Below are 72089 nucleotides of genomic sequence, written 5' to 3' on the forward strand. Positions count from 1 at the left end.
CTAGGTGCATTGCATCCTCTATGTGTTATGATCAAATCTGTTAAAATCTAACGCTAACAAAGTTTGTTGTTGTCTGATACCAGACAGTTAGTTGTTAAAGAATTCTGGCAACACACTCATACCAAACCAGATCCAAAGGACCGGTAGCAACAAGCATGACTACTTCGGAGAATAGCAATGAGGAAGAAAGGCCGATGAGCCAGTTGTTAAAAGAAGCGATGGAAAAGATTGAAAGGATGGGACTAGAGATGAATGCAATGCAACTAGCCCTAGCCAAAACACAAAAGAGCCCTGAAACACTGGGACACATGCCGGAATACCCTCACTCTGGCCCTTCCACAAGCCGCCCAAATCCCCTCTATCATCAAGAAAGAAGCCCTCATGATTCCCAAGCTCCACCACCCCACCAACCTCTCCCAACACCTAATATTCCCATTTTTGTGGGACCTACATCAGCCCCTTTGCAGAGAACGACCAGTGAGCCATTGTTTCAGGCTCACGATACATAATACTATCCCCCTGAGCCTACATTCCATGCACCCGAGCCGCAAGCTTACAATCCACATTTAGACGTGTCGGCAGAGGTTGAGAAGCCAGTTAAGGCTCCTGAACAGGATGAAGTGTTGAGAAAGTTCAAAAGCCTGGAGCAGTCCTTCAGGAACCTGCACGGATTGGGCAATCAAATCAGCGTAGCATACAAAGATCTATGTCCTTTCCCAGACGTCCAACTCCCGGCCGGTTTTAAGATGCCTAAGTTTGATTTATATGAAGGGCACGGTGATCCCATGGCACATTTGCGGGGATTCTGTAGCAAAATGAGAGGGGCAGGAGGCAAAGATGAGCTGTTGATAGCTTATTTCGGCCAAAGTCTGAGCGGATCTGCACTGGAATGGTATACCAGGCAGGATTTCAGCAGGTGGTACACATGGGATGATCTGGCGCAGGCTTTCGCAGGTCATTTCCAGTACAATCTAGAGATAGTCCCTGACCGCCTCACGTTATTGAGAACTGGGAAGAAACCCGGGGAAAGTTTTCGCGAGTTCGGGTTCCGCTGGAGAGAGCAAGCAGCTAAAGTCGATCCTCCCATGAGAGAGGGAGAGATGGTGGACTATTTTTTGCAGACATTGGATCCAACCTACTTTGGTCACTTGGTGACAACGGTTGGAAAATCTTTCAACGAGGTGGTTAAGATAGGGGTCATGATAGAAGAGGGTCTGAGGTCTGACAAGATCTTGAATTATTCGGCACTCAAGGCCACAACCCAGGCTATTCAAAGCGGCACGGGAGGTGCGCTGAGAAGAAAGAAAGAAGAGGTTTCCACGATCGAGGCATGCAGTTGGTCCAGGGCTGGCCGGCCGCACTACAACCAACCCAGACCTCACAGGTCAAACTACCCATACAACCCACCACAAAATTTCTATCCGCCTCGAGAACCACATTGTTCCGTACACCAGGCCCAAGCATACACTCAGCCTCCGGTTCGCCCACAATGGCGCGCGCCGGCTCCCCAGAACATATATGCACCACCACAAAACACCTATCCTCCACCGAGGGCGTATAGAAACCCTTCAGGGGCAGGCTTCCGGGGAAATCCAGATGCTAGGAATGACAGGTTGCGGAAGCAGAGAACTTTCACGGAGTTGGGAGAAACCTACACCGCTTTGTTCCACAAGCTGAGGCAATTGGGTTTGGTTAGTCCTGTCCAGACTCGAGAACCAAATCCCCCACCTCAGAATTTGGATCGATCAATAAGTTGTGAATACTGCTCAGGGATGCTCGGGCATGATACCGAGAAGTGCTGGAAATTAAGGCATGCCATACAGGATCTTATTGACACCAATAAGATCGAGGTCCAGACACCGGAGGCTCCTAACATCAACCAAAACCCACTGCCAGCGCACCACGAAACTCACATGATTGAGTTGGTGTGTGAGGGAGGAGAATTGAGAAAACCCTCACAAACAGTGATGATGATCCAAGCCGCCCCGAAAGAAGTCTCAACCAGTGGAGGAACGAGTGTACAGTCGCAGGGAGAAGGCGTCAAGCCGGTAGTGATATTGGGAAAGAGCCCGTCCGCCATAACAAGCAAACCCGAGCCAAGCAAGTTGGTAATACCAGGGATCCCGCCCACACCGGCGGTCGTGTTGAAAGGGGTATGTAGAGAACGGGTGACCATAAAGCCTGTGGTCCAGCTGCCGATGATTGACAGCAGGGCTGTGCCTTGGAAATATGAAAAGGCGGTGGTGATGTACAAAGGAAAACAGGTGGAAGAAGTCAGTTGTGAAGCGCAAGGGCTGACTCGATCAGGTCGATGTTTTGCTCCGGTGGAGCTAAGAAGAACCAACCCAGTTGCAACCAAGAAACCTGTGTCCGAAGAAGAGGCTGAAGAGTTCCTGAGGAAGATGAAAGTACAAGACTATTCTGTGGTCGAACAGCTGAGAAAAACACCGGCCCAGATCTCACTGTTGTCATTACTGATCCATTCTGAGGAGCATCGTCGGGCCCTGTTGAAGATATTGAACGAAGCTCATGTACCCAGTGAGATTTCTGTAAACCACCTGGAAACCATTGCCAGCAAGATTTTCGAGGTGAACAGGGTAACATTCTCAGATGATGACCTGCCGGTGGAGGGTACGGAGCATAATAAAGCTCTATACCTAGCTGTCAAATGTGAAGACTCGGTGGTAACTCGAGTATTGGTGGATAACGGCTCAAGCGCCAATATTTGTCCATTATCCACTCTGGACCAGTTAAAGATCGACCGCGGAAGAATCCGGAAGAACAGCATCTGTGTCCGGGGGTTCGACGGAAACGGAACATCCACTGTAGGGGATGTTGTACTTGAACTGACCATTGGTCCAGTCCTGTTCACCATGGAATTCCAGGTGTTAGATGCCACAGTTTCTTATAACCTGCTGTTAGGACGACCCTGGATTCATGCAGCCAAAGCGGTGCCTTCCACCCTACATCAGACGGTGAAGTTCGAGTGGGAAAGACAAGAGGTCGTGTTACACGGCGAGGATACAACGTGCACCATGAGCGGAACCATTGTACCTTTCATAGAGACCGCTGATGACAAAGGGCCTTGGGTCTACCAGATCTTCGATACAGGGTCGGCCAACAAAATTTCTGAAGGAGAAATCATCCCGCACCCTAGGGTAGCTGCCGCAACAATCATGATGGTCTCAGAAATGCTGGGTAATGGATTTGTGCCAGGAAAAGGCCTGGGAGTCGAGCTTCAAGGGATAGTCCAACCGGTCTCCCTTCCTAAAAATCTGGAAACTTTCGGATTTGGGTTCAAACCAACCACAACAGACAGGAAGCAAGCGCGAAAAATGAAGAAGAGGGTCTGGTTTCTGCCTAAACCAGTGCCACGCCTCTCAAAGTCTTTTGTCAAAGCAAGTGCTAAGGGGTCGCCGGTCCCAAAGATTCGAGGACCTTTGATCGGTATAAATGAAGACCTGAATCAGAGTTTTGAGAGACTATTCGCGGATGTCAGTATGGTGGAAGCTGGAGAAGGTTCCAGCAGAGCAGAAGATACAATTTGTGGGGCCTGAGGCCAAGACCAACAATTGGACGGTTACTCCTCTTCCTATCCGAGGGGAGTCTTGGTAGTAGGCTTTGATTTATGTTTTGTTTGTTTGTTTGTTCGGATTATTCAAGGGTGTAATCCAAATTTTACTTTCGTTTTTGTAAAAGTGTGAACCCTTTTATCCCGCAAGTTTAATAAAGTTCTTTTCTTTTGTCCCATTTTAATTTTGTTTTGTTCTTTTTCTTTCTGAACAGTTCTCTTTTTACTGGTTCTAATGACATGGCATGCACAGCGGATCTTCGACCTAGTCTAATAAATCAATCTGAATCTGACTCAATGATGCAAGAGGTCGTTTGTGATGATGAATCTGAATGTGATGAAGGTGAAGCCTTCGAAGAGATAAACCGAGAATTATGCCAATTTGAAGAAAAACCCAAGCCTAACCTAAATGACACTGAGGCTGTAAACCTAGGAGACGCTGATAACGTCCAAGAAACCAAAATCAGCATCCACATTGAGCCAAATGTCAGGGAAGAATTGATCAGAACCCTCATGGAATTCAAAGATGTTTTTGCATGGTCCTATGACGATATGCCTGGATTGAGCACCAATTTAGTGGTTCACAAATTGCCCACTGACCCGGCATACCCTCCGGTCAAGCAAAAACTAAGGAAATTTAAAACAGAAATGAGTGTAAAGATCAAAGAAGAAGTAATTAAGCAGTTGCAAGCAAAGGTCATTCGGGTCACTCGATATCCCGAGTGGTTGGCCAATGTGGTACCAGTCCCAAAGAAGGATGGAAAAATCAGGGTGTGCGTCGACTACCGCAACCTCAACAAAGCAAGTCCCAAGGACAATTTTCCGTTACCCAACATTCATATCCTGATCGATAATTGCGCTGGGCGCGAGATCGGATCCTTTGTGGATTGCTATGCGGGTTATCATCAGATCCTAATGGACGAGGAGGATGCTGAGAAGACAGCGTTTATTACGCCATGGGGAACCTACTGCTATCGGGTAATGCCATTCGGGTTAAAGAACGCCGGGGCAACGTACATGCGAGCAATGACTGCTGTGTTTCATGACATGATACACAAAGAAATCGAGGTGTACGTCGATGATGTGATCATCAAATCTTGGCGTCAGGAGGACCATGTGGCAGACCTAAGGAGATTTTTCCAAAGACTCCGGAGGTATGATATCAAGCTTAACCTGGCCAAATGCGCATTCGGGGTTCCATCAGGAAAGTTGCTAGGATTCATCGTCAGTCGACGGGGGATTGAGTTAGACCCATCCAAAATTGAGTCCATCCGAGATTTGCCACCGCCAAGGAACAAAACAGAGGTAATGAGTTTGCTGGGTAGACTCAATTACATCAGCAGGTTCATCGCTCAACTCACAGCGACTTGTGAGCCCATATTCCGGCTGCTGAGAAAGGATGCTGCTGTAGGTTGGACGGCAGAGTGTCAGGAGGCTTTCGACCAAATCAAAGGGTATCTGTCTAATCCACCCGTGTTGGTCCCGCCTAAGCCTGGGAAGCCTCTAATTCTTTACTTGACGGTCTTGGAAAATTCATTCGGTTGTGTATTGGGGCAACATGATGACACAGGAAGGAAGGAGCAAGCCATCTACTATCTTAGCAAGAAGTTCACAGTACATGAGGTCAAGTACACTCAACTCGAGAAAACATGTTGTGCCTTAACTTGGGTAGCTCAGAAGTTGAAGCACTACCTGTCTTCGTATACTACTTATCTCATATCCCATTTGGACCCATTGAAGTATATCTTTCAGAAACCTATGCCCACGGGAAGGTTGGCAAAATGGCAAATCCTGCTCACAGAGTTTGATATCATCTATGTGACGAGGACGGCCATGAAAGCCCAGGCGCTGGCAGACCATTTGGCAGAGAATCCCGTTGATGAAAATACGAGCCGTTAAGAACGTATTTTCCTGACGAAGAAGTGATGCATACAAATGAGTTGGAATTACCTGAGGAACCGGGTTGGAAGCGTTTCTTCGATGGAGCTGCAAACGCGAAAGGGGTTGGAATAGGAGCAGTACTCATTTCTGAAACAGGACGGCATTATCCTGTTACAGCTCAACTACGCTTCTATTGCACCAACAATATGGCCGAGTATGAGGCTTGCATTCTGGGTCTGCGCTTGGCTGCTGACATGGATGTCCAAGACGTCTTGGTCTTGGGAGACTCGGACCTCTTGGTACATCAAATTCAGGGTGAATGGGAAACACGAGATCTAAAACTCATACCATACCGACAATGCTTGCATGATCTGAGCAAGCAATTTCGATCGGTGAAGTTCAAACACATCCCGAGAGTTCACAATGAGGTTGCGGATGCCTTAGCCACCTTAGCATCAATGCTGCACCACCCTGACAAAATGTATGTTGATCCTCTACACATCCAGGTCCGTGATCAGCACGCCTACTGCAATGCCATAGAAGAAGAAGCAGATGGCGAACCCTGGTTTCATGATATCAAGGAATACCTCAGAATGGGGATATATCCAGAACATGCCTCTAGAGACCAAAAAAGAGCCCTTCGGCATTTGTCGAATGGTTTCTTCCTCAGTGGAGGAGTATTGTACAAAAGAACCCCGGATTTGGGATTGTTGAGATGCATAGATGCCAGTCAAGCAACGACGGTTATGGCAGAGGTACATGCTGGAGTTTGTGGGCCACACATGAGCGGATATGTATTGGCAAGAAAGATCCTTCGAACAGGGTGTTATTGGCTCACCATGGAACACGACTGTATCACTTTTGTGAGGAAATGCCATCAGTGCCAGATACATGGGGATTTGATTCATTCTCCACCAACAGAGTTACATACGATGTCAGCACCTTGGCCGTTTGTGGCATGGGGCATGGATGTCATTGGGACCATCGAGCCAGCAGCGTCCAACGGTCATAGGTTCATTCTAGTGACCATTGATTACTTCACCAAATGGGTTGAGGCTAAAACCTTCAAATCAGTAACCAAGAAGGCAGTGGTGGACTTTGTTCACTCCCATATCATCTGCAGATTTGGGATCCCAAAAGTGATCATCACGGATAACGGTGCGAATCTTAATAGCAGCTTGATGAGAGAGGTATGCCAACAATTCAAGATTACACACCGCAATTCCACCCCATATCGTCCCAAGGCGAATGGAGCAGTCGAAGCAGCCAATAAGAATATCAAGAAGATACTGCGAAAAATGGTGGAAGGGTCCAGACAATGGCACGAGAGATTACCCTTTGCTTTGTTGGGTTACCGCACTACCGTCCGAACTTCCATAGGCACAACTCCTTATTTGTTGGTGTATGGAACTGAGGCCGTAATACCAGCGGAGGTCGAAATTCCGTCCCTCCGAATTGTCGCTGAAGCCGGGATTAATGATGATGAATGGGTCAAAGCTCGATTGGAACAGTTGAGCCTGATAGATGAGAAAAGATTGGCAGCAGTGTGCCATGGTCAGCTGTACCAGAAGAGAATGGCAAGAACATATAATAAGAAGGTGCGCCCCAGGAAGTTTGAAGTAGGGCAGCAGGTATTGAAGAAGATCCTCCCACATCAGGTCGAGGCAAAAGGCAAATTCGCCCCAAATTGGCAAGGGCCTTATATCGTGACCAGAGTATTGTCCAACGGTGCTTTGTGTTTGACAGATGTCGAGGGTAGATGTGTCGACATGGCTATCAATTCAGATGCAGTCAAGAGATATTATGCGTAATTTCTTTAATTATGGCAATTTTTGGTTTATTTGTTTGTATTTGGCATTTGTTGGATAATGAGATGACGGAGGCAATTCTTTCTTCTATCCAAACACTTTTAACCCTTGCTTCCCCCTTTTGAGCCTTAAGTAATTCTTTCATACCCCTCTTTTGGAATCACTAATGGAAAAGACATGAAAAAAAAAGAAAAAAAAAGAAAAAGAAAATGAAAAGAAGGAAAAGAAAAAAAAAAGAGAGAAGATAAAATCACAAGAAATACAAAACCGTGGGAACTACGTTTGACCTGATTCCTCAAAGAGGATACGTAGGCGCCTCACGGCTCGGTCATATATTGCATCATAGTGAATATAGGATGCATAAGGTACATAGTGTGCATAATAGGCACAGTGTGCGTAACACACATAGCGCAACATAAGTGTAAAAAAATAAATTCCCCAAGCAAGAAAACTGGGGCAGAGGTTATGTTTTAAGTTCCAACAAAGATTTGATTCCAAAAGTTGTAGCACACCACCCATCAAATTATTTTCAATTTCATAGCCTTTCTTTAACTCCACACCAAAACCAACATCAACGTCCAAAAGACCTCCCGATCAATGTTCAAGAGATGTCGAGTCAGGCAAATGAGGCCGAGAATAATACACCGATCCCCAGCAAAGAAGAGGATCGTAAGACTGGGAATGAATTGATGGTCAAAGGAATCTCCAGAAGAGAGGGTCGTATCTACAACGCCCCGATTCCTCGAAAGAAATAAAATGAGAGAGTCTTATCGGTGAAAACCTTCACAGGCACCGAGAGGCGATGTAAGATGAGGGATATGAAATGAGAGAGTCTTATCGGTGAAAACCTTCACAGGCACCGAGAGGCGATGTAAGATGAGGGATGTGAAATGAGAGAGTCTTATTGGTGAAAACCTTCACAGGCACCATAAGGCGCCGGGAGATGAGAGAAAAGAGAGAGTCTCATTAGTGAAAACCCCTCGAAGGGCACTATGAGGCGACAAGACAGATCAGAAAAGCTACCACATTTGCAACGAAATGTACAGTCATTTATCATCCCCAGCAAGTCAGACCACCGGGCAAATCGATTGATACAAATAGACTGGGTCGGGAATCTATGGTGCACGTCATGATCACGGGAACCAGTCATGTCCTCCAGATAAGTTCTTCTGAGTTTCTTCTCCCCACCAAATATGGGTTCAGAAAGATTTTCTCCTTCTAGCTTTTATTTTCTCTTCCTAAAATTTGTCTTGAAAAGAATTTTTCAAAGCTTACTACCGGAAACCTGAGGGGAATTCATCCAATGCAGGATAATACAAACAGTCTTAGAAGCCGATCCCAGGCAATGCAGGGATCGTGCCCGGCAATTTTGGAGGAAGTGAGCTCCTAAAGGGAGTGGTTTCGGGAGTTAAAAGCAGACTCCCGCAAAATATGCTTGAAGAGAAAGCGGAAAAGGGGATTAATTGAAAGCCAATCCCCAGCAGGCTAGAGGCCCCCAACAGGCAACTTTGCCCACTAATCAATTGGGACATAGAGCAAGAAAAGAGAAGAAAGAAAAATCATCCGCCAGAAAGGCACCCTCTACCACCACGATGAAAACTAATCAAACTCTTTTGTCTGATTAATATAACGCCAGGGAAGTCACCGAAACCGGGGCAGAAAATTTTCTGCCGATTGTCAAAAAAATTTCTCGGAAGAACACGGAAATAATGCGAGAATACATTTAAGTTCTAGGTCGCCCACCAGTATAATGCGGGAATACTTTAAGTTCTAGGTCGCCCACCAGTATAATGCGGGAATACATTTAAGTTCTAGGTACCCACCAGTATAATGCGGGAATACATTTAAGTTCTAGGTCGCCCACCAGTATAATGCGGGAATACATTTAAGTTCTAGGTCGCCCACCAGTATAATGCGGGAATACATTTAAGTTCTAGGTCGCCCACCAGTATAATGCGGGAATACTTTTAAGTTCTAGGTCGCCCACCAGTATAGTGCGGGAATACTTTTAAGTTCTAGGTCGCCCACCAGTATAATACGGGAATACATTTAAGTTCTAGGTTGCCCACCAGTATAATGCGGGAATACATTTAAGTTCTAGGTCGCCCACCAGTATAATGCGGGAATACATTTAAGTTCTAGGTCGCCCACCAGTATAATGCGTGAATACATTTAAGTTCTAGGTCGCCCACCAGTATAATGCGGGAATACATTTAAGTTCTAGGTTGCCCACCAGTATAATGCGGGAATACATTTAAGTTCTAGGTCGCCCACCAGTATAATGCGGGAATACATTTAAGTTCTAGGTCGCCCACCAGTATAATGCGGGAATACATTTAAGTTCTAGGTCGCCCACCAGTATAATGCGGGAATACATTTAAGTTCTAGGTCGCCCACCAGTATAATGCGGGAATACGTTTAAGTTCTAGGTCGCCCACCAGTATAATGCGGGAATACATTTAAGTTCTAGGTCGCCCACCAGTATAATGCGGGAATACATTTAAGTTCTAGGTCGCCCACCAGTATAATGCGGGAATACATTTAAGTTCTAGGTCGCCCACCAGTATAATGCGGGAATACTTTTAAGTTCTAGGTCGCCCACCAGTATAATGCGGGAATACATTTAAGTTCTAGGTCGCCCACCAGTATAATGCGGGAATACATTTAAGTTCTAGGTCGCCCACCAGTATAATGCGGGAATACATTTAAGTTCTAGGTCGCCCACCAGTATAATGCGGGAATACATTTAAGTTCTAGGTCGCCCACTAGTATAATGCGGGAATACATTTAAGTTCTAGGTCGCCCACCAGTATAATGCGGGAATACATTTAAGTTCTAGGTCGCCCACCAGTATAATGCGGGAATACATTTAAGTTCTAGGTCGCCCACCAGTATAATACGGGAATACATTTAAGTTCTAGGTCGCCCACCAGTATAATGCGGGAATACATTTAAGTTCTAGGTCGCCCACCAGTATAATGCGGGAATACATTTAAGTTCTAGGTCGCCCACCAGTATAATGCGGGAATACTTTTAAGTTCTAGGTCGCCCACCAGTATAATGCGGGAATACATTTAAGTTCTAGGTCGCCCACCAGTATAATGCGGGAACACTTTTAAGTTCTAGGTGCCCACCAGTATAATGCGGGAATACTTTTAAGTTCTAGGTCGCCCACCAGTATAATGCGGAAATACATTTAAGTTCTAGGTCGCCCACCAGTATAATGCGGGAGTACTTTTAAGTTCTAGGTCGCCCACCAGTATAATGCGGGAATACATTTAGCTCTAGATTTTGGAATCAGTAGCCCGCCTGAAGACGGAAGGTTACAACAGAGATCCCTAAGCAGGAAACAATAAAATCCCCAGCGCCAAGAGGCAGAAGGCTGCCAAAGCAAGCGCACATTCAAAAGGAAGAAGGAACGCGCTCAGAAGAAGCAGTTCGGAAATGTTATAGCATGCTCAACATAACAATTTTGATGAAAAGCCATACCGCCGAAGAAACAATTGAAAGGCTTGAAGAAGAGGGTATGTTCCCAACGAGTCAAGCGAAGTGATGAAAACTGGCATTTAGAAAAGGCGAAGGACCAGCATCATCTCCAAAGTTCACAAAATAAAGGCATCAGAGGAAAGCATTAGCCGACAAGAAAGCAAGGCAACAAGAACAAGTTGAAGATAGAAGAGATCTCACACTCTAGCTTAACTTCTTGTTTTTCCTTTCAAGAACAATGTAACAAGGAGATCAGTGAGCAGTAGCATCCTACAGCAGCATGAAACAGCGCACAACAGCAGCAAGCACTACAGTCACACAGTAGTCCCAGCTACCAAAATTTCCCGAACTACATTGACCTGATTCCTGTTCAGCCCAGGATATATAGGAAACCTCTTAAGCAAAGGTTCGGTCAAATCTTTTTCTAAAAAATGCTTCACACGGAGTATTCGGACGGACAAAAATCGCTTGCTTCATCTTTGCGCGAAAACCCTTCGTGTCTTCGTGCAAAGAGGGGCAGCTGTAAGCACGTGATTTTTGCTTCACGAGCAATCATTCCAAAAGGAAAACAAATAGTGATAAATGACCTCACTGTACAATTTGTCGCTTTCTGAGACATGTGTTGTTAGTCATTTGTGGGTCTGCCCACTTTGCATTTAATCTCACCGATCAAAATACAAAGCATGTCTGTCAGGATAATCTAGAATCATAATTAAGTCGTTAAAAAGAACGAAAATTCGAAAAAATGTATACATGTGCATCGTTCGTTCTAGGTTGTGATTTAACTTACTTAAACATTTTAATTTGGTGTGATAATTGTGTTGAGGTGTTACATTGTTGTTTGTTTTAATTTCATTTGTTTTATTATTTATTTTGTTATTTTCATCTTTTTATGTTGAAATTAGAAAACAAAGAAAAGAGGGGTTAAAATCGATTTGGGCCCAAAGAAATAAAACAAAAGATGGGCCCAAACCAGCACAAGTCCGGTCCAGACCAGGCCTGCCCAGGCACCTCCCGAAACGACGTCGTTTCAGGGACGGTTAATCTAAGCCGTTCATTTCCATTGATCCGATGGCCTTTATTGGCCCTCATAACCCGACTCATTCCCATTTTTGACCGACCCCTTACTTAACCAAACGGCACCGTATGGTCAAGCTTCCCCAATCCTGGCCATCAATTTTAATCAATCCAACGGCCAGGATTGAATCAGCCTCCCCGTATATAAGCCTCCTATCATACCCCACGCCCCCTATCCGAACCCCCCTCCACTCACCGTCTTCACCAAAGCACTGAAATCCCCCCAAACCCTAGCATCCACCCTAGTCTCCCTCGCCATTAAAGTCGGCGGCATGAACGCCGGTGACCACCTCCTGAACACCCTAAGACCCCCTCACTCTCCTGAACATGGATCTGCTATCCATTTGCCTCGAATCACTTTCCTTCGTCTCGAATCTTCATTTGAAGATTTGAGTCGAACCCGAACCTATGCCAAACCACCCCATATTCATACCAGACACTCCCCTGACCCTCCTCGTGACCAAACCAAGCTTGGTTTGGTCCGAATCTACCCACAACTCCTAAAAATCCAGATCTGAAAATCCATACCTTAGAACACATGCACCTGGGGAATCCGACCGGTCTTGAAAGGGGTTTGAGGTTCAATGGATCTTAACCAAGGTGTTCTCATGAGAGAACACCCTGGTTAAAATTTGTTCGGCCTCAAATGGGCAGAGTTGAGTCAGCTTTGGGTCTGTTTGATTTAAACATTTTCGGTAAGTTTTCCTTTCCCTTTGTTTAGTTCTAATTAAGTTGTCAGCATGATTTGTTGTTGTGAGTATTTGTTATGGTCTGTTACTTTTTCTGTTTTCTTCCATCTCTAGCAAAGACCTTTTATTTGGTCGATTGATTTTCTATGTGTGTGTTCTGAATGCACTCTGTGATAAACATGATCGTCAATTAGATTAGTCGTCAAATGAGTTAATTCATATAGGCCCCAGTAATTGAACAAAAGTTGTCTGATGCCCTTTAGGTCCCTGAACGTATTGTTTATATGAGCGACTGATTATTACCTGTTATAATTAGTATAGTCGACTCGATAAACGTCGTCGATTAGTTTTCTATAACTAATGAATCGAATGAGCTAATAATGTCACATGACTAATTGAACCTTGTCACTGACTGAATGCCCAGCATTGTCTGAAATAAGTTTGTTTGCATTGTAAAAATGACTGAAAAGGGTCAGTCCAGGGTAGTCCTGAATTTGAACTTTCACGAGTTCAAAATACCCTGATGATGCAATGGGCAGGGCAGTAATAATCAAGGTTAAGCAGGGGTATTCTGGGGTGTTAAAAAGAACAGAAGTGATTAGTTTAAGTGAGCTGACAAATGGGGTACTGAGTTAGGATTAAATTAATGCCAATGGGGAACAAGACATAAGAGCATGAGAATTTAAAATGAATACTAAAATGAACCCATAACTCTTGATTAAAGAAAGCCAGGCGTGGGGAACAAAAAGGGCTGGCATCAAAAGATGCTTAAGGATGGGCTTAATAGGGATGGGCAGACTGCAAGTTGCAGGATGCAGGCAGCTTAGCTGCACTAGGTCGATTAGCTTATAAATAAGCTGTTTTAGAACATAAGAAGGGGCTGGAATTTTTAGTCTTGAGGCTGGAACTTTTAGTCTGAAAAAAGGTCTAGTGAGTTCAAAAGAAAACTGAAAAACATAGGGTAGTTTCCAGTAAACATTGCAACCAAACGCTGTCTGAAAGTTGTATAAGAGTGCATTTTGGTCAAGCTGTCTTGGCCAAGTTCTGTTGTTTGCATTGACTGAGCTGTTTATGGTTGTTGAACTGTTGGTGTTGCTGCATTGAACACTCTGTTATTGCTGTTGTTTCTCCACTCTTTCCTGGGATTGCTCGTTTGATGCTCGACTATTTGCTGGTTCTCTTTGTTCTGGGAAATACTGCTGGTTGTCTGTGGACTGTAGAAAACACTTGTGGTTGTTGGTTGTTGCTGTGTTGTTGCTGTGTGTCTGCTGCTGCTGTGTTTGTTGCATACTACTCAATTGATTACTCTCTTTCTTCCTTTCCTTTCTATACCAGGTACACACCTAATACACTGTCAGATGTAGCTGGAAACTTGAGCATGAATGTAAATGAAAAGACCTGAAGAATGTTTTTTTTATACATAGTTTGTTATTTTAAATATCATGTAATGTAGAAAATTTTATTCTTGTTTTGGATGCTGGAGATAGCCTTCAGGCCTAATAACTGTCAATGAATGGTAGTTGAATGTTGGATTGTGTATATAGGATGGTGATAAGAGTATGCCCAAGGCAGTAGGTTGTATCTCAGATTTAGTGCAATGGTGTAGTATAAGCCTGTAATGTATGCCAAGCATGAAAATCGTACACTGTTAATTAAGTTCTTTCCTTTCCAATAAATTGCCATATAACTGTTAAAACCATGTTTTAAGATAAAGAACACAGGGTTTACAATCTCAACCCCACGAAGGTCGAGCCCGGGTCAAAACAGACCAAGCAGGCTCGCATCGAACAAGCAGTGGCCCAGGTCTGGCCAATCACGCGTGGGCTGGATTTGGGCCCGTGATTATTTGTTCGGCTGATTGTGCACGCAGCCTCGTTTCTGATTTTTAAGCATTTCTGAATGTTGTTATAGATAACTTGCAAGCACGTAATTAATTAGGATTATCTCCTGTTTTCAATTAGTAGAGACGAACACGACAAGAAACGTAGTTGCTATAGGATACCCTTTAAAAATAAGAACGAGATGAGCCTCGACGAAAAAAAAAAACGCACAGGCTGCGGGGCCCTCGTTAAATGTATATTATCGAAGCATTCAATTTCCAGGATGGGTCGTTTAGCAAATCTCACGCCCCCCCCCCAGAATAATAACGCGATAGTCTCTTTAAGAGCGTATCTAATAATTTTACCTCCTTAAACTCGGGTGCACATTTATGTGACCCAAATCTAAATCTCAACGGATTCGAAACGTATTTCTAATCACGGGTACATTGATTGTGACGTGGTTCGAGAGACACATCCATGACGTCGCAAATTCCTTTTAAAAGTAGAACGAGACGAGCCTCGTCAAACAAAAAATGTACACAGCTGCGGGGCCCTCTAACTGTATATATATTAAAACACTTAGAATTCGGGACAGGCCGTTTAGCGAATTTTTCGGCCTTTCCCAAAACAACAATACGCTAGTTGCTTTAGGTGCGTCTTAATAATTTATTCTCCTTAATCCGAGTGCACATTTATGTGACCCAAATCCAAATCTCAACCGAGTCGAGATATGTCAACAACCACGGGTGCATTGATGTAACGTGGTTCGAGATATGTTTTCACGACGTTGCAAGTCTTATAAAATAACAGTAAATGATAAAAGCGGTTAAAAGTTAAATTTTGCACATAAGTTCACACTTGTATAAAATCAGATAATCAAGCCGAATATAACAGTTGAGCGACCGTGCTAGAACCACGGAACTCGGGATGCCTAACACCTTCTCCCGGGTTAACAGAATTCCTTATCCGGATTTCTGGTACGCGGACTGTAATATAGAGTCATTATTTTCCTCGATTCGGGATTAAAATTGGTGACTTGGGACACCCTAAATATCCCAAGTGGCGACTCTGAAATAATTAAACCAATCCCGTTTCGATTGTCCTTTAATTGGAAAAACTCCCTTGCGCCCCCTCGGGCGCGGAAAAAGGAGGTGTGACACTGACCACATGAATAGAGCACCCTTCTGAGTCAACTTGGTCAAGGGTGATGCGATAGATGAAAATTCCTAAACAAACCGGCGGTAATAACCCGCCAAACTAAGGAAACTGCGAATCTCTGTGGGTGAGGATGGCCTGGGCCAACTCTAAACCGCCTTTATCTTCTTTGTATCAATTTGAATACCCTCACTAGACACCACGTGCCCCAAGAAAGCCACTGAACTGAGCCAAAACACACACTTGGAGAACTTTGCATAAAGCTTCTCCTCCCTCAATCTCTGCAACACAAACTCTCAAATGCTCCGCGTGCTCCTCCTGACTACACGAGTATACCAGAATATCATCAATGAAAACTATGACAAACGAGTCGAGATAAGGCCGAAACACGTTGTTCATCAAATACATGAACGTTGCTGGGGCATTGGTCAGCCCAAAAGACATCACCAAGAACTCATAATGACCATATCGGGTCCTGAAAGCAGTCTTAAGAATATCCGAGTCCCTAATCTTCAACTGGTGATAACCTAAACGGAGATCAATCTTGGAGAACACCCTCGCTCCCTGAAGCTGGTCAAATAAATCATCAATGCGAGGCAAAGGATACTTGTTCTTGATTGTTACTTTGTTCAACTACCTGCAATCAATGCACATTCTCATCGTGCCATCCTTTTTCTTCACAAATAGAACAGGTACACCCCAAGGCGACACACTAGGCCGAATGAACCCCTTATCAAGGAGTTCCTGAAGCTGCTCCTTTAACTTCTTCAGCTTCGCTGGTGCCATACAATACGATGGAATAGAAATGGGTTGAGTGCTCGGCACCAGATAAATACCAAAATCAATATCATTATCCGGTGGCATGCCCGACAGGTTTACAAGAAACACATCAAGAAAATCCCTCACAATTGGAACAGAATCAATACTGGGAGTCTCTGCATCTACATCCCTCACAAATGCCAAGTATGAAAGAAAACCCTTCCTAACCATACGCTGGGGCTTTAGGAATGAAATCACCCTACTGGGAACATAATCGGTCGAACCTCGCCACTCAATTCGTAGCACACCCGGCATAGCCAATGTCACTGTCTTAGCATGACAACCCAAAATAGCGCGACATGGAGATAGCCAATCCATGCCTAATATAACATCGAAGTCTACCATACATAACAACAATAGATCCACTCGGGTCTCCAGACCCCCAATAGTCACCACACATGACTAGTACACATAGTCTACAATAACAGTATCGCCCATCGAAGTAGATACACGAACAGATGAAACAAGAGACTCACGGGGCGTATCCAAATAATGAGAAAAGTATGATAACACATAAGAATAAGTGGAACCGGGATCAAATAATACAGAGGCATCTTTGTGGCAGACTAAGACAATACCTGTGATCACGGCGTCTGAAGCAATAGTATTGGGTCTAGCTGGAAGTGCATTAAAACGGGTCTGACCGCCACCTGATCGACCTCCCCCTCTAGGGCGACCCCTAGCTGACTGACCATCACCCCTAGCTGGGTGGGTGGGTGGTGGTGAAGTAACTGGCGCTGAAGCCGATGGCTGACTACTCTGTTGAGATGAACCCCAAGACGATGAGGACACTGCCTCTACATATGACTCATCTCACCACACTCATAGCAACTCCCAGGTGCTGGAGACTGGGACTGAAGGGAACCCCTAGCACCGAAATGACTAGCAGATGCACCTGGCATAGAAGAGCCCTGAATTGATGGAGCACGGGACGAACTCTGAGTTAGAAGGGAACTAAGTGATGACTGGCCCTGATGAGAACTATGAGAACCATAACCCGATAACACCATACAATAACCTGGGCGAGCTGGCTGCGCATTCCTGAATGGACGGCCTCTACCGTGTTGGAACTGACCCCTCGAAGGAGCACCACCATAACTACCGGATCCCCGAGGCCTCTTGGCCTCCCTCTCATCTTGCTCTTGGCAACGAACTGACTCAATCTCACGAGCAATTTCAACAACCTCCTCAAAAGTAGCACCAGACACCCTATCGCTAGTCATGAGAATACGAAGCTGATACGTGAGGCCATCAACGAACCTCCTAATCCTCTCTCTCTATAGGAACCAACTAAATAGCATGACAAGCTAACTCTGATAACTTCATCTCATACTGCATCACAGTCATCTCTCCCTGACGCAACCACTCGAACTGCCTACGCATCTCCTCTCTGCGAGATTGTGTCACATACTTCTCCAAAAAGAGAACGGAGAACTGCTGCCAAGTAAGGGGTGCTGCACCAACAGGCCTAGGTCTCTCATAAGCCTCCTACCAAGTGAAGGAGGCTCCAGAAAACTGAAAAGTAGTGAAAACGACCCCGCTGGTCTCCAGAATACCCGCTATACGAAGAATCCTCTGACACTTGTCCAAGAAATCCTGGGCATCCTTGCCCTCTGTACCACTGAAAGTCGGAGGTTGAAGTCTACCAAACCTCTCCAACCTACACTGCTCGTCCTCTAGCATGACAAAAGCTACGTAATCCTGAGTAGTTGAAACCAGTTGGGCTGGATGTGCCCCCAGTATGTGAAGTCCATGCACGACCTGCTCAAGTGTGCGAGCGGTGGGAGTCTGAGTGCCTCCCCCGGCCTGAGAAGTAGTTGCGGTTGTAGTAACTGAGATTGCCTGAGCTAGGCTAGTGCATACTGATAGAATCTGAGCCAGAGCCTCCTAAAGACCCGGAATCACAATGGGCACAACTGGTGCCTGAGCTGGTACTGCTGGAGTGTTTACAACTGGGACCTGATCCTAAACTGGTGTGGCTGGTGGATCTGCAAGTGATGCCCTAGCTGCTGTGCGGGCCACACCCCTGCCCCTACCATGGCCTCGACCGCGTCCTCGGCCTCTAGTCGCCACAGCTGGTGGAATTGGTGGTCGTCCATCCTGACCGGTCGCTCGTGTCCTAACCATCTGAGAGAATAAAATAACAAAGGTTTAGTACTCGGATCAACAGATTCGCACGACAAGAATTTCAAAAATATGAAGTTTTTCCTAAAGGTTCTGCAGCCTCTCAATAAATACAGATGTCTTCGTACCGATTCGCGAGACTCTACTAAACCTGCTCATGACTCGTGATACCTATATAACCTAGGCCTTGATACCAACTTGTCACGACCCTAAACCCAGACCCGATCGTGATGGCGCCTCTCGTGAAGACAAGGCCAGCCGACACAAACCTCCAAATAAATTTACAGATATAATAATTCATAATTAAGTCATTAATAATGATAAATCCCAAAATAGAGTGAAATATAACATTTGCGGAAATAAACACAGCCCGACATTGGGGTGTCACCAGTCATGAGTAGGGCTGTGCACAGATCGGATTGGATCGGATTTAGCCTATTTCGGATTCGAATTTTCGGATTTCGAATTCTAAAAAGGGCAATCCGAATCCGATCCGAATTAACATTGGATTGGATCGGATTTTAAACTTTGGATCGGATAATTTTTCGGATTGTCGGATCGGATTGTCACAAAAATTTTCAACAATTTAAAGTTCATTCGGTGTCTCTATCTCATCTTCCATCTACCAAAACAAACAAAAAAATCAAAATAAAATCAAAAGTTGAAGAATAGAACATGAAATAGACATAAAAGACAGAAGAGAAGAGAAGAGAGGCGGAAGAAAGAGACATAAAATCAAAGTAAAATCGGAAGTTTGAGTCATTGAGACTCTTTTAGTCTTCACTGACGAGAAGAGAGGTGCAAGAGAGGCGGAAAAATCTAAGTGAGTGAGGGGGTGTGTGAAAAATGAATAAGCATAACCCTAAAATTTTAGTGTGTATTTATATAGGTACATATAATTTCGGATATCGGATCGGATCGGATTAAAATCATACCAATCCGAATCCAATCCGAAAATCCGAAATTTCATAAAACACAATTCGTATCCAATCCGAAAATCCGAAATTTGAAATCCGAAAATCCGAAATAGAGTGGATCGGATCGAATTTCGGATATCCGATCCAAATGCACAGCCCTAGTCATGAGCATCTAATCAACTGTCTAAAGGTAGGAAGAGTCCACATAGACTACTACAAGATCCAATACAAATAAAAATGAAGGTAGGAAGAAGAAGCACTGGGCTGCGAACGCCGAGCAACTACCTAGTGAACTCCGCACAGTCTGCTAGAAGCAATCAACCTTCGCTAGCAGGGCCCGAAACTCCTGAATCTGCATACATGGTGCAGGGAGTAAAGTGAGTACGCTAACTCAGTGAGTAATAAAAATAAATGAAGACTGAGCGATAAGAAAACACGTAAAACACAACAAAATACTACAAAGAGGTAGTGTAAAACTAATACAATGCAATAAAACTAGTGAAATCCTATAAAAATACCTTAGTTCAGTATAAGCTTCTTTAAAATACCTTTTTAACAGTTAAACAAGTAAATAAAAAGCAGCGAGAAAAGATAAACACATAAAATCAGCCCCTCGGACACAATATCAATAGAATCAGCCCCTCAAGCAATATCATGGAACAACACCAGCCCCTCGGGCTATATCACATATCACACTGTGTACCCGCGCTCACTGGGGGTGTACAGACTATGGGAGGGTCCCCTTATGGTCCAAGCACAATATCAAGACATCTCGTGGCATAATCAAATAGGCTCTCGGCCTCATATCAAGCCACCTTGTGGCGTACATTTCAGGCCCTCGACCTCATAATCATAATCAGTACAACACTATTGCGGCGTAAAGCCCTATCCCATAATAATCCTCACAACACAGGCCCTCGGCCCTACTCAGTCAGAAATCTCTAAAAGACACTCGGGCACAGTAAAGTATGATGCTCAGCCCAAAATATCATTTAAAGTGTTAAAACAGAGTAAACATGGCTGAGTTATGAAAATTGTAGAATATAGCATGACTGAGTATATATATAAAATCAAAACAGTGAGGAAAGAGCAGTAAAAATCCCCTAAGGGTCCAAAATAGTTTGCACGAGGCCCAAATATGATGATAGCAAACAGTTTTCAATCAAATACGCTGTTAAACAGTCATACGGAATGGACTAAGTCACAATCCCCAATGGTGCACAGTCCCAGGCTTGTCATCTAGTGTGTGCGTACCTCAATATAGCACAACGATGTGAAATCCGGGGTTTCATACCTCAGGACAACATTTACAATTATTACTCACCTCTATCCGGTTCAAACTCTAGCCCGTGATGACTTTGCCTCTCGGATCGGCCTCCAGATGCTCCAAATCTAACCAAAATAAGTGCAAAACCATCAAAATATGCTAAGGGAACAAAACCCACTCGAAAGAAATCAAATTACAACACAAATCCCGAAATTGGCCAAACCCGACCCCCAGGCCCACGTATCGAAATCCGATAAAAGTCACATCAATAGACTCCTTATCAATCCCCGAGTTCATTCATATCAAAAACACCAAAATCCAACCACAAATGATCCCTCAAATCCTAAATTCTAGGTCTCCAATTACAAGCCCTAGTTCTTCAATATTTAGGCTTAAATTCTACAAATTCCATGATTAATTAGGTGGAAATCACATTAGGATTGAGTATTAAGTCCATAAATCTTACCTCCAAGTGTTCCCCATTGATTCCCTCTTCAATCCTCTTCAAAAAGCTTCAAAATCACGCAAAAATGGAGGAACTTAGACCTAAAATCGCGGAAATGGATCTTTTAAACATTCTGCCCAGCACTTAAAACTTCTTAATCACGATCGCGGGACCTCCATCGCGATCGTTAAGCACAAGCTTCTTAGAACCCAAATTTACCCTATGCGAACACGTCATCTCCCACGCGAACGCGATGCTTAGACATCCTACACCTACGCGATCGCGGACAAGGGACCGCGTTCGCGATGCACAAACTCATGGTCAACCTCTAGTCCACTTAACCATACGCAAACGCGCGTTCGCAAACAATAACATCTCAGCCTCATGTGATCGCAGCTCCAACTATGTGAACGCGAAGAACAACTTGGACTGCCCCTACAAAAAGGTCTACGCGATCGCGAAGAAGGAAAACCTGCAATAGCTAAAGCCAAAAATCTACAACTTCTCAACTATGCATTTTGGTCCATTTAACAACCCGAAACTCACCCGAGGCCCTTAGGACCTCAACCAAATATTCCAACATATCCCATAATATCATTCAAACTTGTTCCAACCTTTGGATCACTCAAAACAACATCAAAACACCAAATTTGCATGGGATTCAAGCCTAAGAATTCCAAAATCTTCCAAATTCCGCTTTCGATTAAAAAGTCTATCAAACCACGTCCGAATGACCTGAAATTTTGCATGCACATCCCAAATGACACATCAGACCTACTGCAACTCCTAGAATTCCATTCCGATGGCTATATAAAAATCTCACCTATCAACCGGAAAATGCCAAAATTCTAATTTTTGCCAATTCAAGCCTAAATCTACTCCGTACCTCCAAAACACATTCCGATCACGCTCCTAAGTCCCAAATCACCTCTCGAAGCTATTCGAACCATCAAAACTCACATCCTAGCCCTTTAACTCATAAGTCAATATCCGGTTGATTTTTTCAACTTAAGCTTACTCAAAAGAGACTAAGTGTCTCAAACCTTACCAAAACCTTTCCGAACCCGAGCCAACCAACCCGATCACACATAGTACCGATAAACAAGGCAATAAGAAGTAGAAATTGGGGAAACAAAGCGGTAACTCATGAAACTATCGGCTAGGTCGTTACAAAGGACCTGATACCCTTATAGTTCCCTCATAGCAGTATGAGGTCAATTGGACACAACTAGAAGCGATGTTTCTGCCTGCACTACACTGTTTCTAGCGGTCACTTGTCCTTTGACCAATTAAAGTGCTTACATCATTAATGTGATGTCATCAAGGTGTATTAGCAAGGAGGTTATATCAAAACATCACTTGAACACTTGAGAATTCACTTCAAGCATTCAAGCCTTCTGCAAAATAGTGAAATTAATTCTCAAGAGCTTGAAGAATAAAGTTAAACGCTACTACGGACCAGTTCCTAAATCTAGTATTTTGTTATCCTTAGTTGAGTTGTAACTTTATGATTGTTCTTATTGTAATTCCTAAATTGCTTATCTAGAAGCGCTGATTAGGAACCCCTTTGTAAAACCATAAACTCTCTGAGTTTGTGTTGTGACTAGAGTTAGTCATAAGTTAAAGTCTTTGTAACTAGAGAGTGACAAAGTGGCTTGTGGTAAGAGTATCACAAGTTAGTTGAATTGATGTCTTTGCAATGGAGTCATTACAAAGCGGCTTGTAATAGGTGTTTAAAAGTTAGTGAAGTTGAAAGCCAACAAGTGTAGGTCGTGGTTTTTGTCCCCTTGAGTTGGGATTTTTCCATGTAAAAATCCCGTGTCTTATTTACTTACCGTTTCATTAGCATTCTCAGTAAAACCCTATAGAGGACCAGGTGCTCTATTATTTGGTGGACTCATATAAATTAACAATTGGTATCAGAGTAGGTTCCTCCTATCAGGCTAACACCTAGGAAGGATCTGTATGGCTGCTCCACCAACTTTTGAAGAAGGTCAATCTACATACAGACCACCCAGGTTAAATAGACAATACTATGGGTGGTGGAAGACAAGAATGCATGATTTTATCATGGCTGAGGATTCTGAGTTATAGGATGTCATATGTGATGGCTCTTACGTCCCAACAAAGGTACTTGAAGAACTTCCATTCTCAATGCCAAAAACTAGAAAAGAATACACCGACGCAGACAGGAAAGCTGTGGAGCAGAATTTTCGTGCCAAGAAGATTTTGGTATGTGGAATAGGACCTGATGAATACAATAGAATCTTTATTTGTGACACTGCTAAGGAATATGGGAAGCTTTGAAAATAGCTCATGATGGAACTACTCAAGTAAAACAATCTAAGATCGATATGCTCACTACCGAGTATGAACTCTTTAGGATGAAGGATGATGAATCTATTTAAGATATACACACAAGATTCACTTCCATTATAAATGAATTACACTCACTTGGTGAAACCATTCCTAGGAACAAGCTAGTGAGGAAAATCCTCAGTATCTTGCCTAGTTCTTGGGAAAGCAAGGTGAATGCTATTACTAAAGCAAAGGACCTGTAGGAGCTGACCATAGACGAGCTGGTTGGAAATTTGAAGACCTACGAGATGAAGAGGAAGATAGACAGTGAAAGAAGAGAACCAAAGAAAGAAAAGAACCTGATACTCAAAGCTGATAGCAATGACTCAAGTGAGGAGGACAATGAAATGACTTACTTAACCAAAAGATTTCAGAAGATGGTCAGAAAAAATGGAGGAATGCTAAAAAGGGGCAGCTCTAGCAAACTAAAGAACTATAATCTCTGTCATAAGTGTGGAAAGCCTGGGCACTTCATCAAAGACTGTCCTCTCCTGAAGCAAGAGTTCTCCAACTACAACCCTGAGAAAGCAGCTAAGAGGAACTCAGTTCCTGACAAGGACTTCAAAAGAAAGAGATCCACTGACAATGTGGTGAAACAGGCTCTTGCATCATGGGGAGACTCCTCTAGTGAGTCTGAAGATGAAACTATGCTGGTGATAGCTCCATAATGGAAGTTGAAAGCGAGAAAAATGAATATGATTCAACTTTTGCTTTGATGGCCTAATCAGATGATAATGAAGACGATGACAACAGTGAGGTAAATTTCAGGGATGTTCAGAGAAATCTGAAATCCTACTCTTCTAAGAAACTTATGTCTTTAGCTAATGTATTGATTGATGCCTATCGTAGTCTTGTGGAGGATAAGGATGCCTTGATCTTAGAACTAGGGGAAGCTGAACAAACCAGAGATGATCTGGTAGTGTGTGTAGTGGATCTGAAGGAAACCATTTGTGAGTTGGAGAAAGAAAAGGATGTGTTAACCAAAAAGATTGCCAACATAGAACATGAAAGAGATGACTTAGTGGTGGTAGTTGTTGACCATAAGGAAACTATTGAGAACTTCAGTAGAGAAAAGGAGGCCCAAGTGAAAAGAGTGACTGAAATTGAGGAAGAAAGAGATGATCTCTTGGTAGTAGTTACAGACCTGAGGGAAACAATAGAGGGAATAGGAACTGAGTCTAATCCTGAAAATACTGGAAAAGGAAAAGAGGTAGCCAGTGAGGAACACATTAGGCTTGAAAACGAGTTGAAAGCTGTGATAACTAGGTTGTGTGTTGAAACTAAGAAAAACAAGCACCTCCAAACTGAACTAGAAAGAGTAAAAAATGATCTTGAAAAGTCCCTAAAGTGGACCTGGTCCTCAGAAGCTATCACTGTTATGTACGCTAATAATGGTGGAAACAGTCAGGGAATAGGGTTCCAAAGGGAGAAAACCCCTTACAACCTACATAGCAAGTATGTGACTGTACCAGAAAACTGGTTGTGTACCCACCCTGGGAACAATGGACATTTCAAGGAAAACTACCAAGCCAGGGTCCAGTCCATCCAGAAAAACAAAGTATTTGCTGAAAATGTAACTACTAAAAAGGGACCAGGTTCCATCCACAAAAAATACATATTGCTTGTATGGACTAAGAGAGCTCTTATTCATCCTCTTGCCTACTACAAGGGACCCAAACTTACTTGGGTTCCTAAAACTAACTCTTGATCTCCTTGTGCAGGGAACAGTGAAAGGAAGCGGTCAACAATGGTTCATGGATAGTGAGTGTTCAAAGCACATGACTAGGAGCACCATGGACTTTGTTTCACTAAAAGCCTTGCAATGAGGGAGTGTATCCTTTGGCAATGGGAAAAGGGGTATATTCTTGGAGTTGGAAAAGTCAGGAAATCACTCACTCACTCTATTGAGAATGTGTACTAGGTCAATGGTCTAAGTAGTCTCTTGAGATTCTCTTAGATCTGTGATAAAGGAAACAAGGTAGAATTCTTGTCCAAGATATGTACAATTACTAATCTGGTAACTGGTGAAGTGGTACTTGTGGCCAAGAGATACAAGAACATCTATGTTGCTGATTTCGAGTCCTTACAAAGTGGTGATCTGAGTTGTCTGAAAGCTGTTGATGATGATGTTGAACTCTGGCACAGAAGATTGGGGCATGCAAGCTTCTCTCTTCTGAACAAACTAATTCAGAATGACCTGGTCCATGGTCTGCCCATGTTAAAGTTCAAAGTACATAAAGTTTATGATGCCTGTGCTAGAGGAAAGCATGTGAAGTCCTCTTTTAAGTCTAAAAAGGATGTAAGCACCTCAAAGCTACTCGATCTTCTGCATATGGACCTATGTGTCCCTATGAGAGTGCAAAGCAGGGGAGGAAAATGATACATTTTTGTTTAGAGGATGACTACTCCAGATTCACATGGACTCTGTTTCTTAGAACTAAAGATGAAACCTTTGAGGTATTTGTGGCCTTTGTGAAGAAAATCTAGGTGAAGATGGAGTCTAGAGTCGCATGTATTAGATCAGATCATGGAACAAAATTTGACAATGCCAAATTTGATGAGTTCTGCAATGAAAATGGCATCACTCACAACTTCTCAGCTCCTAGGACCGCCCAACAAAATGGAGTAGTAGAAATGAAGAATAGAACTCTTGAAGAAATGGCAAGAACAATGCTGATCGATAGTGGAATTGCAAAGAACTTCTGGGCTAAAGTAGTCAATACTGCCTGCTACTTGGTGAACAAGTGCATGATCAGATCACTCCTAAACAAAACTCCCTATGAGTTGCTGAATGGAAGGAAACCCAAGCTGACTCACCTAAGAACATTTGGGTGCAAATGCTATGTTCTCAACAATGGAAAGAATCAGCTTGGTAAATTTGATGCCAAGAGTGATGAAGGAATATTTCTGGGCTACTCTTCTCAAAGCAAAACTTATAAGATATACAACAAGCGGATTCAATGTGTTGAGAAAATTGTTCATGTTATTATTGATGAGTCCTATCCCTCCTATGAGAAGAGTGTTGAAGAGGATCAAGATGGAGAACCCTTACTAGTCCCTGGTGAAGTCATTGACATGACAAATGGAAAGACAGATATGATGAGCCAAGTAAAAGAGTCGAGTGAAGACGATGCTGCCTCTTCTTCAATGGAACCAGGTACCTCAATTACAACCACTGAAGCTGAAGAAAGAGTGGTTGATGTAGTCTAGGGTACTCCATTAGTACCTAAGAGAAGAACATAAGAGAACCAGTTAAATATACATACCTGCTCTACAAATGAACCTTAGATGTCTAACTAGAAACACAAAAGTTCTCATCCTCTTGACAACATAATTACTCCCCTAGATTCCAGAGTACAAACCAGGTCAAAAGCCAGAAATTCACTTGCCTTCTCAGCCTTTCTCTCCCAAATAGAACCCAAAAACATCAAGGAAGCCCTGAAAGATGCAGATTGGATTACAGCCATGCAAGATGAGCTGCATCAGTTTGAAAGGAACAATGTTTGGCACTGGTACCTAGACCCTCAAATCGAACCATTATAGGGACCATGTGGGTATTTAGGAACAAGCTTGATGAACATGGAAACACCACAAGGAACAAGGCTAGGCTAGTGGTTCAAGGCTACAATCAGGAGGAAGGGATTGATTATGATGAAACGTTTGCTCCAGTTGCTTGCATGGAAGATATTAGAATCCTAATCGCTTTTCCATCTCATATGGAATTCACCTTGTTCCAATTGGATGTCAAAAGTGCATTTCTGAATGGACTTCTTAAGGAAGAAGTCTATGTGAAGCAACCTCCAGGGTTTGAATGTCATGAACACCCTGAATATGTGTTTAAACTGGACAAAGCATTGTATGGGTTAAAACAGGCTCCTCGAGATTGGTATGAAAGGCTGTCAAAGTTCTCCTTAGAAAATGGTTTTAAAATAGGGAAATTGACAACACCTTGTTCCTAAATAAACAGGGAAGGAACCTGCTCATTGTTCAGGTCTATGTTGATGATATCATTTTTGGGGCAACAACTAATTCTCTGTGTGAAGAATTTGCAAAACTCATGGAAAGTGAGTTTGAAATAAGCATGATGGGGAAGCTAAACTTCTTCTTGGGTCTTCAAGTAAAGCAGTCCTCAAAGGGTACATTCATTTGTTAGCATAATTACATCAGGGAGCTCTTGAAGAGGTTTAACATAGAGGCATCAAAGGTGATAGACACTCCCATTGCTACGGCCACTCGACTGGACATGGATGAAACTGGATCTCCTATGAATCAAACTATGTATAGAAGCATTATTGGGTCTCTTCTATATCTCACTGCCAACAGACCTGATATTATCTTCAGTGTGGGGCTATGTGCAAGGTTTCAATCAAATCCCAAGGAATCTCATTTGAAGGCTACCAAAAGAATTTTGAGATACCTTAAGGGAACACATGACCTGGTCCTTTATTACCCCTCAGGTGATAGTTTTAATCTCATTAAATATGCTGATGCTGACTATGCAGGTTATCTTGTGGACAAGAAAAGGACTTATGGAATGGCTCACTTCCTAGGTTCATGTCTCATTTCTTGGGGCACAAGAAAGCAAAACTCAGTGGCTCTTTCAACAGCTGAAGCAGAATATGTAGCTGCAGTATCCTGCTGTGCTTAACTCCTATGGATTAAGCAGTAATTGGATGATTTTGGGGTATTTACTGAGAGTGTGCCCCTTCTATGTGATAACACCAGTGCACTCAACATGGACAAGAATCCAATTCAACACAAAAGGACGAAGCATATTGATGTGAGGCATTACTTTCTGATGGACAATGTGGAGAAAGGGTTGATATGTATGAAGTTCTGCAGCACAGAAGACCAAATTGCAGATATCTTCACCAAAGCATTGAGTAAGGAACATTTTTAAAGAAACAGGGTGAATCTGGGGCTTTTGGAGCCCAATTGAGAACCTGATTCCTCATCATTTGGCTATGAAAATCACCTTCAGGTAAAACTAGCTAAAGTGCTTTCTGGCCAAGTCTAAGTCACTTCAATATCATTGCAGGTAAACACGTATGATGAGTATAGAAGCTGTAGATGCAGTGCATGGATGATAAAAGAGGATTGATATTTTCAGATAACATGTCAAGAACCTGGTTCTTGTACCAAAGGTTAGTAGTTCTGTGCATTATTTAATACACGTCTTGAAAAGGTACAAAAATCAACTGCCATGTCATCCACCTTTTCAGACCCTGCTGTCACGTCTCTTCACTTCAAATCGCTCTATCTCCCTCTGAAACATTGCACTTCTCCACGCACAACCGCCATTTCATAACCGGTTCCTATCTCTCTCTTCATAATTATCCATTCTAAATAAAACTTTTCTCCTTTCTCCACAAACCATAAGTCCTCCATTAGAACTTCTCCAAAGCACCTTCACTCCATCTTTTCAATGGCTGATACAAACTCCGACATCCCTGCCTCAGTCATCCCTAATACTGAAAAACCTATGGAGTCCTCTGTCCTTACTGAGTCTTCTGTAACCACTCCTGCTCTCCCCGCTGAAATCACACCTAACCCAAATTTCCCGTCTCTCTCTATCCCAGAAACCCCTAAAATTGTTGGTCTGTCCTCTCTATCTTCTGAGGTTCCCACTGATCAAAGAAAAGGTGAAGAACAAGGTCAAAGTCCTGAGGTCGCAGAGGGTTCCGCCATTGTTGTTGCAGATTCTGTGGTGGCAGTGGTGCCGATTGAGGAAGAAAATATCGTAACCATCTTTGTGGTATCTGCTGACGGTGTCCTGCATGAGATAATTTCTCAGAGAAACGAGGTACAAGGTATGGGGGAAGAAGGAGCCATAGTGACTTTTGAGGGCTCTGCACTAGCAGAAACTACTGGGCCCTCACATGAGGAACCTAATCCCTCTCCGGAGGACATAGGTCAGGGTTCTCATTCCCAGGCCAGTTCTGCTCTTGCGTTTGCTGTTGCGCCTTTGGATATTCAAGCTCCTGAGATGAGGTCTAGCAATAAGGAGGATTTATACAACCTGGCTCTTGATGCATTCATAGTCAAGCGAAGGGTGGTGTCCACTCCTGAGTCTTCCACCAAGCAACCTACTACCAAGTTGCAAGCAAAGGTAGCCTACGACTTTGCCCTTCAAAAGAGCAGAAAAAGTAGTAAGAAGCAAAGGAGGAGGTTGGTGAAAGACAATGTGCCAGTGTGTGATAAAGTTGTCCCTGTGGTAGAAGTGGAAGAGGAAACACTAGAGGAACCTGGTTCCTTGGTGAGACGGTCGCAGAAAAAGAAGTAGCTTGCTTCAGTAGAGAGAGTTTCAACCCCCAGTTCCAAGTTAAAGGATGTTGTGAGTGAGCCCTCAACTTTTGATGAGGATATGTTAGTCAAGTCTAAGGTAAAAGAGAAATCAAGTGGTGGGAAGTCTGGCAAACGAAAGTCTGAAATTGTTAAGGAACTTGGTTCTGTGAAAAAGCTGAGGAGTGAAAGTAGTTCTACTTCAGAATGTCTAAGTCACCAAAAGGTTCTGCTGGGTCATACTTTTGACCTAGCAATCTCTGATATGGCTGGTATGCGACAAGTTCTTGAGATGGTTGAGTTTCAAAGATGGGGGCATCTATTCCAAATGTATGCACCTAAAGTGTATGAGGATGATGTTCAAAGCTACTTTGCTAGCCTCTTTCCTGTTGATACTGACCATATTTGTGCTTTGGTGAATGGAGTAGACATCTTGTTCGATGTGAGTCTGCTTGGGGATATTCTTAAGGTCCCTACAGTTGGTGTGTCTAGTGTGAAAGATGTGTGTGGATCTAACTTCCGGAATGTTGTGGTAAAGGAAAATTCGAACCAAAAGGGGAACCAGATTCACAAGAAGGCATTGCTCCCTATTTATCAGTTGCTCTTCGAACTGGTGAACAAAGTTTTGTTGCCTCGTGCTGAGAGGACGTCCATGACTTCTACATCTGATCTATTTCTAATGGAACAACTAGATAGCTTCAACCATGTGAACTTGCCTACTATCATGATCGAACATATGCAGAAGGCAACAACCTTCATATATGGCAATCATGGTCTTCCATACAGGTTTATACTTACTCAAGTGTTCAAATTTTTCAAAGTGCCACTGGGGCAAAGCAAGGTAGGAACCAAGAAGCAGACTTTCTCACAGACAACGTTGGAAGAATGTGAGTGTATAGAGAAGAATGGGGGGTTAGGAAGTACATCAACCATCTCACAACTCATTAATGCTCAAAATAGCGCAACTGAGGAGATTCGAAGGTTGAAATCTAGGAATGCTATTCTGGAAGGTCAGCAAGCCCAAGGGGCTCTGGTGTCAAATGATGAAGTGGCTCTTTTTACACAAGAGAATGCTGACCTGAGGGCACAAGTGGAGAACCTGAAAGCAGAACTGCTCAATGAGCAAAAGTCGACCAATGCCCGAATAGACTTAGTTCTCCAAACTCTTGTTGCAGCTTCCAAGCCCTCTACTCCTAGTGCCCCTTAAGTACCCCTTTAGTGACCAATTTTTGGATTGTCTCTTTTAAGTTTTTTTTTTTCCGTGGCAAATGTTTTGTTTCTTTTTTTTGAAGTGGTTGGGATGTAACAGTAATGCTCCCGTCTTTAACAGTCCAATTGTGCCTTTGCTTTTAAGCAAAGGCATATGCTTTTATATATATAAAATTTATCCTCTTTTATTATCTCATTGCTTGAATTTTCTGCTTCTCTTCTCTATCATGTTGTGTGCACATATATGGCATGCGTTAGCTAGGGTAGACTTCTTTATGCTGTTTGACTGCTTGTGTCTTTTTAATGATGCCAAAAGGGGGAAGTATAATTTGAATCAAGGATCTGATTAAGGGGGAAGCATAAAGTCAGGGGGAACTTGTGAAGCTCCTGTTACTTTATCTGGTTCTCTTTGCTCTCAATACATGTTATTAATACCTAATTTTGTCATCATCAAAAAGGGGGAAATTGATGGGTTTTCAATGTCATTGCCTTATGTTTTGTTAATCTAACAAACTTACTGTCAAGAACCAGATAGGGAACTTGACACACTTGGGCTATATTGCAAATCAACGGATTCCAGCTAAATGTGAACTGCTATAGCTTCAGGAGATAGAGAACCAAACAAGGACCTGATACCCTTGTGGTTCCCTCATATCAGTACGAGGTCAATTGGACACAGCTAGAAGCGACGTGACTGCCTGCACTGCACTGTTTCCAGCGGTCACTTGTCCTTTGATCAACTAAAGTGCTTACATCATTCAATTGATGTCATCAAGGTGTATTAACAAGGCGATTATATCAAAACATCACTTGAACACTTAGAATTCACTTCAAGCATTCAAGCCTTCTGCAAAACAGTGAAATTAATTCTTAAGAGCTTGAAGAACAAAGTTAAACGCTACTACGAACCAGTTCCTAAATCTAATATTTTGTTGTCCTTAGTTGAGTTGTAACTTTGTGATTTTTCTTATTGTAATTCCTAAATTGCTTAGCTTGAAGCACTGATTAGGAACCCCTTTGTAAAATCATAAACTCTCTGAGTTTGTGTTGTGACTAGAGTTAGTCATAAGTTAAAGTCTTTGTAACTAGAGAGTGACAAAGTGGCTTGTGGTAAGAGTATCACAAGTTAGTTGAGTTGAAGTCTTTGTAATAGAGTCATTACAAAGTGACTTATAATAGGTGTTTACAAGTTAGTGAAGTTGAAAGTCTACAAGTGTAGGTCGTGGTTTTTGTCCCCTTGAGTTGATATTTTTCCACGTAAAAATCCTGTGTCTTATTTACTTACTGTTTCATTAGCATTCTCAGTAAAAACTCATAGAGGACCAGATACTCTATTATTTGGTGGACTCATATAAATTAACAGGGAGCAAAGCAAAATTAAGTACTCTGGGTAAAATCGTAGAAGCATGTAATATACTGATGGACAATTACCTCTCGAAGATTATGATTTCCAAGAAACTTTGTGTTTTATCTTAGTTTGGTCCGAACCATAAGATTTTTTTTGTAGAGCCAAAATGCTTTATTCTCTGACATTCCATATTATTTGTGAACTCAATGATCAAGTGATATATATGGTGTAGCAGCGATAACAATAACAATAATAAGAAGTTACCAAAAAATAACAATAATAAGACAATAGAACTGCAAGTGTCATAGCTATTGAGAAAATGATCCTCTATAGCCCCTCAAGATTTTAATAGCCCATATTTTTTTCCATTGACATAATATGTTCCTCCTGCCCAAAAAATATTATATCTAATAGCCCGAAATGTCTATTTTGTATATTTTTTGTATAGTGACAATCTATTTTGTATATTTTAGTATAGTGACAGTTTATTTTGTAAATATTTTGTAGAGTGACAGTCTATTTAGTATATTTTTTGTATAGTGCAGTATATTTTGTATACATTTTGTATAGTGACAATCTATTTAGTATATAGAGGGTATAGTGATAGTTTGTTTTGTATAATGACCGTCTATTTAGTATATTTTTTGTATAGGGACAGTCTATTGTATATATTTCGTATAGTGACAGCCTATTGTATATAAATTGAACAGTGACAGTCTATTTTGTATATTTTTTGTATAGTGATAGTCTATTTTGTATATACCATCCACCACCTTCCTGGCTTGTACCCTACCACTTACCAAGACATAATTGAAAAATCAAATGACCAACTGCATACCTGAATTTAAAAGTTATAACCAGAATTGTATTCTTCTTTTCATAAGTTTTTTTTTTCTAAATTTGATAAAACCATGTAAGCCAAAAAAAAATTATAACTTGTCAAGAAAATAATGGAATCAATTGTATGGTCCCTCACAATATTTGCCAATTGGCAACATTGATGATTGATGTAATTCTCCTTAACTTATACTTCCAATGTTTCCATATAGGAAACTATATTACCCTCAATGTTTAAAATTTGATTTAATTACATTTAGTATACCTAATTATCAATTCTATACCATAATGTGTTTTAACTGTACAATTAATGTATTGTATATCACTCCTTAATTAACGCTACCGTATATTCTTCCAAATCCCTACCCTCCACGTTTCTCTCTCCCAAACCCACACCCTCACCCACGTATCTCCCCACACCCACGTTTCAAACCCATTATTCCCTCTACTAAAACCAGAGAAACATATGTAACACCCTTCCATTAACGTCCAATTTCAAGTTTTTTTATTCTAAAACCAGTCATAATTGAAGTCAAATCTTCAAAGTTCATAAACACATTTACCTTCAGCTTCAAATTTTCTCAATGAAGAAGAAGAGACAAGAGAGCAGCAATTCTACAATTGACACCCATTAAAAAGCTTTGAAGCTTTGAATTCAAATTTGGGTTTTCAAAAATCATTATTTGTTTTGATTTGGTGTTGTTGTAAATAATTGAGAATATGTTTTGGAGTTTATATCTCAATTTTGAGGGGTTTTGGTGAAGATTTAGACTTGGTTTTGGCTAAATTTCAGATTGAAACTCGAAAAAGAAGAAGACATGACCTACATTATATTGCAGCAATTATAGATAAATTGTAGACTATTTTTTGCAGAAGATTTGTAGAAGTTTTAGTCGTTTTTTATTTGTGTAAACAGAAAACAAAGCATCTACAATCAGAATACAAATAATCTACAATTTATCTACAAAATATCTACAAACTGGGTGCATTGAATTTTAATATCCCAATTCCCATTCGATTGTAGTTTAATTGAGATTTTCGACATAATTGCATTTTTTTCAGAAGATTTGTAGAAGTTTTAGCCGTTTTTATTTGTGAAAATAGAAAATAAAGCACCTACAATCAGAATACAAATAATCTACAATTTATATACAAAATATCTACAAACTGGGTACATATTTGGAATCGACATGCTTCCCTTGAAATGTATGTTTCACATTTTTTATACATTTTTTTGTCCAAAACAGTACTAAATCATCCATTTTAATACAATTTTTATACAATGTTGTTCAACTTTCATACAATAGGTAAATGAATAAAAGATAAATAAATAAACAACAGTCTACAATTTATCTACAATTTTTCTACAATTTCTGCAATATGTCTTCTTCTTCTTCGAGTTTCAATCTGAAATTCAGTCAAAACCAAGTCTAATCTTCACCAAAACCCCTCAAAATTGAGATATAAACTCCAAACCATATTCCTAATTATTTTCAACAACACCCAATCCAAACAAATAATGAATTTTGAAAACCCAAATTTGAATTCAAAGTTTTCAAGCTTTTAATGGCTGTCAATGGTGGAATTGCTGCTCTCTTTTCATTTGCTTTGTATTACTGAAATTTGCGATTGAGAAATAGAGAGAGATATAGAGAGAATTTCTGGAAACAGAGTGTATCGCAAAAACAGAGTATGGAAAATCTTGTTCTGCATTGTAGAAGATCAGAGTGAAACCGACGATAATTATGGAATGTGCGTGATTTGCGTTGGGGAAGATCTGGAAAATATTCCATTCCCATTTTTTAGTGCACAAAATAAGGAATCATAAAGCTACAGTGATTCCTTATTTAATGCATTGTATATATTAGGTAGAAATACTATTAGCATGAATGGTAATAAGTAAACTATGAACATATTTGGTAATATAGTTTCATATATGGTATATATACGAAAAAGCCTCTATTATTTATTGACATTAAAGCCCAAAATTCTTGCAAATGGAAAATAATGTAAATGACTATACGTGTCCTCTGGCTAATTGCCGAGGGCTTCACGGTTAAACAAAGAATTATTTACCACATATATCAAAGGTTGATATCTTATTTATTTTAAATAAATACCCTTTTAAAAAATTATATTCCATAACTACCCTTTGATCTTTTATAGCCAAATATCTATTTATGGTCACCTCCTACCCTTAAGTCATAAAATAAGCTTTGTATTATTTTTCTCTCTCATATCCCTTCAAATTTCTCCTATCCTCTAACCCATATCTATTCTCCCTCCTCTCTCTCTCTCTCTCTCTCTCTCTCTATCTCTCTCTCTCTCTCTCTCTCTCTACTTCCTGATGTCTTCTCCTCCGCCAAACGCTAGAGCAATTGCCACCGTCACCATTTGACTGTGGCCGTTATTCATTGATACCGCTGCCCTCAGCCTCCCAATCTCATTCTCTAACGCAACATATCGGATCAACAAAAACCTCCGTTATTTCGCCGGTAATTACATGCTAATCGTCGGCAACCAGAGGCAATGGTGACGGCAACCGAGGATTGGATACTGATGTTGCTTCAACGAGACGACATTAGAGTTGTTCTTGAACAAAGACGACGAAGTTGGGGGCTGAGCAACTTGAATTTTCTGTTAATATATTTCAATGTATCTCTCTGTATTTCATTGTCTTTTTTTCATTGTATTTCAATGTATCTTGTTGTATTCTATGTATTTCATTGTATTCATTGTCTTTTTTTCATTGTATTTCAATGTGTCCCGCTGTATTCTATGTATTTCATTGTATTCACTGTTTCGCTATATTCCATGAATGTATTCATATGTTTTTTTAATTAATATAATTTATGTATTCAGATGTATTATATAATTTCTCTAAAGATTGCTATGTTTTTGGGGTGTTTTTCGGTTGAGAATCTTTTTTATAACTGAAAATACAAAATTTGTGTGTTATAATTGAGTTTGTTGAGTTATATTAGGAGTCTATTATGTTAATTGATTCACTTTCCGTTTAAAAACAGCGTAATCCCCTGTTTCACTCCGTGAATACAGTCGAATACAATAATATGTCCAGCTGTAATCCCATGTTTCACGCCATGAATACAGTCGAATACACTCGAATACAAAAATCTGTCTAGCTGTAATCCCCTATTTCACGCTTAGAAATGCTACTGTATTCATGTATACTAGCTTAAATACATCGAATACACTCTAAAAATCTGAAAACATAGCTATAGGAAGTAATATAGTAAATAATATAATAAATAGTGGCTACAACTAGCTAATAACCACTAAAACATAGTGGTTTCCGAAAGTTTCTATTAAACAAACAAATAAAAACTATAAACTCCCCAGCTAGTTGTTTCATTGAAAAGCAGAACAAGCTTCAAGATTTCCCAAGAAAATTCATAAAACCCAAAAATATTTTTCTGCAAGATTTTACCTTTAACCAATAAAGCAAATATCTTTATAATCATCAAATAAAACTACGTCTTCCACCACCTTCTGCGCCGATCATCTTGTTGATCGTTCTTATTTTGTGGGATATTTGAAATTCTTGGGAAAAAATAGAAAATTTGTTGAAGAAGAAGATGTTTTCTTGTAAACTTCCCTTGCTACAATTGATGAGAAAACAGGGGAAAGAGTAAGGACATAGTTAAATCCTCTGTTTTTCAATATCGGTGGAATGCTTTCCATTCTGGCAAACTCCAATTTGTCAATTTCGGTGGCTAGCCGCTAGAATTACTTTTGGGCTATAAAATGTATATTGTAATTTTTAGCTACCGGGTGTTATAAATTTGGCCCGAGTGGCTATAAATGAATTTTGCTCATTGCTATTATAGAGATCCTTATGTTTTTAGAATGAATTCAAGTTATTTTTAACTCCTCAATTTGTCGCCTTCTTTCGTGGGCCAACATTTTTAGCCAGCCGGTTATTAAATAAGTGTATAAGCATTGGTGATTATTCCCAGATTCTGCAATAATTGTACATCGACTACACAGTGCATACATGCTAAAACTTGTAAAAAATAAATACTAGGATTGTGCTCTGTAGCGTACAAATCCTCCCCCCCCCCCTCTCAGCCAAATTGTAACAATAAGGGAAATTGATTTACATGCTTCTGAATGTCCCATTGTCCCTAATAGTGCATTCATTTTCAACTTATAGACTACCCTTGTCTAAACGAAGCAAGGCTATTGGAGTGCCCCCATCCCTTCGGGTACATCCGATAAAATTCTGTTAACTGATGCAGAAGAAGAAGTACCGAATCCAGAGTACTAGGACCTTTTTACTCGCTATTTAGTTAAGATAGTTTATCGTAACTGAAGCTCTAACCATGGTGTACGGCAAACACGACCAGTATCAAATCTGTCCAATTTATAAGTGAATTTGCTCCAATCCTTGCCTACCAAACAGCTGCACATCCAGAATGTAAGATACTTCCCGTGAAAAGGAAATAAGAAAAAGAGCAAACATAAATACTAAAAAAGCAGCAAATGAGGACACCTAATAAGAGGTTGATGAGCAAAACAAGGACCCCAATAAGAGGATAGCGCAAAACAGGCTTCCACATGCAAAAGAATCCCTATTTACACGTTCTAATAACAAGAACACAATTTTGTCGTTCTCAACACCCATATATACGTTTCCAGTAATTTCCATGAAAAGACTGAATCATAAGGATTGTTAATTAAGTATCGATATATCCTTACACGCTATGTGTACTTCTAGCAACGGACTTTTGGATCAAAACTATTCTTGGGATTTGGCTGCATGATATGATATGAGAATCAACATTAAGTTAAGGGCATTGATTCCCACTTTTTATAACAACACTTCACTGTAATGGCAAAGTTTTTTTTGGAACCAATCTTTTATGTTATGTTATAATATATGTTCTCTATAACAACACTTCACTATAGCAGGAAAAAAAAATTCGGATCAAACGAGGCTGTTATAGGGAGGTTTGACTATATTTTGTATTACTTACACCCATCTTAGCATGGTCTTCGCGCCACAGAGCCAACTTTTGTGAATGTTTTCCGCAGCCAGTTCTGACTTCCCGAGATGAGAATCAACTCATTTGGCAATTTAATTCGTCAATTAAAAAGCTAAAGAAAACAACTACAAATAAAATTAATGTACGTATTTTTGCAAGCATAAGCTAACTTTCGAATAAAATGAACTACTACAACTAAACACTTCAGCCCAATGGACTGAACCGACTTGAACACTGGTTCAATGCCAATGAAGGAAATATATGCTGTAATATACAATTTTAGAATATGGTATTGAACACATTGTTTTCTTGCAGGCATCATACATAACTATAGCCAAAATGGAAGCCTTTAGGGCCATCTGAATAATTAATTGCACAGCACCCAACGACAATCACTACAGTGAGGAATGAAGCTTTTATATGCACATACAAGAGATGACATACCTGAAGATATATTATACAAAATCAAACTGAGGCTTCTTTGCAGCAGGATTCATGCTTCGGTTCTGAATTTCAATATCAAGCAGAGCTCTTTGCCGGTTCCTAGCACTATCAATGTAGTCTTGGAGAGGGGGAAGAGAACCGCCAGTACCTTCATCTTTAGGAGCTTGACCACGAATTATCTGTGGCATCCAAGCCAAGAAAGAGTAAAAGGGGGAGGATGTCAATATCCAATAAAGAGAAGCAGAACAAATCTAGTCTAAATATAAAAGTGACACCTTTGATGCCCAATGTCTCTCTGCTTGCTGACAGACATCCCTCATGTCCCGCCCAGACAATCTGAAGTTAGTAACCCAAAGAGTGATCAGCAGAACTTTCACTTATTGCTAACTAATACCATATATTGCAACTATTCCAAGTTGAGGAAATAAAAGCAAAAAATAGTGGAAAAATACTAAGAAACTATTAGAAAACTTGAACTGGAGAACCACATTAGCTTGAACCACATTTTCCAACTCATCTGCTGAACTTGAGAATCCCTGCAAGTAGGCACTTTAATTCGTTGTAAGAGTGAAGAGGGTTGAACAATAAATTCCTACCCTTCCGTGGCTCTTGCAAATTCAGATAATTCAGAGTCTGTCAAATGCTTTGCATACTGTGCGGCTATTTCCTGACGAGTCTGTTGATCAGGCAGCGGGAATCTAATCATGGAATCAAATCGGCTGGAATCAACAGGAAAATGATGAATCAGAAAGAGCCAAAATTTCATGAGGTATCATTCAGACATCTAAAATCTCATTTACCTAATTAAAGCAGGATCAAGGTCTTGCTTTCTATTAGTAGCAGCCACTACCACTACTTTCTTCTCCTGCTCGAATCCATCAATCTGCACAAAGTAAATTTTTAAGAGTCCACCATATGAATCCTTCTAACGTCATCATATTAATAAATGTAGAAGTAGATGCACTTTCTAAGTGAATGCTCCCCATCATTCTATGTGGCACTCTTTTTTTACTAGTCCATTCAAAAAATAACAGCACCTTTTCATATTTGGTTTTTCAAGTTTCTTTTACCCTTAATGGCATGTTTTTAGCGCCACAGAAATCTCATGGTATGTTAAGACAACAAGTTCCAACAATCTTTATTTCTTTCTTAAACTCTGTGCCCGGTCAAACTAAGCCACATAAAACAGTGGGAGTATAAAACTAAAATAAGCAACATTTGTTTCAAGCTAATCCTCCAAGACATCCTTTAAGAAGCTATTAGCTCAAATTTTTCCTTTAATCTTTTCCAACAAGTGTCTAGCAATACAGGGAGAACTAAGGTCCAATAATAAACCATAATAAAGCTAGGTGATGTGATTTCTTCCACAATGTGACTCGAGTTATAAAGCCCTTCTGTATTTTACAATAGAGTACTGACAATTTCCTTCAGGGTATTATACAATATTAACAATTTCCCTGAGGGGTACTAACTATGTCTGAATATTTGCTACTCTTTCACATATCACAAGCACATATACTAATGCTAGTGATTAAGCATATTTAGGATTTCCAACAATACCTGCCGTAATAGCACTGACAAAAGTCTGCGTGTTGCTTCATGTGTTTCACCATCACGAGCAGTAGCAAAAGAATCAACCTGCCATATGTGCGGTTCAAAAAATTGATACAAGGATATTGGATTTGTTGGAAGACAATCTTGAACAGTAAATAGAGAGAATTATGTTTCTGCAGTCTCAGGGATTACCTCATCAAGGAACACTATAGCACCATTTGGGAGATCATTGGCAAGTGAGAACACCTTCCCTAACAGGCGTTCGCTTTCACCATAATACTTTGACATAATAATTTCCAATGGCACGTATAACAATGGCACACCCTGCAACATCAGAAGAGAAGCTCATCAAACCAACCAAAATATTGTAAAGCCGCACAACTATTGTTGCTGCACAGGGGAAGGTGGAAAAGTGATACCTAGAATAGAATAACATGAAAACTCCAAAACACCCATGAACCCTGCCTAACTCGCCACGCGTCTCTACGATTTTAAGTTTCCTGCTTTTTAGGTATGGGGCTATGGATCTCTAATTGTTGAAGCACGTAAAAAGATAATCATGATGCCAGATCGGTATACATGGGGACATTTGCACTACGAAGTTTCACCTAGATAGGCAATGTCATGTTCAAGATTGAGGGAAGCAAGTGAATGCAAAAACTATTTTCCTGAAGGTAACAGAAATATTAATTGAACCTTATCAAGTACATAGATCACATATAAATACTTTTTTTATAAGGTAAATCACATAAAAATACTAGTATTAACTTCCTACATACTGGCGGGTACAGCACGTGCTATTACTCCCGTGACATCACTGACTAATAGTCTCACCCGAATTTTCCCTACAACCTCTGTATAGATCCAACTCTTAGATTCATCCTGGTTGCACTCTATAAGAATCCTGCAACCACCGACATAAATCGAGCGGATGAATCATTTTATTACTTGGTTAGACATTCTCCCTATACATGTGGTTCAGACGCTTTTTAAAGTGAAATGCAAATGGAATTAAATTTCTTTTATGGTTTATTTTTTGGGATAAATGGACATAGATGATTTTTGTGATGCAGCGGCAGAGAAAAGCCTGCTAAGATGCTAAAAATTGAATTAAGTTTCAGGAAAGTAATATCTACAGAGACTAGTATATCTCCAGTCATAGAAGCAATTTTTGTTTAGCTCTATTCAACGACCGAAATGGCATAAGCTGGCATTTTCCTTCAGATGGTCAGCACATAGGCTAGAGTTCCTGCAGCTTCCTCTCTTTTGGTGAGCCCACCTTCGTACTCATGGGAACACTTTATTTCAATTGTATATTTTTGTATAGCGCGGGCAAGCTCCGTAACTTTATTATTTCATTGTAGAGTCATAGAGGCTCCATAGAGGATTTGTATTATTTTGGAGTGATCGGTACTCATATGGCATCGCGAATGACATTTCTACTTATGTCTAGTTTATGCTTTTGAAGAACTTTTATTGTTAATGAAGCTTATCTCATTTCTCTCATCTAATATTGTAATTAATTAAATGGATCGAGCTACACAATTACGAGTTGGGGTATGTATTATGCTACAATGGTTTCACTAGGTGCAAGTTGGTAGGCACTGGGTGCCGGTCACGCCGCATTACATTTTGGGGCATGACAAAGTTTATGTATACTAATTTACACTATCCATATTCTGAACTTGGTTCATTGGATGGGTTTATTATGCCAGACAAATGATTTAAGATTAGGGCAGAAATCAGTAATTTCTTGCGAATCAAGGGTTCCTCTTAGATATAACAGCTGATCTTCAGCAAGAAAAATTAATCAAAGACCAGTATGCATAATATAATTATAGAGAGACAACGTGTTCTACATTGACAAACTTACATCTGCAGGTGATGGCAAACAACAACAGCACAAACCAACAAAATGGTAGATGAAAGCTATAAAAGAGTTAACTGGCGTACCGCTTGATTAGCTATAACACGTGCACAGGATGTCTTTCCAGTACCTAAAAGAAGTACATAGATGAACACACATTATTAACTCCCTAGCAGAGGTGGATATTGCAGGAATAAACCACCCTTCAGACCCCCCAAAGTTAATTAAAATGTTCAGTTTTTTTGGTTTTGCATAAGGGTCCAAGCATATCTGAAATAAAACAGTCAAGATTTTGGAGGGCTCAACGCGCAACCACCGGATGGAAGTAGGACTCCCAGGCGCCATAGTGGTCACATTTGAAAGACTCAGCTTCACGAGACGCTGTCCCGGCTGCATCGCCCGAAAGTGAGCGTCAAGGTGCCTGATGGTATTTGCCACAAGCAGACATCTTCTCAAGTTACTTTTGGATGGTGCCAGCGGCAAACTCTATGGGTTCAACTTTTAAGATTTTTAGAATTGAACTCATTATACTTTTAAAGCTATGGGTTAATATTTACTATTTGTTGTAATTTTAATAAATTTTTACACATAAATTGATACTCCGCATCGAAAGTTATAGATTTAGTTGAACCCGTCATCTTAATGCTACATACGCCCCTGGCTGGTGCTATACATGGACTTTCAGATACTTAGGGACTTTTTTTGAACTTTGGAGATAGAAGCTTTGATACCACTCATTGTTGAGAGATATAAGGGAGAAAGAAGAGGCCAAAAAAAAAAAAGATCCAAAATCTGAAATTTTTATCATATCTTCTCAACTTTTTTGCTTTCCTTATCACGTGTAACTCCATAATGGAGAAAGCACTTTTTACTATGGAACAGTGTTGTCAAAGGCGCGCTTAAGCCCTGAAGCGAGGCTCAAAACATGTTGAGCGCTTCGCTTCGCTTTGGGTGCGCTTCTGTGTCACATCAAGGCTCTAAGGCATAATTTTCATTGCCGATGAGTGTAATCTTGAAAAGGCGACACTAAATAACTGATATTTTATTTTATCGTAATTATTTTTCAATTTTTTGTCTGTATGCGTTATTCATGCTTATAATTATTGGTCTTGGACTACATAAATATATATATTTTTACTTTTTCTCCCGTTGTGCCTTTTTGCATTAAAGCCCACGCTTTATTTGCGCTTAAAGCCCCAACAAACCTTAGAGCTTTTTTGCGCTTAATAATGAATCCTTTTGTACAGATCTGAGGTTTTATAATTAGACCTTCATTTGTGCTTGCATTAAGCAGTAGATCCATGTGTGTTTGACTTGCTTTGAACAATAGATAATGATAGCTGGTGAGGGCCCTTAGCCATCTAATATTACATTATTTTGGCTTCTACACTTGATGGTGGGATAAATCCTAATTCAAGATGGATATAAGTGTATAATCTTATTCGATTCCAATAAAGCAAAAGTATTTAAGATGGTCTTTTTAGACCTTAACTGAGGAAGAAGCCTTTTGTGCTAGATCTACTAAAATAGAGGACATTGTAGTATATTTGGAATCCTACCATTTGATAAGTTAATACGATTTTTAATGAATTCTCTTTGATGAACGATCTAATCTGAATACATAATTTAACAGAAAGGAATATGTTTCCTGAGCTTATAATAGTTTATAGGGAAAAGGGCCAGAACTACCCCTGAAGTATCAGAATTGGTACAAAAATACCCTCCGTCAACCTATTTGAATAAAAATGCCCCTACCATTATTTTTTTGGCTCAACATTACCCTTATTAGTAACAGAAAATTCTAGAAAAATAGAAAAATTAATTAATATCCACATGTCACCGTTCCATTGGCTTAACTAGAACTTCAACAAAAATATAATTAAACTCACTCGTAACCCATTCGAATATTGACCCGCTTCGATTTTAAAATACAACTCTCGCCCCCCCTCCCCCTTCTTCTTCTCCTCGTTGTTACTTAGGCAGAATCCACTGGCGGATCCGCCGGAAATAGCAACAAACACAGCAACACATCTCACTTGCAATTATGCGTAGAAAATTCTTTTTTTTTCCACTAGATTTAGCACAGTAATCTAATCAAAAAAATTGAATCCATGATAACAAAAATGATTTTAAAAGAAGAAAACAAATACTAGTGAAGAAATTATCTAAAAAATTGCCAACTATTATTAGTTGAACCCAGTGTGTATGAAATATGATAATTGCACAATACCCCTTACACATAGCGGAAAAGCTTATATATTAATAGAACAAATAGTGGAATAAATTAAAAATAGAAATACACATTATGAACACCCCTAATCGTACACATATACTCGTAAAAATGCTCATAAAAATGAAATGGCAGAGAGAGAGCGAGAGAGATTAATTATAATTTAACTTATGGTTTACATTAGGCCTATGGGACGGTGACACGTGGATATTAATTAATTAATTATTTTTTTTAGAATTTTATGTTAGTAATAAGGGTAGTGTTGAGCCAAAAAAAATAACGGTAGGGGCATTTTTATTCAAATAGGTGGACGGAGGGCATTTTTGTATCAATTCCGATGCTTTAGGGGCAGTTCTGGCCCTTTTCCGTAGTTTATAGTATTGAGAGAACCAATTATATTTTATTGAGCTAAAAAGTGAAGAATATGCATATGAATCTTTGATCTACCATTAGAGTGAAGTTGATTTGCCCATCTCATTCATCACTGTTAAAGCCTAAATCCTAGCCCTTCTTTCATGTGTCCATAAGTTAACTTGTTCAATAGGTATTTGCAGATTCACATATACACCTACAATTAATCGAACTTCCAGATAATTTAAAGGCAAGGTGAGTTTGTAAAGTATATATAACTAATCCTTGTGGGACCAACATCTTACTCTAAATTATATTCCCTGGACTCTGCGTGAATGCGGGATGCTTTGTGCACCGGGCTGTCCTTTTTTACGTGTACAGTAGCTGGTGTAATTAGCTCATGCCAACTTGGCAAATTCAAATCCCCTCCACAAGAAAGCTAATAAAAACAAAAAGGGAAAAAAAAAACAAAAAAAAAACATGCACACTAGAAAAGAAAGCTAGTAGAAGGTTCGGAAGATCTCTATTTTCCCACATGCACACTAGAATAGATTTGCAAGAACTAAAAGCAGTCAAACTCAGGTTAGGTCATTCCATGTCCATCCACCATTGAATTAAACAAAGAAAAATTAAACAGCGCTAGTAGGCAAAGCTATTGTTAGCATGTCAGCAGCATCAAGATAAATATAAAAGGAAAGCTAAAATTCGGGCATCATAATTACGACAGGCTGATTCCACAAATACAAAAGCATCAAGATGAATATAGAGGAAAGGTAAAATTTGAGCATCATAATTACAATAGGCTGATAACATAAATACAGATATAAATGCAAGAGCATCAGAGCAATATATTTTGAATGAGGCTCAGCATTGAATAGATATATGCATTCAACATTAAGGCATAGGGGTCAAACCTGATGGACCTTCAAATAAGACTGCTCGGGGCCTGTTCGTCTCAAATTTGCGCCGGGTCCCACGAGCAATATCATCATATACTTCAGGACTTTGCAAAGCTAGCAATATTGTATCTTCAATTTCCCTACAAATTTGAAAATCAACAAAAGGTGACACTTCAAGACAATGTAGATACTATTCTTGACGACATTGCTACATTCACCAGTAAACTTGTAATATGCTCTACGAGACGTAGATTCACCAGTAAACTTGTACTATTCTTGGCACATGCACATTCACCAATAAAGTATATACTAGTATTGAAGTCAAAGTCACTTAGACGCTTGCATGATTTCAAATATACTATTATTCTTTTGAGAACATTTCAAATATGCTATTGTTGAAACAGCTACATGCAACTCTACAATTTTTTCATGTATTAAATTAATCCAAACTAACTATGCATGTCTAGTACTGCAAATGTTAGGGTGTGGTTTTATTAGATAAAGCAATTGATTTAGGCAACAAATATCTAGATTAGAGGAAGGATTTGTCACACTAGATTTAGAAACACATATTTTGTCAAAAATACAACCTTAAGAAAGAAAAGCTTGGAACTCACGTTACTAGTATTTTGATATCACTGACTTGGAAGATCACATGCACCTATTGTCCATATGAAGATCCATCTAAAGCTTGACAAAGGGCCATTACTCAATTTGAAATTTTTCAAACATTCTAGCCTGTCATTTAAGAGTTCTCGTATGATCAAATAATTGTGTGAATTCTCGCTTGTTATTTTAGATCATGTTTCCTGCTTATCAAAGGGATGAATAGGGCAAGGAAGGGGAAATAAAGTAGCCATTTGGACAACCTTTTGGCAAAGTTGTGAAAGTGGGAAAAAAGTTTGTGCAGAAAGAAAACGTATTGGATAGCCATAGTTTTATTGAAGATTTCTGAGTATTTGTGGGTGGAAAAAGACCTTTTCTTGAAAAACACCCTAAAGAGAACTTTAGGGAAAAAGACCTTTACAAAGTGTTTTTCAAAAAAATCTTGAAAAAACTATAACAAACACATCGTTGGAAAAACTTTTTGCAAGATTTCTAAAAGAATTTCAGGACAAATGCCACCTAAATGGTCTTCCCTTATCAAACAAGGGAAATAACCGATATTTCTCTTTTACTTACCTTCCCCCCACCCTTCATCTCCATTGTCTAGATAATCCATATTGTCTACCTTTCAGGGAAAAGAAAGACCAAAACAAACACCAAGTTTTTATCTCCAGTTTAAAAGTTTGCTAATTCGGAACAAGATAAATACTTCATCTTGAACTACAGTTGCAGAACCAAACTGCACTAATGTGATGATTCAAAAATCAGAGTCACTTACCGTTTCTGCAAACTATATCCAGCAATATTATCCCAGGCAATATCAGCTTTTGGATTACCACTATTGGACGCATTTATACCAAAGATTTTTACTCCCATAGACTCTAGAGTAGAAACTGTTTTATCTGCAGAAGGAACTCGATCAGCATCTCCTCTTGCTCTCAAGTCCACTGTTTTTTGTTGTCCTGCTAGTTGTAGCACAGATACCAAAGCATCAAGTTCTTCATCAGTAAAGCTCCCAGGCTTCATAAACTCAATTTCCTGCTCATAATTGCAGAAACTCTCATTATTGTCAAGCCAGGTTTTGCAAGCAAGAGGAAGCGCAGTAATGCAAGAGATTCCAACAAATGTGGTTCAAAAGGTAAGGAGATGTACAGCTTTGTCGGCGCTAATGAGTGGACGAAACATGAGAATGCATAATTCTCCCTCATAAGGATTTGTATCCTTTCCTCCTGCCTGCTCTGCTGCAGTTTCATTTTTCTTCTGAGGATGGCTAAGTGCCAGTTGCCAGGCAACCCCACTGTGACAGACAGAATAAACCTTAAGGAAACTTGGGGCATTCACTCGATGAAGCAAATAAAACAGGCTATGAATATTAAAATGCAATTTAAATTTTCCAAATGACATGAACTGTAATTATGGAGCAATATGATCAGACATCGTTAAAGCAGAGATTAAACTAACCTGTCCCATGCCCGTAACATCATATTTGATGCTGCACTAGGATCTTCAAGTTTTACCCCAAGTCGTGAAACAAGATTTGCAATTAGTAGCGGAATTTCACAAGTTGGAGGAACTTGGAACTTGATAGTGACCTGCAAATTTGCATGAATTCGGCTAGGATGAAAACTCAGCCATAGTCTGCAATGAATTTATTCCTCTCGAAAAGTAAAGTTAAAGCTGTTGAAGAATGTGCCAAATGGCTCAAGCAAACAAAACTTTGAGCGTCTACTGTCTAGAAGAAAAAGCAAGAAAATAACCTTTTGACCCTTTACAGCAACAGTAAAACGAGGATAAGAACCAAACTGCACTCCTTTGCTCTTGAGCAGGTTTTCTAATCTACGTCTCTCCTTTTTTGCTGTTTCTTCAAGGGGATTGTGGCTTGGAGTTGGAAGAGAATCAGAAGCCGGAACTTTGGGACTAACCTATAGAACAGCAAGTTATCTCAGTACTGGTTCTCAAAATTTTATCATTTTCTCAACTAAGAACACCAAAGATCTGATTAGTGACTAGCTCATTTCCTGCATTCAAATGTATTATCATTTGTACCTATGTAGGCTTCCATGATAATAATGAGGTGTGCTTGATTAATCATGATTACAGAGTGACACGTCATGGCAACATAAACACCTATGGACAAAAATCAACATCAATAATGCATACTGACCTCATTAGAATCTGCATAAGCTACATCCAGGCCTCCAACTCCAAGTAGTCCAGCTAAAATGGCAGGAATAGCAGTTGAAGGCAACGATCTTGAATAAAATGTATGTCTATGACACCCAAAAGTTCCTGTAAACACTAATTCTAGTATAAAATCTGAAAATTGCAGTAGCTCATTAGAAATTACCCGAAGTCTCACAATATTCTGTTTCTTCCTGAATAAAGAAATGATAACAGTAAATCCTGATCATTCAACAAGGAGAAGAGAGTAGATTGATATGTATATAAACAAGTAAATATCCGTTGCAGCATATATAAGAGCATATAAATATTCCCAAGCAATAATAGTCTGCACACGTAAGATGTAGGCCAAGTGGCTACTAGAAAGCTTCGGATATATGAATCATCCATATCCATACCACTCTAACTGGGTTCACTTCATTGCAATACTAAATAATGTATTTTCTAAGACAGATTAAGGATTCCCTAAAACTAAAGATTCTCTAAGCTTCACACTTATCCTTACATACGAATACCAAACCAAATAAAGAGACTCCTGACAAATGTCAAACATAACAAAGTGTATTAATGATGAGGCTTTCTAGAAAGTAGAGGCTTTCTATTGAACAAAAAATGCAGCCGCTCAATTTCTACTCTATGATATTATCATAGGTTAATAAAGATGTGACCTTTTACAAGAAAAGCACTTCTGAGAAGATTTTGGATTTTTTTTTTCAATTAAGAAACATTGCGTGCTAAATTTTGAAATCATGGAAAATCATATACAAAAGACCAATTTTAACACTATTACATGGTCCCACGGATACAGCCGATATAGGAATTGTTAAGGATAGTCAATATATTTGGTGATTAACCAATCTTTACATGCCCATGTTCTTTGCTTTTGGCATGAAGAACAATGAGAGAAACTTCCGCAGAAAATGAGAAAAAGAAAATAACTAGAATCATATTTGAAATGCTCCATCTCTAACATCTTAGCTCTAGCATTTAGGGTTCAGGGATTAATATTCAACAACAACAACAACCCAGTAAAATCCCACTAGTGGGATTTGGGAGGGTAGTGTGTACGCAGACCTTACCCCTACCTGAAGGAATAGAGAGGATGTTTCCGAAAGACCCTCGGCTCAAGAAAACAGAAAGACAAAACAACAACAACAACCCAGTATAATCCCACTTAGTGGGGTCTGGGGAGGGTAGTGTGTACGCAGACCTTCCAAATAGACCCCCGGCATCCTTCCCTCCAAGAACTTCCCACCTTGCTCTTGGGGAGACTCGAACTCATAACCTCTTGGTTGGAAGTGGAGGTTGCTTACCATCAGAGCAACCCCTCTTGTCTCACCATAATCTACCAAACTCTAATTAAATTATACAGGTATACATGAACTTGGAATAAGTAAATGGTCAATTCTTACAACAACAACAACAACGACCCAGTATAATCCCACAAGTGGGGTCTGGGGAGGGTAATATGTACGCAGACCTTACCCCTACCCCGAAGGGTAGAGAGGCTGTTTCCAGGAGACCCTCGGCTCAAAAAAGCAACAGGAGCCGATATATTAGTACCATAAAAACGCATAATAAAATAACAACAATATAAGAGATATGAAATACAGAATACGAAATACGAAATAGATGGCTGGTATAGTAAAACTAGCAGGTAAAGCCCTGCATCAATAGACGACCAATGACATTCTTAGTCTAACTCCTAACTGGCTAGTCTCACTCTATTGTGCTGTAGAAATATTCACAACTTTCCCCTAACCTACAACCTTAATGCTCGACCTCCATAATTCCCTGTCAAGGGCCATGTCCTCAGTAATCCTAAGTCGCGCCATGTCCTGTCTGATCACCTCTCCCCAATACTTCTTAGGTCGCCCTCTACCTCTCCGCGTGCCCACTACAGCCAGTCGCTCACACCTCCTCACCGGTGCATCAGTGCTCCTCCTCTGAATGTGCCCGAACCATCTGAGTCTTACTTCCCGCATCTTGTCCTCCATGGGGGCCACGCCCACCTTCTCTCGAATATCTTCATTCCTAATCTTATCCATCCTTGTATGCCCGCACATCCACCTCAACATCCTCATCTCTGCTACTTTCATCTTCTGGATGTGTGAGTTCTTTACCGGCCAACATTCAGTTCCATATAACATGGCAGGCCTAACCACTGCTCTATAAAACTTACCTTTTAGTAACGGTGGCACTTTCTTGTCACACAAGACTCCCGACGCTAACCTCCACTTCATCCACCCCACCCTTATACGGTGTGTGACATCCTCGTCAATCTCCTCGATCCCCTGAATAACCGATCCAAGGTACTTGAAACTACCCCTCTTGGGAATGACTTGAGAGTCAAGCCTCACTTCAACTCCCGCTTCCGTCGGCTCAACCCCAAATTTGCACTCGAGGTATTCCGTCTTCGTCCTGCTCAACTTGAAACCTTTAGACTCAAGAGCATGTCTCCAAATCTCTAGCCTCTCGTTGACGCCGCCTCGTGTCTCGTCAATTAGAATAATGTCATCAGCAAATAGCATGCACCATGGCACCTCCCCTTGAATATGATGAGTCAGTGCATCCATCACCAGGGCAAATAAGAATGGGCTGAGCGCAGACCCTTGGTGCAACCCCGTAACAACTGGAAAGTGTTTAGAGTCGCCTCCTACTGTCCTAACCCGAGTCTTAGCTCCAGCACACATGTCTTTAATCACCCTAATATAGTCAACCGGGACCCTTTATCCTCTAAGCAGCTCCATAAGACCTCCCTAGGAACCCTATCGTACGCTTTCTCCAGATCAATAAACACCATGTGGAGATCATTCTTCCTGTCCCTGTACTGTTGGATCGCCCCGGCATGAACCGAACTGGTTGTCTGAAATAGACACCGTCCTTCGCACTCTCATTTCTACCACTCTCTCCCAATAAATGGTCAATTCTTACACGAAATCTAAAAAAAATCAGGAACTTGGGCAATTGATACAATGGGCATAATTGTAAATGAGTCCCAAATGCATGATCACATGTATGCTCACCGAGACTGGGGTAAGCTACAGCAATTCGGTAACGGCTTGGCTACAACTAGTACTAGAAATTAAGCCAATCCATAAAGTACATAAGCAACGCCTACATATGAACAATACGTTAGCATTAATTATCGATACCCAGGAAGGGGGGGGGGGGGTGGACACAAAGGGACACAGAGAGAAAGCATAGAACACACCATTGCGCGGAGGAAGTTGAAGGATATGAGAAGGAGAAGCTAAGGCTCTGTAATGAGAGTGAAGAGCTCTCACGAGACGCCTTATTGACGCCATAATTGAAGCGGGTAATTCAATCGGCGATCTCCATGGTAATGGTGTTTTTTTTTTTTGGCCAGTCTCGGTAGGTTGTTCACGACTTCGGGTCGCAAAATACAGTCTAAAGTAGAATTTCGTTACGATGAAGGGATATTATATAAAGCTATGACGTGGGCCATAAGACTAGTCTGATAGCAAGAAATTAGGGTAGAAATAACACAATTTCAGTTTTTTAATTTAATTTTTTGGGACAAAAACATTATGAATTATAAATTAATATTTCAAGACAAAATAAATAGTGACTAATCTCTAAATATCATCCCAAAAATGGATATATGTGCATGTAATGACCCGGCCTATCGTTTTGAGAGTATTAGCCCTGATTCCCTATTTATTGTCCTCTCTATTTCATTTTATGGTTACTTGATGTGTCGGGGTGCTTGGTGTCGGGTTCGGAAGAGTTTCAGAGTGGAATGGGACACTTAGTCCCTAAGTTTGAAGTTTAAGTTGTAAGAATTGACCGTAGTTTGACTTGTGCGAAGACGACTCCAGAATGAAATTTCGTCGATTTCAATAGCTCCGTATGGTGATTTTGGTCTTAGAAGCGCGTCCGGATGTTGATTTTTAGGTCCATAGGTTATTTCAGCGTTAATTGGCAAAAGTTGAAAAATTGGAAGGTTTTGGAAGTTTGACCGGGGGTGGACTTTTTAATATCGAGGTCGAATTCCAATTCTGAAAGTTGGAGTAGGTCCGTAATATCAAATGTGACTTGTGTGCAAAATTTGAGGTTAATCGAGCGTGTTTTGATAGGTTTCGGCATCGTATGTGGAAGTTAGAAGTTTATAAGTTCATTAAGCTTGAATTGGGGTGCGATACGTGGTTTTAGCATTCTGATGTGATTTAAAGGCTCGTCTAAGTTCGTATGATGTTTTAAGACTTGTTGGTAGGTTTGGTTGAGGTCCTAGGGGCCTCGAGTGGATTTCGGATGATTAACGGATTGGAATTTGGACTTGGATGATGGCCGAAGCTTCAGATTGTTGGTGTCTGGTTTCCTTCTACGCGTTCGCGAAGGTGCTCCCACGTTTGCGTAGAGGAGTTTGAGTGTTACTGGATTTTTGCCTTCGCGTTCGCGACGTAGATCCTGCGTTCGCAAAGCTTTGGAGTCTTAGGTCTACGCGTTCGCGAGAGGGTCTACGCGTTCGCATAGAGGAGCGGTCAGTGGGGAATCAGGCTTTAAGCTTACGCGTTCACGAGTGAGGCTCCGCATTCGTTGAGGCCTAGGGGGTAGTGTGCATCTCGTTCGCGAGTGGCCCTTTATGTTCGAGTAAGAGGTTTTGTTGGGCAGTGACTTTTTGTGCTTCGCGAACGCGAGGCAAGTTCTGCGTTCGCGAAGAAGGAAACACCTGGGCAGAACTTAAATATTCAAAATCGAGGGTTTTCTCTCATTTTTATTTTAGGACTTTGAGAGCTCGGATTGAGGCAAAATTTTGGGGGATTTTCAGAGAAAATATTTGGGTAAGGATTCTTGACTCATTTTTTTATTATATTTCACTAATCTATCATTAATTTTTTTTATTTAATTAAGGATTTGGGTTGAGAAATTAGGGGAAAAGGTGTAAAGTTCCTAGACCGAATTTTGAGGTTTTGATCGAGGTTTTTGTAGATATGTGATTTTTTACCCTCCCCAAAATTTCACCCATTTTAGCATAAAATATTTAGTTTAGGCCTAATATCGATATTTCAATTAGTTTTGACTCTTTTACTTTATTTTCATAAAAATGAAAATTACAAAAATATTTCTTCTTTTCAGTTGATGTTAGTTTATATACCTTTCGTAAAATTAAAAAATACAAAAAAAATAGTACCTTATTTTTATTTTAATATGGTATTTGAAAATACCAAAAAAAAAGGTTTGTTTTAACGATTAGTCTTATCTTAATAGTTATTTTACTTAAGTAGGATTAGTTGGTAAATGAGGTCGTATTTTTAGTCTTGTTCACGGAGAAAGAATAAAATTTGGGCTCAAACAACCCATTTTAAGCCTAATTTTCGGACCTAACCCATAATTCTCAAGCCCATAATTCCTAGGCCCATACCCCTTAACCTAAAAAACCCTACAAAAACTAACCTAGACCCTTAGACCGGAAGAGATCAGCCGTTTTCATCTCTTGAAGAAAAAACCTTCAGCACCCTTCACGTACAAGAGCTAAGCAGCCAAAACCTAGAATAAAAATCCCTACCCAGCCGTTTCTGATTTGGAAAGAGACCTAAGAAAACCTAACGAACAGAGCTGCGGAGAACACCAAAAGCCCCCCCCCCCCCTTGAACTTTCCTTTCTTCATGATTAGAACAAAAAATCCATCATTCTTCTGCGCTCGAAGACCAGAACACCCCTTCCATCCATCTCTAAGGCAGCCGCAATTCCCAAAGCATTTCTAGCATTTCTATGAATAGAGTCATTTATGGAAGTTGTGCATTTGCACGTTATGTTTGCATTGTATGGATCATGCCAAAGAAAGAAGAGATAGACTTAATATACCTGAACCGATTCTCCTGACACTTCCTTTAGCACCCGTTGATTGCGACAACACGTAATGGCAGATCGGAGTAGGGGAAAATCCATGATATTGTACGTTACTGAATTCTTGAAAGCTCACACTATTGAATAATGTAACCTCACATTTTTAAGAATGAAATCTTCATATTGTTAAGTGTCTAGTGTTCTGGTTGGAGAATTGAATTTTAGGTGAAAGAGTTAAATTTCATTTTGACTAAAAATGATCTAAGCTTTTTGAAAGACCAAGAATGACCAAGCCTTTATTGTAACTCTTTAGTGGCTTACACGTTTTTAACCACTAAGCACATATGACTAATTACTCATAGGTTTGAATGGTGGCCTACTCCACGTCGCGAGTGGGGGTAGAGATTATTAATCTTTACCCACTTATTAGTTAATTGGGTAATGTCCCGTTACCAGGTAATTAACCAATTACCCGCATAATTTAAAAATTGCCCCAAATTACTTAAAATTCTACTTTTTAATATACTTTTTTATATATTATACTACTGTGGTCATATAGTATCTTACATGGTACTAGTTCATAATTATCGGGTATTATCGCTCGATCCGTATTTTATCCCAAATGCCAAACTTGGACGAACATTCATTTTCTTTGACTTGCTTCCCCTTTCACCTTCACGAATTTATTCATCACTTGTGAAATAAAATAATCTTTATAATCTCCAAATAATCTTTTACTTGGACTGATGTCAATTATATTATGACAAATTCAACGTACAATATTACAGGGTGCGCCATTGTCATAATTTGGTACTGCGAAGCGTAATATCATCGTAATATAATACTGCAGGACGTAATATCGATGTAATATTGCGGGGCGTAACAACTTATGTAACAATTTATGATATGTGAGTGTCGTGTACACGGGCTAAATGTTTAAATTCCGATCTTTGCTAAGTAGTTTCCTTTTTATTCCTTAATTGAGTTATTCTAGCATATGTAGTCATCATGTTTAGTCTAATTTCACATGTTTACGTGTCTCATCTCTTAATTGTCATTTGCACAACATGCTTAGTTGAATTACCTATTTCCTTGATTTCTGTATTCGTTCTTTAACTGTAGGATTCTTTGCTTGTAATATCATTGTTTCATTTACTACGTGTTGACTTTCGTGATTCTTGTTGAGATAACTGTTTTGTTGTGGCATGAGATTTCTTTCGAGCGAAGTGTTATTCGCACGAGGTTTCTTCTGTGTGGAGTGTTGTGTGGCACGGGGTTTCTTCCATGGGTAGTGTTATTGGCACGAGGTTTCTTCCGTGCGGAGTGTTGAGTGGCACGTGGTTCTATCGTGTGGATTTTTGTTGTGGCATGAGGTTTCCACATCGTGCGGTCACTGTTTTTCCTCTATTTGATATGTCATCGTTGTTGTTGTTCCTTAACTTGTAAGACATTCATTTCCTTATGTGTCGTAATTGTCTTCTTGTGTCTCGTGTTGTTGCTTTTCTGTACATTCTTATTGTTCCATTAACCTGCCATTATTTTTATCATTTCGCCTTTTGCCTTATTTCTGATATTCCAGTAGGGCCTTGACCTGACCTTGTCACTACTTTACCGAGGTTAGGCTTGGCACTTACTGGGTACCGTTGTGGTGTACTCATGTTATGCTTCTGCACATAGTTTTGTGCAGATCCAGGTACATCTAATCAGCCTTGATAGTAGAGCATTGGGCTGCTGTTTGGAGACTTCAAGGTATATCTACCAGTGTCCCCCGACCTCGGAGTCCCCCTCTATCCTTATTATGTTGTCTTTTCTTTATTCTCTTAGACTCTAATGTATAGAGATATTTAGTACTTCCTTAGAGCTTGTGGCTTATAACTATCGGGTTTTGGGAGTTGTTCTTCTCTGAGTTGCAAATTTTACTTGTACATGCCGAACGGTAGTTTTTAGTTATATATTTATATGTTGATGTTGAGATTTTAGTAGTTATTTCAGTTTTTTTCTGCATTTGTTAGGCTTACCTAGTCTTAGATACTAGTATCATCACGACATCTTTTGGAGAGAAATTTGGGTCGTGAAGAGTTGGTATCAGAGCTCTAGTTTCATAGGTGTTATGAGTCACAAACAGGTTTAGTAGAGTCTTGCGGATAGGTATGGAGACGTCTGTACTTATCTTCAGGAGGCTATGCAACTGTTAGGAAAAAGTTTCTCTTTTTTGATTCCTTGTCGTGCGAAATTGTTGACTTCAGGATTATAAAGTTCTGTCTTTCTATTCTCTCACAGATGGTGAGGACATGTACAACCAGATCAGACGACCAGACACACGTGCCCCCTGCTAGAGCCGCGAGAGGCTAGGGACGGGGTAGAGTCCGAGGACGTCCACGTGGTGCAGCAAAGGGCACCCGTACGAGCTGCTACCGAGGAGCCACCAGTAGCTCAATTTGGAGCGCAGGCACTTGAGACGCCTGATACTGCACCAGCTCTTCAGGAGACCCTCACCTAGTTTCTGAGCATATTCGGCACTTTAGCTCAAGCAGGTTTGATCCCACTTGCTCCTGCTACATCTCAGGCTGGGGGAGGAGCATAGACTCCCGCCTCCTACACCCCGGAACAGCGGGTTCATGTAGACCAGGTTCCAGAGGTCAGTACAACCGGTAGCCCTAGTCTAGCCTGAGGTTAGGACAACAGTTTCTGAGAAGGAGCAGCGCAGGCTCGAGAGGTATAAGAAGCACCACCCTCCTACTTTCAGTGGCTTGGCGTCAGATGATGCCCAATGTTTTCTTGAGGAGTGCCACCGTATCCTCCGTACTATAGGTGTAACGGAGTCCAGTAGGGTTTTTTCACTCATTCCAGCTTAAGGGAGCAGCTTATTAGTGGTGGCGTGCATATGAGTTGGGTATTCCGGCCGAGGCAGTTTCACTCACTTGGACTCAGTTTTTGGACATGTTCTTGAAGGAGTATCTGTCGCGCCCCCTTTTTCTCGCGAAATCGGGTTTATGACAATTGGGAGGACAACTCGTTCCCTTTTGGGAATTGGATTTTTTGATTTGAAGAGTAGCCACCTAATGATTAAGTGCATTAGGACACTAGGAAGAATTTATTTAGAAAAACCAGAGTTTGGGTAAGGGCTAGAAATTATCTCGAGGAGAAGGTGTTAGGCACCCTTCAAGATTCACTAGTGTGGTTCCCGGCCATGTTACAATTGTGACTTAAGTACAAACAATAAATAAGCAATTAAGGGTTTCAAATATGAGGGGTTGTCACATTGCGATTGCAAATAAGTTAAAGTTTGAAGAAACAAGGAAGTTGAAATTTGAGAAAAAGGAGTTTGAAATTTTGAAAGTAATAAAATAAACAAGTAAAGGGAAAGGGGGTCCTAGGTTTATAAATAATATGGATCACATCAATGCAATACCCGGTAATCACTTCTCAGAAGAGGGGTTACACGTGGTATTAGTGCACCGATCATCATATTCATATCTACCCTTTCCCACCCTGTTGAGGTATTTAAAAGTGGAATGGTTTTGTTACTTATTCCATGCTAGTACCCGCCCCAATCCTATCAGTCCTGGAGGCATTTGGGACTACTAGTCCTAAAACGAAGGGAGATTTGGGCTTTGTATGGTTTAAAAGGATACAATTCTAAAGCGACAAACAAAAACACATAAGGCAGATATAAGAAACACATAACAATTTAAGAGGCTCAGATGGGCCTCCTCACTTAAAGACAAATTGTTTAGCATGTCTTGCAGATACTGGTTATGGTCTAAATTAAGCTTAAACGTTAAGGAGGCAGACTGGTCTATTATACATTTCAGATAAGAAACCGGGATCAGACCTTCCTGCTGGTTGGAATTAACAGAGTCTGATTCAATTAGCTAATTTTACCTTATAACTTGCCTAAGTGAAACCTATAGGCATGACATCTAATAATGCAGAAGTGTACTGATTTTTACAAGAAGAAGGCCTGTTGATTATAGAAAACATAAGTTCTGCAGGCATTGAGTCATGTTACTACTGATTTTAGACTTGTAAATGATTCAGATCAGTTGGTTACTCCTATAGACATGCTTTCTAAGCGTTATTGAGTTTAACCTTTACGAAAATGTAGAAATCCTATAGGCATGGTGTTTAAAATGCTGATTTTTATTATTTAAGCCTATAAATGTGTTTGCCTAGTGATAGATGCATATGCAGAATTCAGGAAACTCTATAGACATGTTCTCTATGTGATAGGCAGAAACGCAGAAACCTATAGGCATAGTCTCTATGTATGAAATGCAAAAGCTATAGACATGGTATCTATGTAAGAAATGCAGAGGCTATAGACATGGTATCTACGTATGAAATGTAGAACCTATAGACAGGATTTCTATATGAAATGCAGAACCTGTAGGCATGGTTTCTATATGAAAAACGCAGAAGTGCAGGACTTGTAAACATGATTTTTATATGAAAAATGCAGAAGTTAAAACAGGCAAATCGCAAACACACAGCCAGAAGATTTAAGAAGAGAGTAGAGTGTTGAATTGAGAATGTAGGAGTATTGAAATTAAAAGTGTTCAATAAGTGTTGTCAGAGTATTGAACTCAAGGTCTTAAAGAGTATTGAATTGGAAGTGTGTAAAAGTGCAGAAGGGTCGTGTCCTTTATAGTGCATAAAGAAAGTAAGAAAAGGTAAGACAATAGTTTCGAAATCAATCACATAAGGTCTCCCTTCAATTAAGGATTCTGATTTCAAACGGGCAAGATAATTAAGGAAAGAGTTTGATCAAAATCTTTTCCAAAGTAGCACAAGAAGGGTAAATACACAGAAGTTATTTAAGGCAAAAGTCCAGTGGTACATGGTTTGTGCAAATAAGGAAAGACGATCACTCAACAGCCAGTAAAATCAAAATTGCACGCTTTGTTTGAATGAACCAAGTCAGGAAAAATGAGTAAAGGGTTTTACTTAAGGAAAATTAGTAACAATCAATCAAACCTTATTAAGAGGAATTCCGAATCAATCACAAGTTGACAAAACCTTTTGAAGGCAAAATTCCTCATATATAAAGCATACAGACATATCGAACAAGAAAGAACTATCATGCGAAAAAGCCTAGTATAGAAGAGTTCCGGGTCATAACAAAGAGGCTCAAATCCAGTACATAGACTCAGAATGTGTTTGAGAGTGTCCAGGGTCCCAAATAGAACCCTAGTCCAAAACACAAGATCAAAGTCGCCAAAACCCCCCCAAATCCCAGGGTTTTCAACTCGAGTTAGATATAGAGAAGAGAAGACAAATACTGAAATAGGCTCAGAGGTCTCTTTCAGGGATTCATGTGAAAACAAACATATAAAATAGCAGGTTCAAGGCAAATAGAATGAAGAACTGATTTGAAGCATAAAGAACATGTTTTAAGAAAGCTTGGAACTTAAACAAGTTTTAGAAGAAAAACGAGATAGTATAGCACTTAAGAGAACAATAGAGGAAACATGTTTAACAAAGAACTCAAACAAAATCCAGAAGAAGGCAACTAAAGACCTAAAAGCTTAGTAGAAAATACAATAAAGGAACATAGGGGTAAACAAACACATAAGATAAACATGTGAAAGCATGATATAGAAACCAATAGATGAAAACAGAGCAAAATAGAAGGACATGCGAAATAAGGCAAGCATAAGAACACAAGAGAAGGACATGCGAGGTAGAAAAGAGAACATAAAAACATAGCATAGATAGATTCACACAAAGAGAAGAAGAAGAGGAGTCAGAAAACATTTTAAAACCTTTTCAGAGACCCTAAATCGAACAGAAGTAATTTTTAAAAGAAAATTAGGGAAAACGTTTAAGAACTCAAGTAGAGCACAAACATAGCATAGATATATGAAAACAACCAGAGAAAAACCTCGAATAGCTTAGGGTTTCAGAGAAACCCTAGAAATGATAAAGGCTTGGAAGAAGGTCTGATCTTGAGTCGGAGAGGTCAGAAATAGGCTTCTGATGCTTGAATATGCCGGAGCTAGGCCGGAGAGGCCATAGAACCTTGGATCTGTAGAGATCTGAAGGGATACCATCGAGGTCGGACCTCAAAACTTCGAACACGGGTTTAATGGTGGAGGAGGGTGATTACAGGCCATCCATGGCCTGAGAAGCCATGGGTCCCGGTGAGATTGCGGTTGAAGAGGGGTGAGAGAGGCTAGGGTTTCAGGAACCTTCGAGAGAGTTTGAGAGATGGAGAGTATTCAAAGGCGGTTGAGAGATGGAAATGAGGGGATTAGGGTAGGGTTAGTGAATTAAAAAAGGTAAGGGGTAATCGTGGTCGATGATCTAAATGATCAACAACCTGGATTGAAAGAAAGGGCCGGGGGGTTAATTGGTTGGTTCGGGGGTTGGGTTAGATTAGAATTGGGCCGGTCCAATTGGGTTTCAAAATTGGGTCAATTAGGGGGGGTCAATTTGGCTATGATTGAAATAAAAATGGGTCAGGTTTTAAATAGCCAGTTTTTCCCTTTTTATTTTATAAAAATAGTCAAATGATTTTGAAAGTAAATTAAGAGTATTGGATCAGTTAATAATATATAAATATTGATTTAAAAATGTTGGAACCAATTTTATAATTATAAAAATGCTATTAAATCTTAAAGTAGGCTAGAATTGCAATTATATGCAATTTAGCTTTAAAAATACCAAATAAATTTGTAAAAATATATAAAAGTTACTTTAACTATATTTTGGTATAAATTTGGGAAATAAACAAATTATCTACCAAAATGATAATTTTGAGAATAATTATTGATTTTTATACTACTAAAATGAGCAACAAATTGATTTAAAAAATCTTTAAAAATTAGAAAAAATACAAAAACACTTGGGCATGCTTATATATGCGTACATATATTATTTTGAAAGTATTTTGTATAGGAAAAATATATATAGAAAAAATTGGGTATCAACAGCTGCCCCTCTTTACCCGGGAAGGATGAAAGAGTTGTCAGGTAAAGATATGATGACCAATTTTGACCGAACGAGATGGTTCGAAGAATTTGACCGTGCTCTGGTTCGTGAGTTGCCTATATATCCCTGGTCTTACATGAATCATGCCATATGTAGTTCAGGATCTATCGGCGGAATATGCTGACGGAGGTTTTACAAGAACAGATGCGGTATTCAGGTCAGGAAGGATAGTTAAGGTCTAATCCGGGCTGCGGGAACTGGAGTGGGATCGCTCTTGCTGAGATGACCGTTTCTAGCCGGTTTACCTGCAAATGAGCAATATGAACATATATTGTGCATAATTTTAAACGTGATGCAAGTTCTGTTGGACCATGAATGCTATCTTTGGACGGTTAAGATGATGTCCTCAGGCCATGACGTCCTGAGCCATGAAGCGTATAATAAAGGATTCGTAGGCCATGAAATGATGCTTTGGGGCTATGAAGATGGTGCCTCCGAGCTATGATGTCTTTGAATAATGATATGCAAAAGATAAAATGGGGTCCTCAAGCCATGACATGGCGTTTTCGGGCTATGAAAATGGTGCCTCCGAACAATGATGCCTTCAGACAATTTGGCAATATTTCAGCCCATGAGATGCAGAAGGAGGCGATCTTTCAGCCAATGCAAAAATGTAAATGCGGTGGCGGTATTTCAGCCGATGCAAGATGTAAATAGAAAGTGGCGATATTTCATCCATACAAAAATGTAAATGTGGTGGCGGTATTTCAGCCGATGCAAGATGTAAATAGAAAGTGGCGATATTTCAGCCATGCAAAAAATGTAAACGAGGTGGCGGTATTTCAGCCGATGCAAGATAGAAAGTGGCGATATTTCAGCCATGTAAGAAAAATAAAAGTGGCAATATTTCAGCCGTGCAAGATGTAGATAAAGGTGGCGATCTTTCAGCCATGCGAGACATAAATGAAGTGCGATACTTTAGCCATGCAGGTGGAGACAGGGCTTAGTCTCGAAAGGCAGAATGGTAGCCTTATGCGATGCAGCGAAATGCAGATGAAGGTAGAGCTTAACCTCGGAAGGTAGAATGGTAGCCTTATGCAATGCGAAGAATGCAGATGGAGACAGAGCTTAGTCTCGGAAGGCAGAATGGTAGCCTTATGCAATGCGGCGAAATGCAGATGGAGGTAGAGCTTAACCTCGGAAGGCAGAATGGTAGCCTCATGCAATGCAAAGAATGCAGATGGAGACAATGCTTAGTCTCGGAAGGCAGAATGGTAGCCTTATGCAATGCAAAGAATACAGATGGAGACAAAGCTTAGTGTCGGAAGGCAGAATGGTAGCCTTATGCAGGAAATAAAAGGCGGGTGGCAGTATCTTAGCTGATATCTGATTTTGATATTGTGGCTGCTGGGGATAATGTGTGCGTATAACAACTATGAGTAGATGACGGTTCTGAGAGTTGTATTCCTGATCAGTATGAGTGTATAGTATATTCGATGATTTTCCAACTCAGGTACCTGCATCCAAAGAAAAATCGTGAGTTTTGTAAAGGGGAAAGGTTAGTTCGTATCCCTACTGACTTTGCTTGACCCGCTCGACTCTGTTTCGGTGATACTATGCGTATCATTGGGGTATCACTGCTAAACAAAGCAATTTTGGGTAACAGACATGCATGATTTAGTAAAAGCATAATATAAGTACATAATTAAGAATAATTTTCTTTAGATGAACCGACGACTGCGACGTGGTTCAAAACATTGCAACTTTGCTTGCTCCGGAATTTTGAGGGTCCTCCTCAAAATTCTGCCCCAGTTTGCCCGGCTGCTGCTCCTGACGACTGTTAATGATAAATGGCTGGAATCGACTTTGGAATTTTGAGGGTCCTCGACAAAATTCTGCCCCAGTTTCCAATAGTGGGAAAAATGGAAATTTTATTGAATTGTGACCGAACCCATAGGGCTGCCTATGTGTCCCCCCTTAAACGGGAATCAGGTCAGGCTTAGTTCAAATTAAATCATAAAAGGAAGCATAAAGGTTACACATAGTATCGCTTGACTGCGTCTGAATTGATTGGCTTTGGCCAAACTTCTCTATCCATTTCTACAAGTATGAGGGCTCCTCCTGTTAGAACCCGGTGAACCATGTACGAACCCTGCCAGTTGGGAGAGAATTTCCCTTTGGCGCGGAAAAATTTTCTTTAACACCAGCTACCCCAGTGCGAATTGTCTCGGCTTGACTCTTTTGTTGACTGGACATTCTGTTTTGATAGATCTAACCGTGGAAAACTGCATTCATTCTCTTTCCGTCTATACGAGCTAGTTGCTCGTAATGACTCTTCACCCATTCTGCGTCGTCGAGCTCTGCTTGCTGTATGATCCTTAAGGAAGGAATTTCTATCTCAGCGAGTATGACTGCTTCTGTACCATATACCAACATGTAGGGAATTGCACCAGTTGATGTGCGGACTGTGGTGCGGTATCCCAATAAAGCAAATGAGAGCTTCTCGTGCCACTGCTTATGCTTCTCTATCATTTTTCTTAGTATCTTCTAGATATTCTTGTTGGCAACTTCTACGGCTCCATTCATCTGAGGTCTGTAAGTTGTAGAATTCTTGTGTTTGATCTTGAAGGTTTCACACATGGCCTTCATCAAGTCACTGTTGAGATTGGAACCATTATCAGTAATGATTGATTCTGGGATCCCGAATCGACAAATGATGTGGTCACGGACAAAGTCTGCCACAACTTTCTTAGTCACTACTTTGTATGATGCTGCTTCAACCCATTTGGTGAAATAATAAATTGCCACTAGAATGAACCTGTGCCCGTTTGATGCGGTGGGCTTGATAGGTCTGATGACATCCATTCCCTAAGCGGCGAACGGCCATGGCGATCTTGTTGCACTAAGCTCATTTAAGGGTACCTTTATCATATCTGCATGTATCTGACAGCGATGGCACTTTCGGACATACTGGACGCAGTCCTTTTCCATAGTCATCCAAAAATAACTAGCTTGGAGTATCTTCTTGGCTAAGACAAAACCGTTCATATGTGGACCGCAGGTCCCATCATGGATTTCCTCTAGTATCCTAGATGTTTCCCTTGCGTTGATACACCTTAGAAATCCCAAATCAGGAGTCTTCCTATACAGGATTCCTCCGCTGTGGAAGAAATTATTAGATAACCTCCGAAGTGTGCACTTCTGAGTGGTGTTGGCAAGCTCTGGATATTCTCCTTTTGCCAGGTATTCCTTGATATCATGAAACCAAGGTTTTCCGTCCGCTTCTTCCTTGACATGAGCACAGTAGGCTAGCTGATCATGAATCTTCACCAGAATAGGATCAATGAAGTTCTTATCTAGATGTTGTATCATAGAGGACAGGGTAGCCAATGCATCGACAAACTCATTCTGGACTCTGGGAACATGCTAAAATTCTGTCTTTGTGAATCTCTTTCTCAACTCCTGTACATGATACAGATAAAGGAGTATCTTGGAGTTCTTGGTTACCCATTCTTCTCGGACATGATGTATAAGCAAGTCTGAATCCCCGATTACTAGAAACTCTTGTATGTTCATGTCAATGGCCATCTTGAGTCCCAAGATGCAAGCTTCGTACTCGGCCATGTTGTTGGTGCACAGGAACCTGAGTTTGGCGAACACTGGATAATGCTGACCGGTTTATGATACTAGAACTGCTCCAATGCCAACTCCTTTGAAATTTGCTGCTCCGTCGAAAAATATTCTCCAACCATCATAGGATTCTGCAATGTCTTCTCCTATGAAGGATACCTCCTCGTCAGGAAAATACGTCCTTAAGGATTCGTATTCTCTGTCCACGGGATTCTTGGCAAGATGATCTGCCAAAGCCTATCCCTTGATCGCTTTATGAGTCATGTAGACAATGTGGAATTCACTCAGTAGGATTTGCCACTTGGCTAGCTTGCCAGTGGAAATGGGCTTTTGAAAGATGTACTTCAACGGATCCATCCTTGATATGAGATACGTAGTATAGGCACAGAAATAGTGCCTTAACTTCTGAGCTACCCAAGTCAGAGCACAACAGGTGCGTTCCAACAGAGAATACTGGGCCTCGTATGGGGTGAACTTCTTGCTGAGATAATAGATGGCCTGCTCCTTTCTTCCCGTTTCATCATGTTGTCCCAGAACACAACCGAATGCTCCATCCAATACTGCAAGGTAGAGCAATAGAGGTCTGCCCGGCTCAGGCGGGACCAAGACTGGCGGTATGGATAGGTACTCCTTGATTTTGTCGAAGGCTTTTTGACAGTTATCAGTCCATTTGGCAGCGGCGTCCTTCTTCAATATCTTAAAGATTGGCTCACAGATGATGGTAGATTGACCTATGAACCGGCTGATGTAGTTGAGTCTTCCCAAGAAAATCATTACGTCCTTCTTGTTCTTTGGCGGTGGCAACTCTTAAATGGCTTTGACCTTTGACAGATCCAGTTCTATTCCTCGGCGACTCACAATGAACCCAAGTAGTTTTCCGGCAGGAACTCTGAATGCACATTTTGCAGGATTCAGCTTAAAACTGTACCTTCTTATTCTATTGAAGAACTTCCTCAAATCTTCCATGTGATCAGCGGCTTTCTTGGACTTTATGATGACGTCATCTACATATACCTCGATCTCCTTATGTATCATATCATGGAAAATGGTAGTCATGGCCCTCATGTAGGTGGCCCCAGCATTCTTTAATCCAAACGGCATCATCCTGTAACAACACATTCCCCACGGCGTAATGAAGGCCGTTTTCTCAACATCTTCTTCATCCATCTAGATCTGATGATACCCAGCAAAACAATCAACAAACGACTGCAGCTCGTGCTTGGCGTAATTGTCAATTAGAATGTGTATGTTTGGCAAGGGGAAGTCGTCTTTGGGACTAGCTCGGTTGAGGTTCTGGTAGTCGACACAGACTCTAACCTTCTCGTCCTTCTTTAGTACTGGCACGATGTTGGCTAACCATGTTGGATACTCTACTATTCTGAGAACCTTAGCTTTGACTTGCTTGGTGACTTCTTCCTTGATTTTCAAACTCATGTCAGGCTTGAACTTCCTGAGTTTCTGCTTTACCGGTGGGCATGTCGGATCAGTTGGCAGCTTGTGCACCATAATAGCTATACTCAAGCCAGTCATGTCATCATATGACTAGGCGAATATGTCCTTATATTCCTTTAGAAATTCTGTGTATTTTTCCTTTTTTTTCGGTGACAAATGAACGCTGATCCGAGTTTCTTTGACATTTTCTGCATCTCCCAAGTTAACAATCTCGGTCTCGTCCAGGTTGGACTTAGGTCTGTTCTCAAAATCCTCAACCTCTTTAACAACCTCTTCTGGTATATCATCTTCCTCTGAGTCTATTTGTTGCGTTGTCTCGTTACATGTCACAGTCGTTGGTTCATCAAGATAAGTAATAGTAATACTGTAAATAAAGTAAATGAGAGAAAGTAATAAGAGTAAGATTCATAAGAAAAATCGAAATGCTTTGAAAAATTCCATAACTGTTTTGAACATTGAAGATCTTATTGTGAAATTAAAAGGCAAAAGGAAAGTCAACTAGTAAAAAAATGAAAAATAGTGCATGATGCTTGTTCAGCCTTGCTACCCCGAGGCTTTCCGGGCTCTGGTAGTTCTGATGGACCAATTGTTGAGGCACGCTCCTCGGCTCACGACTTGTATGGAAGGTCCTTCCTCCCCCTCCTCCTCGAAAATGACATAACAATCCATGTCATCCTCTTCCAAAAACAAATCCCGCATCGCTACCAGTGCTTCCTCTTCTTTTGACCCATATATAACATCAGCTGGTTGGAAAATCTACTCCAAGTGAGGTATCAGGTGCTCTAGTGGATAATAAGGCCCACGTCATGGCGGCGACCATTCATTAAACTCTTTCCAGGTGTACTTGTATCCCAGACCGAAGGTGGTACCATATTTCTTCAGCTTGACAGGCTTAGCAATCCCTTGTAGGTTCTTGCCAAGTCCCTTGCCTGGATCATATCTGCACCAGTTCAATATGCTTTCGATTTTGTTGTCCCACCATTTATCCTTGTCAACGGCATTGACTCGCTCGATGTGGTGATAGGTTTCTCCGCCTATCTTCTTTCTTCCTCCGATCCCTGGGATGGTCTGGCGACTGTATATGGGATTGCTATCATCACCGTGGATGATCACCTCTTGGTGATTCCACTCAAATTTCACTGCCTGATGTAGGGTTGATGCTACAGCTCCAGCGACATGAATCCATGGTCATCCCACGAGCAAGTTGTAAGATGCCGACACATCTATTACTTGAAAGTTGACATCAAACCAAGTAGGCCCCATCTGTAAACACAGGCTGATTTCCCCAATAGTGGACCTTTGGGAACCGTCAAAGGCTTTGATGTTAATGGCCTCGTCTTTGATCTCATGCAACCCTTTTCCTAATGTTCTGAGTGTTACCAGTGGACAAATATTGAGGCTGGACCCTCCATCGATCATGACCCTGGTGATAAAATAATCCTCGCATTGCACGGTGATGTGCAACGCCTTGTTTTGGCTCAGCCCTTCTGGTGGCAACTCATCTTCATAAAAAGTGATTTTGTGACTCTCCAATACCTGTCCCACCATATTTGCCATTTCTCCTTCGGTGATGTTGCTTGGTACATGCACCTCACTCAGCACCTTCAATAAGGCATTCTTATGTGCGTCAGAGCTTTGTAGCAGAGCTAATATAGAGATCTAGGCTGGCGTTTTGTTCAACTGATCAATGACTGAATAATCTTTGGCCTGTATCTTCTTACAGAGGTCGTCAGGTCCAGCTTCAGTGATGGCTGGCCATCCAGATGTCTACTTACTCGACTCAGCCAAGTGTTCTGGAGTATAAACCCTGCCAGTCCTTATCATACCCTATGCCGCAACTGCTTCTCCAAACTTGGTTTTCCCTTTCCATCTTGCCTCGGCTGTGTAATCCCATGGTATGGCTTTTGTGTGGAACGGTGTTATGGCTATCATTGCTACTAGAATGGGCACCCTTGCTTTAGAAGGTAATACAGCAACCTCAAATGGTACAAGTGCCTTTGGGGAACCAAACTCGACCTCAATTGGTGTTGGCATCTTTGCAGGGGGTGGTGCTTCAAACTCAAGTGGTACAAACATATTCACCTCGGCGTCCCTAGAAGGCTGAATCTGGACCACAATCGGGTTAAGGGTGACTGTTGATTTCTTTGGCTCGTCACCCTCTACGATTAATCCGATCGATCCTTTGGGGTCCCAATCATCCTCTGTCTCAATCATGTGAACGCCTCCAACCTTGTGGTCTGGTAGAGGGTTGCTGCGGACGTTCGGAGCAGGCTCTTTTGCCACAATGATCTTGTTGTCAATCAAAGCTTGGATCTTATCCTTCAGAGAGCGGCACTCATCAATGGTATGCCCTTTCATGCCGGAATGGTATACACAAGTTTTGTTTGGGTTGACCCATTGGGAGGGGTTTTCGGGGGTTATGGAAAGGATAATAGTGACATAACCAGCAGCTTTGAGCCTTTCATATAGCTGGTCAATTGGTTCGTCAATGGTGGTATACTATTTGGGAGGTCTGCAGTCGAAATTTGGTCGGGGTCTAGGAAAGTTTTGGCTAGAGGGAGGTGATTGATAATGGGCTTGTTGGGTGTTATAGGCGTGGTAGACGTGTGCGGGTTGGGAGTATTTGGGAGAAGTAGGTTGATATGTGGGTGGTGGAGGTGATTGGTAAGTAGGTGGTGGAGCTTGGTAAGAGGGCGAGGGTGCTTGGTAATTTGGGGTAGGTTGATATGTGAGTGGAGGTATTGGGTAGGTTCAGTATTTGATTGGGGATTTTGTTCTCTATACAACTATCACGACACTTACGTCCCTTTTCTTGGACGTGCCACCAGACTGTAGAGCCTTGTTGGTAGCATGCAAAACTTCAAGGTTTGTGACTATGCCACTTTTGATACCTTCCTCGATCCTTTACCCCAGCTTGAGATGTCAGAAAATTTCTGGCTTTCAATCAGCATCAACTTTTCGTAGTACTGTAGGTCTTGAGCTCGGACGAAAAACCTATTCATTTGTTCTTCTTCTAAAGCCGGTTTGACCTTAGCAGCCTCTGATCTCCAACAAGTGGCCTACTCGCGGAAAGTTTCTGTGGGTTTCTTCTTTAGGTTCTGGATGTAGAACACATCTGGCGCATTCTCCGCGTTGAACCTGAACCTGTCCATAGAATCGGACGCCATACTTACCCAATTCGACCACTTCTTCGGGTCTTGGCTAATGTACCAAGACAGAGCATCTCCTTTCAGACTTCTCATAAAAAGCTTCATGCGAATCTTTTCGTCCTTCCCTACTCCGACCAGCTTGTCGCAGTATGTCCTTAAATGGACTCTGAGATCCCCTGTACCATCAAACATTTCGAATTTAGGAGGTTTGTACCCCTCGGGCAGTTCAACATCTGGTTGTATGCAGAGGTCTTCGTAGTTCAATCCCTTGATTCCCTTATTTCCTTCAACACCCTGAACTCGGCTAGTCAACTTCTTGAGTTCTACAGCCAGGTTCCTAATAAGGGATTCTTTATCATCAGACTCGGGTGTGCTTGAGACAGGTTGGGTGGAGCGTGGCATGGTTTCCACATAGATGGGGGTGTGGGTGTGGAGATGATCATTTGCGGAGTTCAGTGGTTCAGGGATGAGTAGCGGGGTGTTGTTGGAAGTGTGGCAAGTGTTATAGTGGTGATGGGGAGCGAGATGGTTTTGTGGTTTCGGGATGTTTTATAGAGGTGTGGGGTTTTGAGTGTTAGGAAAGTTGACATCTAGGTGGTGAGGGAAAACGACAAACTTTCCAAATTCCGGACTTGATCAAGTTCCTCCTGAAATTTCAGCAGTTTCTGCTCGAGTTGGGATGCACCTTCTTTGGAGACATGAGTACCCTGAGTGATTTCTACCCGTTCAACTGAGTTTTCCTTTCTAATGTTGCTCAAATCTTCCATTTTTCCCTTGTTCCTGTTTCTGATGGGACTAGGAGGAGGAGTAGGTGGAGGACCCTTGGATCTTGTGGAGTATGATGACTATGCCAGAGTGCACGAACTAACCTTTGGGGAGGGGAGTAAAACAAAAGTAAAAACAAAAAGGTAGCAAGTTAGTGCAGATTATAAGGAAAATATGTTGTGATATTTAAACACATAGTGCGAGAATATAAACCATGTCCTAATTTGGGAGCCTTGTTGTGCCCGAGGTAGGCCTAGCGACAAGTTGATTTGGAGAACTTATAATGCTAAATGCCTCATTTTATTGATAAAAAGTAGATGAATCCCACAACGATACTAAATAACAAGGAATAAAATGTTACTAGTGGCCATTGACCTTATTACATTTCATAAAATAAAAGAAAACTCCTATATATTTGGTCCCAGAAGGACTTTCCCTAGACTCGGCATCTTCGAACAACTTCACCAACTTACAAAGTCCCAGCAGCAAGTAGGCTCTAGCCAGGTGTCCACCCTCGTTTCCTTCAGCATTCTGGCAGTCCTCGATCCTCTTGAGAAACTTCCTTTCCAGCTCCACTAAACCTCATTCTAGGTATCCTAATCGCTTGTTGGCACTGACAACCATGTCTTTCCATTCTTCAATCAGTTTTTGGTTGGCTTCTTGTATTTCCCGGTGCTCGCTTTCACATTCCCTAATCCTCTTGTGCAGTTGGTTGTATTTGACCTGTGCTTCTACCCTTTCATCGATGATTCTGTGACCCTGAACAAACCCGGGTTGGCCCAAACCATTGTGATTATCCTCTAGCCAGCCTGAATAGTATAGTGTGCAGCCAGCATGGTATCTGTCTGGTTCGATAGTATCTCTTCCCATGATGATCGTGCAATGCCACATATGCTGAGCTTGGCACTTATAAGGACTGTCATCAGCTTGGAAGTCAGCCCAGAAGTGACTCATCTTGTCAACCCTTGGTATAACCTGCTTCCTACCAGCTTGTCTCATAACTCGGAGAGGGACATAAGGGTAGGTTCCTCTCAAACAGATCAGTATCAGAAATGGAGCGTCCCTGGATCGGGCGATGAACTCTTCAGTAGGGAACCACTCGAACATCCATTGTACTTGATCCTCAGTTAGATTTTCAAACAGCTCCACCCACCCCTTAGCATCTCCTGGCTGAGTAAACATTTTGGGCATGTAGTTCATTTGCCTTGGTTGATGGAAAGCTATATGATCGTCCCAGTCTCTATGCTGAATCTCTTGCCGATATTCACCCCTTTGAAGATGCTCCATGAACCAGAGTTGGAGTAGCAAGTTGCCGCCCTCGAAGTGTGGGGCTCCTTGTTGACACTTTTCTAGGGCTAGGTACATCTCTGTAATAATCATGGGCACTATGCTGAATGGTTGCCCGCCAATTCCCTCCATTAAGGTCTTGGTGATCATGGATAGTTTGGTATGGATCCTAGCCTTCTTCATAAGAAATACTATCATCCCCAAAAAGCAGAACATAAAGACGAAGACCCTTCGATGGATATGTCCTAATGACGTAAGGGCGAACTCATCAGGATAGGTACGGTAGGATTTGTTGTGACCATACCTCTCGTACAAATAATCAAAGGGAATGTACGACTCCTTCAGGCAAGTTAAATCCGGATTCTTCTTTAGACCCACCATCTTGAGAAAACCTCTACCTTTGCGATTCTCTGGTATTAACAAACCCGGAGTCTCCCATGGTATACCAGCTAGTCCTCCTATTTCCTCTCGTAGGGGTGTCATCTCAATCTCCCCGAAGCGAAACACAGACCTATCGCAATCCCAAAATAGGGTGGCAGCTTCAATAATTTTGTTGTTGGGTTGGATTTCCAGAAGGGAAGGTAAATTTCCCAAGTATTTTTGGACGAGGTCCTGATCACTGGAATGCAGGTCTTCCCACCAATTTAGCAATTTCGGGTGGATGTTGGTGACCATGCCGAATCTGGGGACTTCGTGCCTCATTTCTGCAAAACAAAAGCGTTAGGCCCTTACCCCCGCCGGACTCGACTATTTAACTATCAATAATTGGCATAAGTAGCATTTAGTTCTCCAAATAAATGCACAGAATGTGGTAATGTCCGTTTGGGTTCC

At 40.9% G+C, this 72089-nt stretch overlaps 3 protein-coding genes across 5 annotated transcripts; 2 read left to right on the forward strand and 1 right to left on the reverse strand.

The window, feature by feature from the left end:
- Positions 1-23665: 23665 nt before the first annotated feature.
- On the forward strand, positions 23666-25243 carry LOC138885856 (uncharacterized). The gene is made up of 3 exons (XM_070166844.1): positions 23666-24044; positions 24146-25041; positions 25139-25243. The coding sequence occupies exons 1-3, from the start codon at positions 23666-23668 to the stop codon at positions 25241-25243; spliced, it is 1380 nt and encodes a 459-aa protein (XP_070022945.1).
- A 2417-nt stretch (positions 25244-27660) lies between these two features.
- On the forward strand, positions 27661-28065 carry LOC138885857 (secreted RxLR effector protein 161-like). Its single transcript, XM_070166845.1, has one exon. The coding sequence runs from the start codon at positions 27661-27663 to the stop codon at positions 28063-28065; it is 405 nt and encodes a 134-aa protein (XP_070022946.1).
- An 8966-nt stretch (positions 28066-37031) lies between these two features.
- LOC104219631 (uncharacterized) lies at positions 37032-51643 on the reverse strand. Of its 3 annotated transcripts, none has more exons than XM_070168292.1 (15): positions 51446-51643; positions 48215-48339; positions 47808-47972; positions 47512-47642; positions 47203-47347; positions 46829-47088; positions 45460-45584; positions 42051-42094; positions 40290-40421; positions 40104-40181; positions 39344-39426; positions 39140-39262; positions 38819-38879; positions 38544-38722; positions 37032-37516 (listed from the first exon to the last, which is right to left on the reverse strand). In XM_070168292.1, the coding sequence occupies exons 1-14, from the start codon at positions 51537-51539 to the stop codon at positions 38555-38557; spliced, it is 1734 nt and encodes a 577-aa protein (XP_070024393.1). In that variant the 5' UTR covers positions 51540-51643; the 3' UTR covers positions 37032-37516; positions 38544-38554. The 3 variants fall into 3 exon arrangements, with proteins under 3 accessions (XP_070024393.1, XP_070024391.1, XP_070024392.1); XM_070168290.1 differs by having other exon boundaries at positions 48215-48366; XM_070168291.1 differs by having other exon boundaries at positions 48215-48348; positions 51446-51635.
- Between the last annotated feature and the right edge of the window lie 20446 nt (positions 51644-72089).

This window comes from Nicotiana sylvestris, chromosome 2, assembly GCF_000393655.2.
Source record: "Nicotiana sylvestris chromosome 2, ASM39365v2, whole genome shotgun sequence".
Taxonomy (NCBI): Eukaryota; Viridiplantae; Streptophyta; class Magnoliopsida; order Solanales; family Solanaceae; genus Nicotiana; species Nicotiana sylvestris.

What these genes read in the sequence shown, in the direction of transcription:
- LOC138885856 (XM_070166844.1), top strand. Translation starts at nt 23,666, where the DNA reads ATGAAGAGGAAGATAGACAGTGAAAGAAGAGAACCAAAGAAAGAAAAG. An exon ending in ATCATGGGGAGACTCCTCTA is followed by an intron (nt 24,045 to 24,145) that starts GTGAGTCTGAAG and finishes TGGCCTAATCAG; the next exon opens with ATGATAATGAAGACGATGAC. An exon ending in ACAAAAAATACATATTGCTT is followed by an intron (nt 25,042 to 25,138) that starts GTATGGACTAAG and finishes CTCCTTGTGCAG; the next exon opens with GGAACAGTGAAAGGAAGCGG.
- LOC138885857 (XM_070166845.1), top strand. Translation starts at nt 27,661, where the DNA reads ATGGATGAAACTGGATCTCCTATGAATCAAACTATGTATAGAAGCATT.
- LOC104219631 (XM_070168290.1), bottom strand. Translation starts at nt 51,539, where the DNA reads ATGGCGTCAATAAGGCGTCTCGTGAGAGCTCTTCACTCTCATTACAGA. An exon ending in TTGCTGTAAAGGGTCAAAAG is followed by an intron (nt 47,643 to 47,807) that starts GTTATTTTCTTG and finishes GCAAATTTGCAG; the next exon opens with GTCACTATCAAGTTCCAAGT. An exon ending in GTGTTATAGCTAATCAAGCG is followed by an intron (nt 40,422 to 42,050) that starts GTACGCCAGTTA and finishes CTGATGTTGCAG; the next exon opens with GGTGTGCCATTGTTATACGT.